General features: G+C 37.6%; 3 protein-coding genes across 12 annotated transcripts in view; 1 reads left to right on the top strand and 2 right to left on the bottom strand.

Moving 5' to 3' along the window:
- Nucleotides 1-15,795, bottom strand: part of LOC106869422 (uncharacterized) — a 49,850-nt gene extending 34,055 nt beyond the window's left edge. Inside the window, exons 1-15 of the mRNA XM_089366402.1 lie at nt 15,501-15,795; nt 13,311-13,386; nt 10,399-10,467; nt 8,669-8,727; nt 7,936-8,048; nt 7,401-7,624; nt 6,428-6,604; nt 5,374-5,491; nt 4,876-4,985; nt 3,592-3,778; nt 2,681-2,813; nt 1,926-2,005; nt 1,413-1,507; nt 776-829; nt 465-572 (exon numbers count right to left, since the gene is read on the bottom strand). Coding sequence (XP_089222528.1) covers nt 465-572; nt 776-829; nt 1,413-1,507; nt 1,926-2,005; nt 2,681-2,813; nt 3,592-3,778; nt 4,876-4,985; nt 5,374-5,491; nt 6,428-6,604; nt 7,401-7,624; nt 7,936-8,048; nt 8,669-8,727; nt 10,399-10,467; nt 13,311-13,386; nt 15,501-15,706 — 1,809 coding nt within the window. The 5' untranslated portion in view covers nt 15,707-15,795. The remainder of the gene's footprint in view (nt 1-464; nt 573-775; nt 830-1,412; nt 1,508-1,925; nt 2,006-2,680; nt 2,814-3,591; nt 3,779-4,875; nt 4,986-5,373; nt 5,492-6,427; nt 6,605-7,400; nt 7,625-7,935; nt 8,049-8,668; nt 8,728-10,398; nt 10,468-13,310; nt 13,387-15,500) is intronic.
- Nucleotides 15,521-22,515, top strand: LOC106869435 (solute carrier family 66 member 3). 2 transcript variants are annotated; one of them, XM_014915180.3, is made up of 7 exons: nt 15,521-15,659; nt 18,028-18,328; nt 18,533-18,615; nt 19,410-19,482; nt 20,317-20,383; nt 21,162-21,282; nt 21,922-22,515. In XM_014915180.3, the coding sequence occupies exons 2-7, from the start codon at nt 18,156-18,158 to the stop codon at nt 22,059-22,061; spliced, it is 657 nt and encodes a 218-aa protein (XP_014770666.1). In that variant the 5' UTR covers nt 15,521-15,659; nt 18,028-18,155; the 3' UTR covers nt 22,062-22,515. The 2 variants fall into 2 exon arrangements, with proteins under 2 accessions (XP_014770666.1, XP_089222525.1); XM_089366399.1 differs by lacking the exon at nt 15,521-15,659 and adding an exon at nt 16,755-16,894.
- Nucleotides 22,516-35,731: 13,216 nt separating this feature from the next.
- Nucleotides 35,732-63,349, bottom strand: LOC106869430 (nardilysin). Of its 9 annotated transcripts, none has more exons than XM_089366390.1 (33): nt 62,670-63,349; nt 58,083-58,276; nt 57,681-57,885; nt 56,910-56,991; nt 56,367-56,467; nt 55,078-55,204; nt 54,470-54,565; nt 53,384-53,506; nt 52,260-52,317; nt 51,639-51,672; nt 51,036-51,075; nt 50,643-50,712; nt 50,194-50,271; nt 49,547-49,667; nt 48,458-48,571; nt 47,973-48,077; nt 47,505-47,628; nt 46,943-46,975; nt 45,802-45,852; nt 45,019-45,065; nt 44,655-44,730; nt 44,102-44,153; nt 43,338-43,421; nt 42,407-42,473; nt 41,955-42,082; nt 41,253-41,412; nt 39,824-39,895; nt 39,141-39,284; nt 38,350-38,486; nt 38,057-38,147; nt 37,315-37,431; nt 36,627-36,716; nt 35,732-36,185 (listed from the first exon to the last, which is right to left on the bottom strand). In XM_089366390.1, exons 2-33 carry the CDS (start codon nt 58,169-58,171, stop codon nt 35,928-35,930), a joined length of 3,174 nt encoding a protein of 1,057 aa, XP_089222516.1. In that variant the 5' UTR covers nt 58,172-58,276; nt 62,670-63,349; the 3' UTR covers nt 35,732-35,927. The 9 variants fall into 9 exon arrangements, with proteins under 9 accessions (XP_089222516.1, XP_089222514.1, XP_052830716.1 ...); XM_089366388.1 differs by lacking the exon at nt 62,670-63,349 and adding an exon at nt 61,739-61,951; XM_052974756.2 differs by lacking the exon at nt 62,670-63,349 and adding an exon at nt 61,739-61,894 and having other exon boundaries at nt 57,582-57,885.
- Between the last annotated feature and the right edge of the window lie 8,740 nt (nt 63,350-72,089).

Raw genomic sequence — 72,089 nt, 5'->3', positions numbered from 1 at the left:
ATGTATATATTTATAAAAAGATAGTAAACTATATGAAACGAAGGTATTTCTCTTCCACTTTTTATATTTTTTTTACACATATTTTCAACTCATAATTTTGCTACGTGGTGTATACTGAATCTTCATTATCTTTACACCTTGTATATTTTTATATATATAATAATAATGCAAATGATATAAGAGCATATGCATGTATACATACATATATGTACATACCTACATCTACATGTATATATAGATGCATATCCGGGTACAGGACGTCAAAAAAGGAACGGGAACATAAAGCACAAAAAACAGACTTTTTTTACAGACATCAGAATGAACACATAGGAAGACAGACGAGCCACTTATGGGACTTTTCCTTCAGCTGCCTCTGTTCTAAATATATATATATTTGGTATATGCATATGTTATGCTTGTGTATGCTGATGGATTAAATAAAATTGGAAGTCGAATGCTCTTACCTCCAACTCCATGTTGTAGTCACCATCAACGATAACATTGGGATCATCTTCGGCCAAAACATCAATGGCAGCTTTGGCGGTGAGGTTCTCATTGATCAGGTTTAAGTCCTTTCCGTAGAGAAAGACACATTGGTTAATATATAAACAAAATACAGAGGATGAAGATGAGAGGAGAAGGAGGTGGTGAAGGAGGGGGAGGAAGAGAAGTATATGTGCCTCTCTATGCAGAAAACACCCAGACACACACAAGCATATGCGCACACACACACACACACACACACTTTTAAAATACAAAAGATGCTTTAGTTTACCTTGAGTATGACTAAACAGTCTCTCATCTTCATGGAAGAATCATGGGGAGGTAACTGTGAAAGACAGAATGAAGGGGAATGGTCAGTACATTCAACTAATTAACACATTTTCACCTGACAATTTGTCGTCGTTGTCATCATCGTCATCGTCATCATTATCATTTTTAAGGTGGTGAGGTGGCAGAACCATCAACACATTGGACAAAATGGTGCTGAGTTCAAATTTCTTCAAGGTTGACTTTGCCTTTCATCCTTTTGGGGTTGATGAAATAAGGACCAAGTCAAATCTTTCCATACCATCAGATATACACTTATAAGAGACAATGTTGGCATTAGGAAGAGCATGCAGCCATAGAAACCATGCCACAACTTACAATTGACCAGTTCTTATCAAACTGTCCAAACCATGCCAACATGGAAAACGGATGTTAAATGATGACGACAACGATGATGATGATGATGATGATGATGACAGTGTGGGCTGCTTTTACTACCATACATGGGGATATAAAAGTTCATTGTGTGGTGTCTCTGTAGCATCAGACACCCCATCGATCCATCATGCAGACAAACAGAGTGACTTTTCCATCCCATCTGTTGGTACTGGAAATTTTTATTAAAAAAAATGTCTGTTCACCTTTCGTGGTTTACAAATGGCAGTGTAGATTTTGTAAACCTCCTGGACGTGTTCCATTATGTTCATGGCTCTGCGGACTTCTGTGAAGATATGGCCTGCAGTGAAAGAAAACGTAATTCAAAGCTCTGTAGCATTTTGAAACAAATGTATGCAACTGCATCCTTAAACACAATGAAAGAGCATGTCATAGATGAGGTTAAAAATGGGGACAAAATAACAATTATGAGACTTTGATAAACCCGAATGATTGATTGATCAAATAAGTAATCCAAAAATCAATTAGTTAATTGGTTAAGTGGTTAGCTAGTTGGCAAATAAAGATGAGAAATAGAACCAGTAGGTGTGTTCATTACTGACATAATGACCCTCCCAAGAAACAACATTAACACATGAATTCACAAGAATCTTGGGGTTAGGTTCTCTTGATGAGTTAAATTCTTTTGAAAGAGAAGAAAAAAAAAACAAATAACATAAAATAAATAACAAGATGGTTTAAATCTGTGGATTGTTTACCTCTAACGGTGAACACATTGGGGTAGATGTTGTTTTTGAGAAGTTGATAGAAGCACCAATCCAGCAGAAGAAAATGGTACCTAGATGAATGGAAAGTGAAACATTTGGACTCAGTTTTTTTCCCCTTTTTTTAACTGACATGTCACATGATCTAAAAATTCGTCAAGAGTTCTGAATAAATATAATTTCAGCCTTCTAGGGATCCATAGTAGGCCTTCAAGTCATCCTTTTTCCTTTAATACATACATACATACATACATACATACATACATACATACATATACATACATATACATACATAATATATATATATATATATATATATATATATATATATATATATTACAGACATACACACATACACATGTATATAAATAAATACATAAATTACTTAATGCAGATACATAGATACATTACGAAAAACAAATTAAGTACAGTATTCATCCAGGGATAATAACTTGTATGGACACACTGTGTTTAAAAACACAAAATTATATCAGTAGCAGGCAAAAATCATCCAGCAGTGGTGGTGAAGTCGCTAGATGTGCATTTCTGACTTGTTGCACTCCATCAGTAGCAAATGCTCACTGCCAGCCACATGCTGAAAACACAACCTTCTGTTACTGATGTAGGTAAAACAGCAATTATAAAATCACTGACGTTTCGGTTAACCACCTGGCTATATGTGAAAGAAGTAAGTGGTAGTGGTGGAAGTGTGTGTAGATATTAATGATGATAAAGATGACATGACCTACTTTAAGTTTGCTTTTGCGTCATCGTATTGTGCACTGTATGCTTTGAAGGCCAAGATCACAAGGTTCGCTATAAATTCCCGTAGCAGCAACTTACCAAAAGGGTCATGGAGACTGGTTACTTTTTTATCTTTCGCTGGGAAAGAAAGAATTACACAATGAATGACAGATGAAATGATGAAAAACCAAAAAGTTATATACAATTTCTTTTTTAAAAAAAATTATAAAATTGTAAACCTATTCAAACAATCATTCAGTTATAACATTGATATAAACAAAATATTCAAAATCATTATTTACAAATATATTAAATTCATGACAAAACTAAATAGAACAAGAGAAAAAAAATTTGCAGATATTTCAAACCTACTCCACATAATTCTAAATCTAATAAATAATATTTTTTAAAAACTATAATAAAAAGGAGAATTTGCATATTCTGAAACTTAATTAAAACTTAAATTTTTAGATCAGCATAATTTGATTAGAAACTCTAAAGGTTGTCGGTTATTGACTCTGATAAAAATTATTGGCTACTGAACCTTAATGCAAGATATCTGTCTGTTGACCCTAGTAAAGATTATACGATTATTGGACCTGGTAAAGATTACAGACTATTGAAGGTTATATGGCTATTGGACCTGCTGAAGGGTATATGGCTACTGAGCCTGGTAAAGGTTATAGGCTATTGAACCTGGTGCCAGCCAGAAGAAATACTGCTAAGCATTTTGTCTGAAATGTTAACAATTCTACCAGCTTGCTGCCTTGTTGTTGTTGTTGTTGTTGTTGTTGATGATGATGATGATAATGATGGTGATGGTGATGATGATGATGATGATGATGATGATGATGATGATGATGATGATGGAGTATCACTTGATTTCGAAATGGTAAAGAACACTAAAAGAACTTACCAAGGAATCTATCCATTTGCATCAGGGTAAAGCCATGATGATGCAAGCGACAGTCTTTGAGAAATCTCCAGAACTGAAGATTGTCCATCAAGTAGACATTATCAATGGCTGGTTCCTGGCCCAAACTTGCATAAAACAAGTAGATCTTCTTCAAAAATGCTATATGCCTCCACACGTTCTTATTCACCTGTAATTAACAATGGCAGGTGTAGTGATGCCAAATGATACCAAATGGAAATTAAAGAAAACAGAATTACCTCCAGATACAACACATTGCAATTACCCGTTGCAACACATTGCAATGGATTTTGGTGGACTTTGATGCAATATATTTTAGAGTGACTTGCACTTCTTCGTCCCCCCACCAATTCTCCCCTGCGATAAATGCCCCTGGGTCTTCTATACAACCCTTGGCCTGAACTCAGGCATCGGCACCCTTTGCACTCGTCATGGTGAAGAGTCTTGATCACTGGCTACAGATCTACTACTCGGATTATGGGTTAATTCCAGCGACGAGGATTTTAGTGGAAGAAAGTATCTCTGGTGCCTGTCATAGAATATTGGTAATACTGGATTAAAGTGAATTAGAAGCTGCACCACTACCACCACCACCACCACCACCACCACCACCGCCACCATCACTGTTACTACAAACACCATCACCCTCACCTCCTTTACTGCAACCACAGTTGTCACCACCAACACCACCACCTATTTATACACACACACACAACTACACACATATATATATAAATGTACACACACATATGTATACACATGCACACACACACACACATATATATATATATATATATATATATATACACAGTGTGTATATATCTCCATCAAATGCACTTACAAGGCTTTCGTCACTCTGGAGTTATAGTAGAAGACATTTGCCCAAGGTGCCATGCAGGGGGGCTGAACCCTGGACCATGTGGTTAGGAAGCAAACGTCTTACCACACAGCCATGTCTGTCCAGTATTAGTGCAACACATTCCAAATAAAGTACAAGCTGCTGTCATGTCACTGCAGTGTCAATGCATTGTAACTGCAACGTACTGTGTCATGCAGTGTTAGTGCAACACAATGCAGTTTCATTGCAGTATCAGTTATTCATATTTCTGCACCAATGCAACATGCTGCAATGGCATAGTGGTGCATCCCATTGCAGTATCGTTACATTTTCTGTGTAAAACTAATTATCATTGTGTTTTTTTTTACTCAAGGGAAACTTTTAGTAGCGGCAGCAATTCTAAGAATACGTTAATTAATGTTAATTACCTGTGTCAGTTCTTGTTTGGGGTCAACACCTTTGTAACCTTTCAGTAAGCTGTTGATGTCCATTATGAAATTACTGTCGACTGATTTCATGTTCACTTCCTTTTCGGGAGCTGCAGAGATATTTGGGGAACCAGAGCAAGTCAAATGCATAATGAAGCTCATTGGGGGGGAGCAAAAACAACATGGTATTACATTATTTACATTATTTACATTTGACGGCTATTTGTCCTCATCTTGTTTGTTGTTAACACAACGTTTCGGCTGATACACCCTCCAATATCCGTCAAATGTAAATAATGATAAATAATATACATAATTCCTCATCTCTTAAATATAGAACATATCATTTTTCTTGTTTTGAGGGAGAGAGAGAGAGAGAGAGAGAGAGAGAGAGAGAGAGAAATAGAAATAGAGGGAGCGAGAGAAATAGAAATAGAAAAAGAAGGAGAAAGGGAGAGAGAGAGAGAGAGAGGTGGGGATTTACAATTAAAGACTCACATTTATTGTCCTGGTCATTAATAAGAGCCGGAAGTCCTTTGACAAAGGTATTATCAGGAAGAGCATTATTCTCAAATCTTCCTTCATAGACACCTCCAGTTCTTTGAGTGAATTTAGCCTGCAATTAAAACAAGACAGGAACACATTTGCAATACATATAAGTCATGGTCTTTGGAATTCTTCAGCTACAGCAAATGCAAATAGAAACTAGCTTTTGAGAGAACTGGCACAGCAATTTTACTGACTATAAAGCAAATAGACAGAATATTGTTATATATATCGATGCCAATGCCACCTGACTGGCCCCTGTGCCAGTGGCATGTAAAAAGCACCCACTACACTCTGGGAGTGGTTGGCGTTAGGAAGGGCATCCAGCTGTAGAAAGCTTGGCAGATCAGATTGGAGCCTGGTGCAGCCTCCTGGCTTGCCAGTCCTCAATCAAACCGTCCAACCCATGCCAGCATGGAAAGTGGACGTTAAACGATGATAATGTATATATATATATATATAGTAAGATTTATCTTAATAATTCCGATGCGCACTCTACAACCTATCTCTATTCTATCTCCCTCTCTTGTTCTTCTTCCTTTCTGATTTTCTCTCCCACCCTTTCTCTAATTCTTCTCATCTCCCCTTCACAATTCCTTCTCTCTCTCTCTCTCTCTCTCTTCCTCCTTGATTCTCTTGTTGCTCACACGTGACCAACGGCCATCCATCTTTTTTTCACTTCCTTCCTAAAGACAAGACATGCTTTTGCTTGTCTCTTCTCAAAGCTTGTTTTTCCAGCATTCACCACTTCACCTCGTTATGGCTTAACAGCCCTCACCGTTTGTTTTTACTGTTTTGTCCTTACTGTCCTGTTTTTGTTACCACTTTAACCCTCTGCAAAAAAAATCCCAAATTTTATTTAATTTACTTTGCGGGAAGGACTGTTTTGATGAAGTTTCACCTTGATCCTTGGATCTTACACACACACACACACACACACACACACACACACACACACACATGCATTCACACATACAAACGTATGCATAAAAGAGACTATACTCACAAGTCCATGTTTCATGTCTTCGAACCATTCACCTTTGTACTTGGAGCCATCAGCATAATAAAATGTCCCCTGTCCATGCCGTTTACCATTGACAAAGTTACCTCTGTATAAATTCTGGCCATTGAATTGAGAGCTCGGGGATCTGTACGTCACCCAGACTTGTTCCCCATATCCTTGCTGTGGGAAAGAGAAAGGAAAGGAAACAAAGAGAAGATAAGAATCCACTTTAGAAAGAGGATAAGTAAAATGTGGAGGCGCAATGGCCCAGTGGTTAGGGCAGCGGACTCGCGGTCATAGGATCGTGGTTTCGATTCCCAGACCGGGCGTTGTGAATGTTTATTGAGCGAAAACACCTAAAGCTCCATGAGGCTCTGGCAGGGGATGGTGGCGAACCCTGCTCTACTCTTTCACCACAACTTTCTCTCACTCTTACTTCCTGTTTCTGTTGTGCCTGTAATTCAAAGGGTCAGCCTTGTTACACTGTATCACGCTGAATATCCCTGAGAACTACGTTAAGGGTACATGTGTCTGTGGAGTGCTCAGCCACTTGCACGTTAATTTCACGAGCAGGCTGTTCCGTTGATCGGATCAACTGGAACCCTCGACGTCGTAAGCGACAGAGTGCTAACAACAATAAGTGAAATGGTTCCAGGAGTTGAAGAGAAGGCAGTAGATGAAGGTGGGGATGCAGAATGACAGTGGGAGGTAGGAGGCATAGGAGATGACTAACAATGCAAAGAAAAGGTCAAGGGCAGAGTGTCGCAGAATAGTAATGATGATAAAGTAGACAGGAGAAAGATGGGGGGAAACAGGACGTGTGTGTGGTAAGTTAGTGTTGAGAAGCATGTGAGAAAGACATATGGTTGTGGAGCTGATTGTCCTGTGATGATTTATAAACAGGTGACATTGTTAGTCAAGTCCAGATAAGAAAGATAATTAGAAAGGGAAAAACAAAATAAAGGATCTAAGTTACCTGTATACCATTGGCCCAGTGGCCCTTGTATATTTCGATATCCTTTGGTCGGCCTTGAACGAACCACTTCATTACACCTTCAACATTTGGCTTATTTTTGAACCAGAACCCTTCATAAATGTTATGGCTGCTGTACCTCTGGAGACCCCATCCATGGGGAAGGTCATATTGCCAATCACCGTGGTAGAAGCATTGACTGTCTTTGTCAAACTGCATACATCCCTGAAAGAATGAACACAAATATATCTTGGTCATCAAACCAAATGAATTTATGAGCCGATGGAGTCTCCACCTGGTAGAAAAAGCAACCAATTTTTACCTCAAAATCAGATGCACACATAAATATATATATACATACACACACATACACATAATTACATACATATTCATACATACATGTTCATTCACGGATTATATATATATATATATATATATATATATATATACATACACATGCACACATGCATGCACACACACACACGCACACACACACACACACACACACAGAGTCCATAAAAATATAAATGACCTCCCTTTCCATGTTTCGTTCCTTTAAACCAGTAACCAGTATAGCATTTTCCTTGTGCCTTCCAGGTGTAAATTCCATAACCGTGACGCTTACCATTCAGAACTTCTCCTTCATAAGTACTGTAACATCAATATTTAAAATACAGTCGTAAGATGTATTAAAACGGAAGCTTTCAACTGCACCGATTGGTAACAGTTACAATTGCAACCCCACAATAATACCAGCTTCTTCAGTTTCTTCAGGGTCTATGTGTATATATACATATATATATATATATATATATATATATATATATATACATACACAGAAAGAGAAAGTGAACAATTGATAATTTTGTCCTAGATACCATAACAGATGGAATGGTCATGTTTGGAATATCTGATCATAAGCCTCTATCCAGTCAGAGCTGACATGGGGTTAAACCACAGCAACCACATGAAAATATGGTTTGTAATAGAAGAGAGTGAAGAAGAGAATAAAGGGTTGAAGTGGCCTGGTTTTTAGGGAGGTTATAGGGACCCACACAACAAGTTTGAGACCTCAAGGCCCACAAATTATACAACTAAAATAGAGTAGTCTCCACCGAGACGACACACATAGAGATGACACGAAGGTCAAAGAATATTCAAGTGTGAAGTAGGTGCTCCGTTATGGTCGTAGTTATTAAGTTAAGTTAAAGGACACAAACATAGAAAAAGCTATCGACCAATCAAGTTCAATAAAGATCAATAATACTCACCTTCCATCTAAGTAGGTGTATGTTCCTTTACCTGTGATGTAGTTAAACATAAAGTCTCCCTGTAAAGTATACATACATACATATATAAACATACACACACATATATATTATACACTAGCAATGCACCCTGACATTGCCCGGGTGTTATGACCTACAGTCACATTGTATTATTTGTTCTTTTCTTATGGGAAGAATTGACACACGAGGAATATGAAGCAAACAGCTCTTCTTTATAAGCATGGTTTTTGATCATTTTCTGGTGAAAAACGCTGCAGTTTCTTTCTACCAAATTCAGTCATAAGTCTGTGGTTGGCCTAGGGCTATAGTAGAAAACACTTGCCCAAGGTACCATGCAGAGGAACTGAACACGAAACCATGTGGTTGGGAAGCAAACTTCTCAACCACACAGTCATTCTTGTACTTAATGTGTGTGTGTGTGTTTACATTTGTCGTGAAATTGAGTATTGTGTCTGGCAGAGTTACCACCTTTAGCTAAAGACTTCAAAACTGTGCAACCTGACCTTGTTTTCGAGGTTATTTTTGTAGTAAAAAAGAGTTGTGCAAAAAACATACTTTATTTGCTGCTGAAAGATTACTGGATTTTTTGATACCTCATATGTCAAAATCAGCAACTCAGTTTTTGAATCCATAAGGAACATACCTACACACACACACACACTCTGTTTTATATATTAAGATATATGCAGGTGTGTGTGTGTTGATTCTCAAAATAAAAATAGATATTCTTGCTACTATGTTAAACTGTCGTATGTCCAAATTTGGCCAAATGCGTTTTTTTGCAATATTTATTTTTGCTTCCAATAACCAGTTCTTTTGGTCAAACTATCGTATCTCCAGCTGCTTCAGATGCCAAGATGTCAACAATTAACAAAAGTGTAGTAGAACGGTTTTGCTATGGAATGGTGAAACTGTTTCTTTGTTTTCTGAAAAAGTAACATTTTGGACTTACGAGACGTTTGCATAATAGCAACAACTTATGATCTGTTAGTTGGTACTTCTCATGGTATTGCTAACAGGGCTGTGGAGTCGGAGTCGTGGAGTCAGAAGTAATTAAGGGGTAGCTGGAGTCAGAGTTGGTAAAACTATACTGACTCTGACTCATAATGTCTTTATTCTTTGATATAAAACAATTATAACCTATAGTCCTAGTCAAAGCACAAGTGTATGCATATGCTTTATGAGATATGTAGACCACAATCACTTTATTACATAAAGAGGAGTCGGAGTCGGAGTTGGAGGTGCCAATAGTAGAGGAGTCAGTTTTTTGTTTTGACTCCACAGCCCTGGTTGCTAGTGATGGTGGTTGTTTTTGCTGTGGTGGCAGAGATGATTGTTTTGCCTATTATTTTTTGTTTTTAGATAAAAATGAACTTACATATAATGTAAATATTAACAACATATCATATATAATCCCTCATAACATTTATTATTTTTTGGAATTTTAAGAAAAATTTTGCGAATTTGTGTTCTACACACAGGAATTCATATGATTATGAACGAAAGAAAATTTTTTTTTGTTTGTAATTTAAAGTTGATTTAGCTGGTACTTTTAGCACATCCCACGACCACCCAACGTCACAATGTGCTTCTCAAACCTTGAATCGCACCAACGACTCTATGATCGAGAGTCCAGTTGTCTAAACATTAGGCTACCAATTTTTCAAAATGAAGTTAAATAATCTTGAAAAATCGTTTTAGGTTTTATATACCTCATAGGTGACACCATCATTCCATTTGTAATATCCGCGACCATGCATCAGACCTTGATGGAAAGAACCCTAGGAGGAAAAAACACAAAAATGTAATTATAATGTTTATCTCATTGGACCAAGTGGTCTCTCACCTCGACCGTGGGCCCGCTCAGTTAGGGCCGACCTGGGTTCAAACAACAATAACAACAGAATCAAGTACTTCTAAAACTAACCACAAAGAGTGGATAGGGTCGTCATTAGCCGGTAATACACTGCTTGAAGTAGAGAAAAATGGTAGAGATAAAAGTTAGGCCAACTACGAGAGTCTGAGATGTTTATTGAGTCTTGTGAAGTAAAGATTAATTGCGTTTTTTCTTTGTTCATGGGGGATGTTGAAGTCTGATGTAGGAGGACTCCGTATACAAAGAAGTGGTTGAAGAAATGAGTAAATGAATCAAAATATCTAACTATGGGTTTGAATATTCCTTGGGTGTTATTCTGAACACCATGAAGGAGTTTGATGTTCAGTTTTGCTCACCAAGAGGCAATTTCAGAATTTACATTTAATGCGACACACAGGATTGGTGGGGATGGACGATGGCATGGAATTGAGCTTTGGGGCCAGTTATGGGCTGGCTGTTAGAAATGAACTTACTGGCACAATGGCCCATGTAGTACAATTGAACCTGAAACCACGTAATTTCGAAGTGAACTTCTTAACCACACAGTCATGCCTGCATATTAAAACCATTCATTGGAGACTCTAATAAAATATAAATCAATCGAAAGTATCCGATTACGTGAATCATTGCAACTATTGGCTGATGTTCTAAGACTAACCAGTTTTATTTCCGTCTTCAGAGGTTGGGTCTCTGCCTTGTTCACGTGCATCTGATCAGTGGCCACTGTAAGCAGTTTATTTACCAGAACCGTTAGAAATAACACAGACAGTGAGTTAAGGGTACTTTTCAAACCGATATTGTATATTTGGGCTACAGATGCAGAAATGATTGACTATGTCTGTATATACAAACGGTCACCACTATAGTATCGGACTCCTGGCAAATCGAGGTAATCACACAAAATTGGAAGAACTTGAGATGACAATAAGAACTCAGATCAAGTAGGAACGGTCGTGCGTCTGGTAATTTGTCGTTTGAGAAGGGAAGTTTTTATTGATCAGTAGTTATCTCTGATTTCATTTGAAGAGCTCAACAACTAGTATGAACAATTACCAGAACTCTGCGTGGACAAGAACTAAACGAGGGTAACCAAAATTGTGGCTATTCTCATTAAGAAATGAGCTGGAATGAAGCTATTGCTGGAAGATTGGGTCGATATAGTGAATGCTTACATCGCCTCAAGTGACGTTAATCAGACATGCTTTTTTGACTGAGATATAAGCCTGAGTCAAGAGTAGACCGAGGAGGAAAATGTGGCTCCATGTATTTTGTAGAGTGTTAGTGAATGAATGAATGATGATGGCATTGCGATGAGTTGTTCAGGACGTCAATGAGGATGTAATATAAATGTAAATATTCTAATAAGTTTTATAATTTCCAAAAAAGCATTTTCAGTCGTTTGTCGACAAAACTTATAGAATTAACCAACAATTAATTGCTATCATTCGTAGCTGAAAGTTGTTCTCCATTTGAACAGTATTTATTCAACTGAAAGATAAATTAAAGGGAGATAAAGAGAAAATATCTATTTATTCTGTTGGGAGTCATCTCCCTTACGTAGGATTTTGTTTCTCTTCAGACCTCCTTTCGGCATGTTCGTACGGTTGTTTCTTAATACTCGTGCTCTAAACAGTGGCTTACATGGCAAAATACCCAGTTTCCTTCGACTGAGTCTGTCGACATTAATGTTATATTTAGTTATCTGATAAAATAAAGTAATAAGCTGTTTTTGTTTGTTTTGGTAGGGGCCTGTTAGGTGTAGACGACGGGGGGGGGGGTCTGTATCTATGGCTTTCGCACCCTCCTGACTCCGATACCTGTGAAGACAATGCTGTCAACATTTGTCTTCAACAATTGCTAGTCGATGCACACAAGGAATAAATTGCTGTAGTGTTGCTCCGATGTGGAGGCGGTACTCCATTTTGGACCAATATTTTCCATGTCTCTGTTTATGGAAACCCATTGAAGAGACCACCGTTTCTGTCTTTTATTGGCAGCAGATTTAACCTGACACCCAGTTTAACACCCCCTACTCCTTGAACATACCTTTGATAGGGCCCCACCCTGTTGCACGCTTTCAATCCAGATTTCCTATCTGAAGTTCAGTTGCTTCCTTTCCTTCCATCAATCTTAGAAGTTCTTTCACTCGTCTCATTAATGCTGTGTGTGTACTTGCGTGCGTGCGTGCGTGCGTGTGTGTGTGAAATCGGCAGAAAGATTTTTAACGTTCTGTTGATTAAGCACACATACACACACACACGGGATCAGGTCTGGATCAAGATATGTTATATGCTAACAGTTGAAAATTCAAATTTTAAAAGAACTCCCAAAATTTGTGAACTTGCAAGTCTTTCATCTAAACTGAATTTAAAGTAATATCATATTGGTAGGGTACCAATAAACGCTTTATTACTATTGCTCTCTTTAGTTTTTGGGCTGCAGGCCTAATTAGCCCTTTGCAGGAGCCAGCTTAAAAGCTAGTACATTATAATAACAACCACTTGCCAACTCTTTGAAACAGCTGTAAAGAACTAACATCACATGTAATTTATATATCACAAGTAACGTCTCATATAAATGAATTCCTGCCATCAATACCTGTTCATCATTCTTCACATACACACACACATACAACCATACATACATAGATACACACACACACATACAACCATACATACATACTTACATACAAACATACATACATATATATTCATTTGCAGTTTTATGTCAAACAATGATTATACTTACTTTATAAATATGCCCATCAATAAATTCCATATAACCTTCACCTTCAAACAAGCCATTTAAAAATTTGCCCTCATATCTGAAGTAAAAGAAAGTAAATACATTTTGCAAATATTTTTTAATAAATTCTTTGTGTCTATTTTCATGTTGTTGTTGTTGCTACTGCCATTGATGTAATTCACAACATCATCACTGTCATTGTTGTTGTCATCATTATTGTTTAATGTGATTGTGTGTTAATATAAGTCTTATTTTTGGCTTTCAAACTTTTTCAAGGTCAAGAAAATACAATAATATTGATTTCAACTTTTGGCATGAGGCCATCAAGTCCAGGGGAGGGGGTAAGTCGATTACATTGACCGCAGTGCATGACTGGTATCTATTTTATCGACTCTGAAAAAATGAAAGGCAAAGTTGACCTCAGCATAGTTTGCACTCAGAATATAAACACAGATGAAATGTCGCTAAGCATTTTGCCTGGCATTCTAACCATTCTGTCAGCTCACAGTTTTATTTAGGGAATACAGTAATATTGAAAAATTGAAGACAGGTATTACGTACAAGTCCTGTTTTCTGATTGGGTAAAAACGATCAAACTAAACTTCTGTAACATATTTCTCTGTTTACCTCTTTAATTTTTCGTTTTACTTATGGTAAACTCCCCCAGGCTTCTTTCAGTTTCCGTCTGTCAAATCCACTCACAAGGATTTAGTCAGCCCAAAGCTACAGTAGATGACACTTGATCCAGGTGCCACCCAGTGGGACTGAACCTGAAACCATGTGGTTGGGAAGCAAGCTTCTTACCACAAAGCCCCCCACCCATGCCTCTCTCACTACACACACACACACACTTCGTTTTTTTATCTGGTTTGCAATATTCTTTATGTGAATCCATGTGTTGAAACAGATTTTGTTGTGTCTGGGGAGAGTTTTGTTTTGATGGAGAGGTTTTTCCCTCTTTCTCAAAGGCTGTCATTACTTTCAAGATAGTACTTCTTGATGCACCAAACATTTTGGCTGTTTTTGTTACGCTAGTGCCTGCCATACGAGCACCAACAATTTGACCTCTTTGAAAGTCCGATAGATCTGTCATTTTAATGAATTTTAATTACCTTTCTCTCATGATATCTGAAAAGAAACAGCAATTTTAGCAAAACATATTAAGCAACACTAATAATAAATAAAAAAACATAAAAATAAACAAGCTTTTGACAGTTTTATAGATATTTCAAAATTATGATGCTATGATGCTAGGTGTTTCCATTATTTTGTGTCCAACCCCTGTGTGTGTGTGTGTGTATATATATATATATATATATATATATATATATATATACACACACACATATAAATATATGTACACAAACACACACACAAATTATATATATATATATATATATATATATATATATATTATATATATATCCCTGTATGGATCTTCCATCTCAAGCACAGATTCTTTAATCATATAGGGATATATATATATGTGTGTGTGTGTGTGTGTGTGTGTGTGTGTATGACATCCAGCTGTAGAAACTCTGCCAAATCAGATTGGAGTCTGGTGTAGCCATCCACTTCGCCAGTCCCCAGTTAAATCGTCCAACCCATGCTAGCATGGAAAGCGGACGTTAAATGATGATGATGATGATGATGATATATATATATATATATATATATATATATATATATATATATATATATATATATATAAATATATATATATATATATAAATATATATATATATATATATATATATATATATATATATATATATATATATATAAAGCACGACTCATTCGCGATCAGAGCTGTCCGAAAACCGAACTACTACCGTATCTATTTATATATGCACCACTAATCCCTCGCCACATCGCGGTTTATTACTTAAGCTTGCGTCCGATTCCTCCGTGATGTTTCTGCATTTGTAATAAAATAAATATATACAAATTATAAAAATAATTTAAAAAATATATATATATATATACACACACAGTACAGTACTGTTTCTACATAGCGGATTTTTCACCTATCGCGGGGGGAGGGTTTTGGAAACGCAACCCCCGCGATAATCGAGGAATCACTGTACACACAAGCGCACACACATACACAGTGTAGTGTTCCTATACACCCTGTAAACGCTGTTGCCTGATGTTTTGACAACAAACGTTTAAATTCCAATGACGATCGCTTACGTTTTTATCACCACATTGGTCAATAAGGGGCCTTCAGTCACACAAGAAGTTGTCACTTCCGTCTCATCTTGCACCGCTTCGGCTGGTGGTTGCTGCTGCTGTTCCGTTTCCTCCACGTCTTCGTTTTCCCAAGAACTCGGCTCCGTCTTTTCTTCCTCGGTAACTAATATCTCGTCCGTTCTTTTCGCCACTTTCTTCCTCGCCATTCTCTGTCTTTCGCTAGAACATGTGTTAGCGTGTATTGGTTGCCAGGCAACAACGTACTCGAAAACAGTTGACCGACACTCAACAACTTCTTACTTTCTTTTTCTTTTTTTTACTTTATCGCTTTGCTTTCGTACATACATACATAATTTCATATTTATTGATATATAATTTTATATTTATATATACCATAATAATTATATATATATATATATATATACACACACACAAATAAGAGGAATGACCAGCAAAACTGGACTCCTATATGCTAGAAATAGATGCCGAATCACCTGGTTAAATGATTCGGCATCTATTTCTAGCATATTTTGCTGGTCATTCCTCTTATTTGTGTATGTAATATAATTTTAATCTTCGGATTTTTTTTAATATGCTGGACCACTGCTTTTAATTGATTAATATCAATTTCTACCCTTATTATTAAATTATATATATATATATATATATATATATATATATATATATATATATATATATATATAGGCGATCTTACGTAGGATTCGTAACGTAAGATCGCTATATATATATATATATATATATATATATATATATATATATATATATATATATATATATATACATATACGTGTGTGTGTGTGTACGTTGTATGTATGTGTGTATATATAAATATAAGGTTGACCCAAAGAAGTCACCTGACACAGTAAATCAAAACGATTTAATTCAAAGATTTATTTATGTTTAACTAAATGAATTTTATAAAAGCATCTAAATATGAAACACCATGAAAATAGTTCAAACTGAAGTCCTTCTTGAGCAACACATTTTGGTTAATATCTAGATCCACGCCTAGATATTAACCCATATTTTTCCATTCGAGTCAATACAGAATTATAAATAGTATTTATGGAACTTTGATTTTTATAATCGGGTTACTTTTGGCCAACCCTGTATATGTATATATATATAAAATTTTAGACTTATATATAATTTTATATACATAACGGTTAGTTCTTCGTTACAGTTGAGGGTCAACAATTGTAACGATCGATTTTAAGGTGTTGGTTGCCAGTGTAACGGTTTGTATTGTGATTTTTGTTGGAGTCAGGTATTGCTGTTGCAGGTGTGCAAGATGAACGAAGAACAGTGATAGAAGTTGTAAAGAAATATTTATTTGCCGTCACTTTGTATATATCCAAAACCACGACGGGTTGGTATGTATAATTATTGGGTTGGTGCATAATTATAGCGGCTTTGTTTTTTAATAAATTTTATATATAAAAAAAAAAAACAATAACAATATTTAACAAAAGCATCTTTAAATGACGGTCTGACCGTCTGCCAAGCAAATGGGAAGCAGTAATTGAAGTAGATGATGACTATGCTCCGGAATAATCATTTAAAGCCATATTATTGAGAACAATAGTTTTCGTTGGTGGTACCTGTTATCTCTATTCTAGCTTTTGGTGGCATAGAAGAGGTTAGAAGGTTCAAGTGGCAAAGCTGTTATTCTGCTTAGCGAAGGCATCTGGCAAATGTAATTGTTTCAGTCACAGTTCAACAGCACTTGGGAAAAGTGCTGTTGAACTGTTAAATTAAATATGGCGATCGAGGATCGAATCCATGCCATGCTTGCATTAAGCCACTACACACCACACACACACACACACATACATATATATGTGTATATATTATATATGTATATGTATGTATACATATATATATATGTTACATATATATATATATATATATATATATATATATATATATTCTGTTTTTTTTGGATGTGTATTGCTAATAATAATGATGGTGATGATAGCAATAATAATGGGACCCTGAGGAGATGGAGTATCCAATATTTTATAATATTTTATGATATGTATTAATCATTCTGGATGTTCTATCGAAATGTACATAGGTCTATTTATTTGTTATTATTATTGTTATTGTTGTTGTAATAAAGTATTTTCAACGGATCAATTTTGAGCTCTGTTATATATATATGTATATATATATATATATATATATATATATATATATACATATATATATATATATATATACATGTATGTATGTATTGTGTATGAATATATATGTGTGTGTGTATGCACAGACGCATATGCAAACTTTCTTTCAGTCATTGCACTGCGGTCATGCTGGGGCATCACCTTACTGGTGGCAGTGGTGTTGATGCTGGTTCTGCTACTTGTAGTTTTGTTTTGCCCAGAGATGGTCAAGAGATTTTTAAGAAGTTTATCAATTTCAGAAGAACAACAGGTAAAGTCTACAAACCATATATATATATATTTACAAAAACATTTTCCTTTTTTTTTTTCTTTTATTTCAGATGATGTCTATTTTCCGCAATACACACACTGCAACTTTGGTTTCCTGACACGAGACACATCATTCCAGATCTTTCTATAACAAAGAAGAACTCTACAACCCAGTGTAAAGCTGATTTACTGCCTAAATATGTTTGGCTACGAGATTAATAACAGTGACTCTAGTACATTCCATTTTTACATAATTAGTTTTTTAATTGCTCTGTGCAGTATGTTCATTAAGATGCCACAGATTAGAAATATTCTTCACGCTAAGAAGGCCAAAAGTGTCAGTTTGCGGGCAATATTGACTGAGACTTGTGGGTAAGTTGGTCACCTTTTGTTTGCTCTTTATTTGTTTGTTTGTTTTTCCAGGAATGGTGGTGGTAATGAGGTAGTGGTGGTGGCGATGGTAGTAGTGGAGGTGATGATAATGGAGGCAACTTATTTGTTTATTTCCATTAATTAATTAATCAATTAATTAATTTTTCTGTTTTACTGTTTGTTTTCGTGATCTTTTCTTGACAGCCATTCCATTGTTCTGGTGTACCATTTTGCCATGAATTACCCATTCACTAGTTATTCCGAATATATCTTCCTGGTGCCACAAGGTAAATGAGAAAAAAGAAACTATTTATCTTTATTTTTTAAAACTTTTATGTCTTTTTTTAAATTCTACCATCAGTCATTTTTGATGATAACCTTAACATTGTCCTACAGTAAACATAAATCTATTTTAAAATATGGAAACATATTTTACAATATTAACCCTTCTGCTACCATATTTCTATTGAAAAACTACATTCGTTTGATTTACAAAAGAGAAGCTGATCTCCATCTATCTGTCCTTAACAACTCTTGTGTACAGAGAGGAAAGAAGGGGAAGAGAAAAAGTTGTTGTCGAGAAGGAAATACAACGAAAGATAGATAAGTAGGTAGTGTTGTCCTCTTAGTAACTAACAAGTTTTGATTAAAACGTGGAAATTTCAATTGCAAGTCTGTCAACACAACGCAACACAGACTTCAAAAAACACTATATGTATGTATATATATATATATATATATATATATATATATATATATATATATATGTATACATGTCTCTTAAAGGATAGAGCTCAAAATCAATGCATTGAAGATACTTTATTGCAGCAACAATTATAATAACAGAAACAACCACAATAAGCCAAACCTATGCACATTTCAATAGGGTATCCCGGCTAAGACTGTTAACAGATACTATATATTTTGTAAAATTTGTTTTATAAAAGTATATATTTAATATATATATATATATATATATATATATATATATATATATATATATATATAGGTTATTTTTGTTTGATTGTACCTTTCAACAGGCTATAATTCAAATACAATTGTATTTTTTGTTTTGTTACAGATTTAATTCTTCTGTGTATTTTGCTCTACTACAATGATAGATTCGACATGAGAGTTGTAACTGGATTCATGGTGTATCCTTTTAAGCTCATACTTTGACCTCCTCATCATCATCACCATCATCATGACCACCACCAACACCAACATCACCACGACCATCATCATCATTGCCATCACCACTTTTCCATGCTTGCATGAATCAGACAGATTTTGTTGAGGAAGATTTTATTTTCTACAGCTAGAGTCCTTTTGCTGACACCAACCCTAAACTGTTTCTCAGCAAGGTAATATTGCCCCATGGTCAGATATGTTTTTCATGGAAAACAGGAAATGAATGACACCATTTATGATGACGGTGTTGTTTGCTTGCAGTTATCATCAAACGTCATGTGATGTCAAGGACGTACACACACACAGTCCAGAGCTACAGTAAAAGATGCTGTATAGTGGGACTGAACCCGTAACCACTAGGTCAGGGACCAAAAGGCGGCGAGCTGGCAGAATCGTTAGCACGCCGGGCGAAATGCTTAGCAGTATTTCGTCTTCCGCCACATTCTGAGTTCAGATTCTGCCATGGCCGACTTTGCCTTTCATCCTTTCGGGGTCGATAAAATAAGTACCAGTTATGCACTGGTGTCGATGTAATCGACTTAATCCCTTTGTCTGTCCTTGTTTGTCCCCTCTGTGTGTAGCTCCTTGTGGGCAATAAAGAAATAAAAAACATCTGTAAAATCTCTAATTTCACAGATGGTTCCTTCTATGTCCCTGTTTTTCTGCAGACGTTCTGGATGGTTGTCCCCTATGCTATCCACTCCATCTGCCTTCTCTACTCCCACTGCATGTAGCATTTATTGATAACATCTTAATTTATTACTGAATAAATTTATGTTCCTTAACCATACTTGTAGCTATTTCTTTAGCTGCATTTTCTTAGCTTCTGGAGTTATATCAAATGCTGTATTAAAAATCGCAATTGTAAGTATTGTATCTTCGTCCTTGATCCCGGTCTGTCTCTCTCTGTCTCACTCATTTTCAATCTCCTTTATTTTTTATTTACACTTTTTGTTACTCTTTTCCTTGTTTCAGTCAACTGACTGCGGCCATGCTGGAGCATCGCCTTTAATCAAAGAAATCGACCCAGGTCCTATTCTTTGTAAGCCTAGTACTTATTTTATCGGTCTCTTTTGCCAAACTGCTAAGTTACAGGGACATAAACACACCAACATCAGTTGTCAAGCAATGGTGGGGGAACAAACACAGACACACAAATACATGCATAATATATATATGATGGGCTTCTTTCAGTTTCCATCTACCAAATCCACTCACAAGGCTTTGGTTGGCCCTAGGCTATAGTAGAAGATACTTGCCCAAGGTGACACGCAGTGGGACTGAACCCAGAACCATGTGGTTGGTAAGTGAGCTTCTTACCACACAGCCACTGCTTTTGTTTCAGATGATTTTGAAAAATAATGAAGAATTTTGTAAAATAACATCATTATTAAGTTGATGTTTTGAACATAAATGACATGGAATTTTGAAGGAAGGCTTTAATCACTCGATTGACCCGCACAGCACTGGCCCTCGGCTGTGTCATGATCCCTCTTTATTGCCATCACTACATCACATCCCCTATATCTACTGCCTGCCTCATGCCCTGCTCCACCATACCATCTTTCCATGACCACCATTGCAACCACCAGTAATACTATCTCAATACAAATGTGTCTACCTACCTGTCTACTTCAAACAGATATTGGCCACACCCATATCTTTCTTCAGTAAATCGCTTCAGATCTATTCCTTGCACCAGTCCAAAGATGTTGGTCAGTTAAGCTTCACCACTTGGCTTGCAACAACGGTTTGTTCAACAGGTAAATTTACTCCATGGCATTTAACATTTTTTTCTAAAAAAAAAAAGTTGTTTTCTTAGATTCTAATCCATCATCATCATCATCATCAAATTCCACCGAGGTCAACTTTGCCTTTCATCCTTTCAGGGGTTGATAAAATAAGTACCAGCTGAATACTAGGGTCGATGTAATTGACTCATCCCCACGAGCTGCCCTTGTGGAAGAAAATTTGAAATAATAATAATAATAATAATAATAATAATTGTTATTATTAATGTGGTGGGTTGGCAGAATTGTTACCATGCTGGACAAACTTAGCTTTTCATCCCTTCAGAGTTGATAAAATAAGTACCAGTTGAGTACTGGGTCAATATAATCGACTTACCCCCACCACTCAAAATTTCTGGCCTTGTGCCTTTAGTAGAAAGAATTATTATTATCATTAAGGTGTTAACACACCAGGCAAAATGCTTAGCGGAATTTTGTCTGTGTTTACTCATCCCCTCCCCCAAAATTGCCACCCTTGTGGCAAAGTTTGTAATCATTATTATTATTGCATATGATTATTATTATTATTATTATTATTGCATATTGTTATTTGAAACCATTGTTATTTTTAATATTATTAACATTTTTTTTTTTCCTTTTTTGTTTTCATAGCTCGTCTTTTAACATCATTGTACGAAACTGGAGACCATGTAGTATCCATGAACTTTCTCTGCAGCATTCTGCTAAATATTGTCATAATGGTACAAATAGTTTACTACAACTGGGTCAACAGGAAGGAGAAACTACCATGAGATACAAAGAAACAACTGCTTAGAAAGAAAGAGAAAGAAAATGAATGGAAGTCTTGCTTCGCTTCCTGTAATCTCTATTCTCACAATATTTATTACTTGAAGAATGGGTGATAAATTCAAGCAACTGCTGAAGTTTTAATCAGATATGGTCCTGCAGACATCTGGAAACTAATGCTCCATGAGAAAAGAAGTTCTTTTAAATGCTTTATATAAAAGAAATATATATTGACATACTTGTATTATATATAATGTTTGTATGTATACATGTATGGACATACGCATGTATGTATGTATCATGTGTATCTATGTTATTTATTTATCAGGACAGTGAATGCTGATTTTTATTCTTTGATCTGGGGTTTTTACCAACCATTTTGGTTTATGGTACCTTGTAAAATATCGCACAATCTGGGTTTTTTTAATGCCTCAAATAAACAAGGTTTTGAAAACAATATATATGTATACACGTTATATATATGTATATAATTATATATGCACTCGTATATTTATACTCTTACTCTTTACTTGTTTCAGTCATTTGACTGTGGCCATGCTGCAGCATCGCCTTTAGTCGAGCAAATCGACCCCGGGACTTATTCTTTGTATCGGTCTCTTTTTGCCGAACCGCTAAGTGACGGGGACATAAACACACCAGCATCGGTTGTCAAGCAATGCTAGGGGGGACAAACACAAACATACACACAGACATACATATATACGACGGGCTTCTTTCAGTTTCCGTCTACCAAATCCACTCACAAGGCTTTGGTCAGCCCGAGGCTATAGTATAGTATTTTTGCCAAATTTGGTGAAAATCTGTTCAATACACCGCCACAAATTTTTCACCAAATTTGGCAAAAATACTCATAACCCTAACTCTAACTCTAAAACCCAAACCCTAACCCTAACCCTAAAACCAGTACAAACGCACAAATGATGTCATAAATAACAGTACCGCCGATAGTTGTTGTTGACAAACAACGGCACTAATTTTATTCAAGGGAAAATATCCCATTACACTGTTAGAACATGTTTACATACCACGGCAGTAATTGTTTTCACCTCAATAGACGTCAGTGATTGGTTGAAATTACCGAAATACGACAATTTTTTATATGAAATAACTTCGGATACAAAATTTTTTATCTGTTCTATAACACAAAATATACAAGTATACGAAGTTTGAAAGTGTTTCGGTGCCAAAAAACACTACATAAAACATTAATGAAAAGTAGTGCCCGTCAATTCAGAAAGATCCGAAAAAATAATTGTTTACAGGGATCTTTTTTAAAACAGCCGATATACATTAAGTGCTGACTACATAAACAAACGATTCTGAAACAATTCTATCGGTGATAGGGTTAGGGTTAGGGTTAGGGTAAAACAGCAAATTTAAAAAGAAAAAAGCAAATAAAACGAAGAAAAAAAAAGAAAATGAAAAAAGCAAATTTAAAATGAAAAAAGCAAATAAAACGAAGCTATGGCTTAATCAGCCAAAGGAGTAAATATAAACAACCGAATACTTGTCAGTGATTGGTTGAAATTATCGAAATAAGACAATTTTTTACATGAAATAAATTCGAATACAAAAATATTTTTCTGTTCTATAACACAAAATAGATAAGTATACGAAGTTTGAAAGTCTTTCGGTACCAAAAACACTACGTAAAACATTAATGAAAAATGTGGCCCCCGTTTTAAAAAAGATCCGTTTACAGACATAGTTTTTAGTATTCAAACCATTAAAGTGTAGTGAGACATGTTAGCACTATTTTGTTGTGGCGGTATAGCACAGTCGTGCTACGCCCCAAACATCCAACTACTGCTGGTCGCGAAGGGATACGTGTGGCAATTTCCACCCATCGTCGAAGCGCGGGGTTTTTTTTAAGAGGCAAAGGTCATTTGCCGGACGGGTCATTGATATGTGACCATCAGTTGTTGGTTTGTTGTTCAGATGACAGGACACTTTGTTGATTAGAAGATATCATATTTACTGCTTCGGGATTACTACCTCGCTTCACAATTAAACGACGCAACTAATTGGATATTTTACACTTTGCAGGTATTAAATACCGAATCTAACTACACTGGATGTTTATGGAGAAATTAATTAACACTAAACCCTGTTTGATTTGAACAGGTGTCGCCTACTTAATTACCTCGTGATGTGCATTCTACTACCACGTTTGAGTTAGCATCAAGGAATACTTAGGTATATTTACTTATGTTCCTTTTTTTACGATCGTAAACAGAACAATTAGCAACATTTTTAAACAGATGTGATTTTGTATGTTAATTAAGAATAATCCAAACGTTTTTGTGAGACATTATTACTGAACAAGAAGTTGTTTTGCTTTTTTTGTAATTTTAACTAATCAGATTTATACTTTCGTGACATTACAGAAATAAAAACACGTTTGAGCACCAGACGTGTGTTATGCGTCTAAGTTGCATAGCAACTAAGCGAAAATATGAGTAGTGTGGAAAATCTAAAAGGTTTGTGGGAGAAATTAAAGACAGTACTGGATGGAGCTAGGTATTTCCAAGAGAAGGGAATAATACCGGCGACTAAAAGATGTAAAAACGGACATCAGATGAAGTTGACTGTTCGTGGAGCCGTCTGTTGGCGTTGTAACAAAAGAAATTGTAGATTAAGTGTGTCTGTGCGGAAAGGAACCTGGCTTGAAGGTACCAGTCTTTCACTAACAACCATAGCTGTTTTCATTTATTCCTGGGCGAAGGAAATGATATGTACTCGTTTTTGTGGGGAGGAGTTGGGAATAAGTTCCGGTTGTATGGTTGATTACAAATACTTCTTGAGGGAAGTGTGTGCAGAGGACCTCCTTCAGAACCCAATGCAGATTGGTGGTCCCGAGATGACGGTGCAACTGGAAGAAATAATGTATAGAAGACGTAAATTCTTTAAACTAGAAGAGCCAATGGAGCGGTGGGTTTTCAGCGGTACGTGCCCAGAATCTCAGCAGGTGTTCCTCTATGCCGTGTCAAATCGAGACAATGGTACGCTGGAGCAATGCATTCGGGAATGTATTGTACCAGGAACCACTGTGTATAGTGACTTATGGCAAACCTATTCGCACATGCCTGAAATGCCAGATTATAACTTTCGACACAAAGCAACGAAGCCTAAATCTGAGTTAATCCTCGCTAAAGATGGGACCCCCATACCAAACTGCCTTAAATCATCCAATAAGCGTCGCCGCGGCACACATCGTACCATGGTAGGGTCGTACGTCTGTGAAGTGATGTGGCGTCTCAGACATCGAAATTGCGATTTATACCAAAAAATGTTGCAATGTATCGCGACATGTAAATGACAATTATGTTGATTTCTTTCATTAAATATTATTGTCCTTAAAAGGTTTGTAATGTGTTTTGTTATGTATTTCTAAGGGGGGGGGGGGAGCGATGGACTCAAACACAAAAATACACAGGCCTATACAATTTTTGGCACTATCATGCTATTAGCTGTCAGAAGTGAAAGTGCTCACTGCTAGTGAAGTATCTGTCTGCCTGCCTGCATGCCTGTTGCTGGCCTGTCGATTCTTTGGCTACTGACAGCTAATACCTTGACTGGCCGGAGCGAGCTATATGTCTGTCTGTCTGTCTGTCTCTCTCTATCTATCTATTACTCGAAAGTTATTGGAACAAATTTGACACCTATATCCATGCGTTTGAAAACACAACACAGAGTATAAGGGTACTACTAAAGCAGAGTGGTCCCGAACGCGCAGTCGCGCGTCCGCGCTAGCTAGTCGCGAGTGGTCGATCCTATTATTTTTAAACTTCAAACTTCATTTGTTTTCTATTTTGATAAATTCTCTCTGTTGAAAATTATATTTTTATATTTTAAATAATTTGCAATTTCAGGAAATATGTTTTTATATTAAATTTGTGTTTTCTACTAACGACTAGCTAGCGCGGACGCGCGAACTTTCGAGTAGTAGATAGATAGATAGAGAGAGAGACAGACAGACAGACATATAGCTCGCTCCGGCCAGTCATGGTATTAGCTGTCAGTGGCCAAAGAATCGACAGGCCAGCAACAGGCAGACAGGCAGACAGACAGATACTTCACTAGCAGTGAGCACTTTCACTTCTGACAGCTAATAGCATGACAGTGCCCAATTTTTTTATTTTTACAAAACTTTTTTCGAGTCTGTCTTCTGCATAATGGAATCAATACGATTATGCAAAAAAAAAAGGCGATCTTACGATACCAGTATCAAAGGTCGGCCTTTTCCGTAAAAAGTGTTGGAGGGAAATGACGTCGGAAAAGCGAAAGAGATAGAGAGAGCGCGATTTCTTTTGGAGTTGGCATGTGTGCGTGTGTAATGTTGCTGGTGTGTGTATGTGTGTGAGAGAGAGAGAGGTAATTGAAATAAACATGCATGCAAACAACAAGCAATAACAAAAAAAAAACATACCTTCTCTCTCTCTCTCTCTCTCCCTCCCTTACACACACATGCACATGTATACGTACAAAAAATGTATGCAATAGGTGTACGTAAAGTATGTGTCATTGAATCCATTCACACATAACAACATGGGTGCGTGTGTGTGTGAATGGATTTAGTGACACACACACACTGAGACAGAGAGAGAGAAGGTATGTTTTTTTTTGTTTTTGCTTGTATGTTTATTTCAGTTATCTCTTTCTCTCTCTCTCACGCACATGCCAACTGTTTATATTTTCAAAGTCGTGTTCAAACGGACTTGATTAGAAAGTCCGGATCTTTTTTAAAACGGGGGCCACATTTTTCATTAATGTTTTACGTAGTGTTTTTGGTACCGAAAGACTTTCAAACTTCGTATACTTATCTATTTTGTGTTATAGAACAGAAAAATATTTTTGTATTCGAATTTATTTCATGTAAAAAATTGTCTTATTTCGATAATTTCAACCAATCACTGACGTCCACTCAGCCGATATACATTAAGTGCCGACTACATAAACAAACGATTCTTCGTTTTATTTGCTTTTTTCATTTTAAATTTGCTTTAACCCTAAGCCTAACCCTAACCCTAACTCTAACCCTAGGGTTAGGGTTAGGGTTAATTGTTTCAGAATCGTTTGTTTATGTAGTCGGCACTTAATGTATATCGGCTGAATGGACGTCAGTGATTGGTTGAAATTACAGAAATACGACAACTTTAACATGGAATAATTTATGGATTTCTTTTTTTTTTAAGAAGACTAAGAGAAAAAGATGTTTTATATGACACATTCTACCAGTGTTCCAAGTTTCAAAGTGTTTCGTTAATGGAAAATGTGGCCCCCGTTTTAAAAAAGATCCGAAAGTCCTTCTAGGCGTGTGCAAGGCATTCTATTTATTTATCTATATATATTCAGATATTCTCTGTTGTGAAAACAGAAGGGTGTTACTTCATAAAGTTTCGGCTGTTAACTGTAGCAGTCGTATAGTGACCAACCACCGACGTTTCCTTCTTCGTTTTGTCTTTTCGTTTTTCTTGTATATCATACTGAATTTATAATGTTGTTGCACCACAGCTGCCACTTCAGGTGTTGACAGTTTATTTAAATCTTTAATCACATACCTAGCTCTATCGGGTATAAGTGCATTATTTGTTCAGAGGTTGCTATTATTTTTGATAAATTTAGGACAAGGCTGCCTCCCATTCATGTATGATTCACTTTCTACTATATTCATAATTTGTGTTTTTATTTTCTGAATTCTGTCTGCCTGCCTGTAGCATCGATTTACATTTGTGTATGGGACTAGATATGTATACGAGGGTGGGATAGAAGTTCATAGATTGACGATGAAGGGAGTGATTCATGAGCTGTGAAATCTGGCAGTGAGCTATCTGCTTCTCGCTGGTATTTGAGATGTTTGGAAGGACTGGGCCACCAACCATGTAGTTCTTGTCATCATTGGCTGTTTGCCTCACCCAAGTGTCAGGTGATGCCCATGAAGGCGCTTGGTTTTCCCAATGCCTTAGCCTCGCCATCGGCGGCTTCCTTCAATAGATTCCATCGGACCTTGTGGTGTGCGACCAATTGAAGCACTTGGTGCTGCATTAATATTTTTTTTTTTTACCTCTTTTGTAAAATCTGTTAGAAAAAAAAATTAATAATCCTTCAGTATGTGGTGATTAAAAGAGAAAATAACAACTAGGAACTATTCGAAGCTTATTGACGGCATGTACACTCTCACGAAGTGATTGTACATCAGGAGAACTTTATAGACCCGACAACTAAGGACGTCCATACATAAAGAAATAAATAGTACAGGGGTTCTTAACCTGAGGGTTGTGACCCGTGGTGGTGGAGCGTTTGGGGTCTCTCGGAGGATTTGGGAGAAAGTAATTTATTTGATGTATTTGAGGTATTGCATTGCAGCATTCAAGTGTAAGATTCAACTCTACCAGAAAATAGTTCAGGACGGTGCCACAACCGTCTTCCTTCAGATGACAACTATCCTGGATTCTATGCCAGAAGCTGAATGCAGTTTCCGTGAAGAGATCTCAACTCATCTTCTGGCAGTGAATGATGCCATTGAAAGTTACTTCTCATGATTGGATGACTGCTGTACTGATGCGTGGACCTGCAGACCCTTCTCAGTGAAAGACAGTGGTACCAATGATACTGATGTTGCTGCGATGGTAGAATTGTTTTTCAAATTCGCGAGGGTACTCAGTTGAAAGTTGATTTTTCTGAACAACAGCACCCAACATTTTGGGCGAAACTGAAGGACACCTATCCTCTTCTTTTGATGCGTGAACTGACCATGCTGATTCAGTCCCCCCTCCCCCTCGAATTATCGCTGCGGGGCTGGATTCTCAGCAATGATGACCCTAGTAGTGAAATGCAGAATTAGGTCGGCTGATTGTGAGCATCGAATATTGATCACTTCGCTAAAATCTGCAGGTGGTATGAGTTATTTCTCTTGGGTTGTTTAAATAAAATAATAATATGCAGTAGATGGATCTATTGGAAGGGCTCTATCGTCGATTTTTTCCAACAATCTAAGTATGTCACGAGGTTTCCAGACTTGGGTGCTACTCACGTGTCAAATAAAGTATAAAAGTGATATTGTCTGCAAAAATTAGAAATAGGACACACGAAAAATCAATATTCAAAGTAATCGAGCATAAACAATGTAATGGGTTATTTCCCTTGAGTGTTTTAGAAAAAAAAACTATACAGGTGCTATGGGTTATTTCCCTTGGGTGTTAAAAAATCAGTTATTTGAGGTAGATATTAAGGTCACTTCCAGAGGCCGTATTGACGATTTTTTTCAACAATCTAAATATGTCACGAGGTTTCCAGACATGAGTTCTACTCACGTGTCAAGTTTCATAAAAATCAATAAAACGATGTAGGAGGAGTTAGCTAACAACGCCACAAACAAACACCGATTTTCCACATGCATACTCTCTAACCAACTTGTTACAAAATGGATATCATTTATAATTGTTTTCAAACAGTTAATTTAATGTTTTTGATATGGAACATGAAGTAGTTGTATTTTAAGAAATGTGTTTCAATTAAATTTTACTGGTATAAAACAACGTTTGTAATATTGAAAAAAAAAAAACCCCCAATTATCTTGTATCAGACAGTCTAGTGTAATCGAGAGTATGGCAAAATGGTGACTGAAGAAGATGGAATTTCGCCTCAGTCGTGTGTAAAAGCTTCTGAAGATCAATTTAGTGGCTTTGAAAGTAAAGTAGTGACCACTGATACTTTAGCAGGTGAAGATTCTGGAGCTAATTCGGTAACCACTTAGCGAAAAAAGAAGAAAAATGGTAAGTAATTTTTATTTCTCCCTCCCCTTTAAATAACCGGAACTTCTTTCAATGCTATTCTTAATGTTTTAATTTGGACGATAGGACAGCTTTAATATTAATCCACCTGAAACGCAAATATTCATTAACGAATTATAATTCTACTACAAACCCGAAAGTCATTCATTTTAACATGAACCTAAATATCAATCTGATTTTACGAATTTATATTCATTTCTAAATTGAGTTTTCCATTTTGCATCGCTTATTGTATTTTATTGCTTGTGTTGTGTGACAGAACACAATGTTATTTGTATTTTAACTTCTTAGTAAATTTAGTATAACATTCTTAATGTATTGTGTATGTTCTTGCTTGCATCTTTTCGTCACTGCTTAATATCAATGGTTACTCTCTTAAATAACAGCTTAACATTTGCTCTTGTAAATTCGCCAATTTGATTATTTGTTTAAGGTAGTTGAGATTACGGTAATTGGTTTTCGTCTTTGCAACATGGTAAATGGTACGAACTAACAATTACGGTGCTTACCTCACTTATTCTAACGATCCATACATCAACATGGGCAAAATGCGAGCATGAAAAGTAATATTCTTAAGATTATAAACCAGGAAAATTACAGGACAAGTTATTACACCTGTAAAAGTATAGGGCAAGCTATTACTTCTAGTAAAGTAAAGAAAAAGAAACTTTTTACTTAAAATATTGTAGCAAAGAATGCCAGTTCTTCTAATTTATCACTTTTTACATTTCTCATCTTAAATTTCTTGTACAAAACTGTTCAGCTAATTTGTAAGTTTGTCTAATTAGTCACTTTTTTCTGTATTTAAGGTAGTCACTTTTAAGGTACTTTCTGTATTTAAAGTGGTCACTAATTAGTCACTTTTTTCTGTATTTAAGGTAGATTAGCCAAATTCTACTTAAATAAGTATAATGTTATTTGTAAACTATTGGGTTGGCAACTAAGTTCCCGCCGTTTTAAAAAAAAAAATTGATATTTGTTGCGTTTTTAAATTTTGGAATCTTTTTTTTTTTTCGAGAATTCTATTTTTGAATCATTTTGGAATCTATTTTGGTTTTTTTTTTTTCTAGTTAATTTCAGTTTATTTTCATATCGTTGAAATGGAATGTCAAGTTAAGAAAAACGAGCATTTTCGACACCTCCTTCTTTTTGCCTTTAATCAAGGTTCTAAGGCCGCAAAAGCTGCTCGCGACATTTGAGCTGTGTATGGAGAGGGTGCCATAGCTGAAAGAATCGCTCGTGATTGGTATGCCAAGTTCAAAAATGGAAATTTTGACCTCGAAGACACACCTCGTTCTGGCCGTCCAGTTGAGCTCGACGAAGAGCAATTAAACCAACTTTTGCACGAAAATTCTCGTCAAATGACAAGGGAACTGGCAGAGAATATGGAATGTTCCCACACTGCTATAAAGAAGCATCTTCACTCGATGGGAAAAGTTCAGAAGTATGGAGCAGGGGTTCCGCATGCTTTCAGTGACAAAAACAAAAATCAATGAACCACAATCTCCGCTGGTTTGTTTGCTAGTCACCGCTCAACTCATGGACACAAGCAACGATTTCTTTACCGAATCGTTACTGGCGACGAGAAATGGTGCCTGTACATCAATATGAAGCAGCGTACGGAATGGCTTAGCCCTGGTAAACAAGCGACACCGCGCGTGAAACGATGTTGTGTGTATGGTGGGACTGAGAAGGGATTATCCATTACGAATTGCTTGAACGGAACCAAACGGTCAACGTGGCTATTCAAGAGAAAAGACCTAATCGGCAGCATGGAGTTCTTTTGCTACACGACAACGCCCGCCCTCATATCGTCAATATGACCAAGGAAGCCATTCAGACGCATGGCTGGGAAGTGCTGCCACACCCGCCGTACTCTCCTGATTTGGCACCAAAGGATTTCCGGCATAACTACAGAGTTCTACCCCCCAGACTTTGGAAGGTCATAACTTTCAGAAAAATGAATATTTTTTAATGAAATTTTCTATGCATACTGTATTTATTATGTAGATTCCGAATATACAAAAATTTCAGGTGAAAGTGTTTTGGAATGGGGGTGGGGGACAATTTTCGGAAATTCCAACAGAGTCCACTTAAATTCTTCTTAACTTTCATGAAAATTAATATTTTTTCGTGAAATTTTCTACAAATATACCTTGATGTATGTACATTTCGAGCATGTAGGAATTTTGAAGGAAACAACTGCAAGTTATTTTTGAGAAGTGTTCCCCACTCGGTGGTGTTTCGGAGCAAGTCGACCATAATTGTTTCATTTTTCTCTATTATGTGCGTATGTGCATCCGTAGATTTGTAATGAAGTAATACGCTGCTTCTGTTCTCTTCTACTTCTCTACTAGAAACTTTTACTTTGGAATTTACTTCTATTGAGAAAAAAAAAAAATCGTGTGCTTGTTATTTTTAACGTAAGTTTTCTTATGACGGCTTCTCTTTTCTGCTTATTACTTCTACGGATGCACATACGCACATAATAGAGAAAAATGAAACAATTATGGACGACTTGCTCCGAAACACCACCGAGTGGGGAACGCTTCTCAAAAATAACCTGCAGTTGTTTCCTTCAAAATTCCTACATGCTCGAAATGTACATACATCAAGGTATATTTGTAGAAAATTTCACGAAAAAATATTAATTTTCATGGAAGCTAAGAAGAATTTAAATGGACTCTGTTGGAATTTCCGAAAATTGTCCCCCACCCCCATTCCAAAACACTTTCACCGGAAATTTTTGTATATTCGGAATCTGCATAATAAATACAGTATGCATAGAAAATTTCATTAAAAAGTATTCATTTTTCTGAAAGTTATGACCTTCCAAAGTCTGGGGGGTAGAACTCTGTAGTCATGCCGGATTTCCACCTCTTTCAAATGCTATGCGCGGAGTTTCTTTCAATACTGATGCAGAATTGAGAGCCTGGTTGGATCATTTTTTCGAGTCGAAATCGGGTGATTTCTACCAACGAGGTATTCAAAATCTTGTTGAACGTTGGGAATAAGTTGTAAACAACAAGGGTGAATTCATTATTGATTAATTAAACCTTTTAAAAAAAATTAAATTAAAAAAAAAACGGCAGAAACTTAGTTGCCAACCCAATATAATAAAATAATTTTTAATATTCAAATTTTAATTTTAGCTGCAATATTTTAAGTAAAAAGTTTCTTATTCGTTACTAGAAGTAATAGCTTGTCCTATACTTTTACCGGTGTAATAACCTGTCCTGTACTTTTCCTGGTTTATAATCTTAAGAATATTACTTTTCATGCTTGCATTTTCCCATGTAATCCATGATTTTTCCAGGTATTGTTGTTATAAGATAATTAATAATGTGTCAATTAACAATTTAAGATTTTATCTTGTAAAATACTGAAAGATAATATTTCAATTTTTCCATGTAAGTGATCATCATCATCATCGTTTAACGTCCGCTTTCCATGCTAGCATGGGTTGGACGATTTGACTGAGGACTGGTGAAACCGGATGGCAACACCAGGCTCCAGTCTGATTTGGCAGAGTTTCTACAGCTGGATGCCCTTCCTAACGCCAACCACTCAGAGAGTGTAGTGGGTGCTTTTACGTGTCACCCGCACGAAAACGGCCACGCTCGAAATGGTGTCTTTTATGTGCCACCCGCACAAGCCAGTCCAGGGGCACTGGCAACGATCTCGCTCGAAAATCCTACAGGAGCCAGTCAGGCGGTACTGGCAACGGCCACGCTCAAAATGGTGCATCTCATGTGCCACCCGCACAAGAACCAGTCCAGGGGCACTGGCAACGATCTTACTTGGCTTGCCGGGTCTTCTCACGCACAGCCCATTTCCAAAGGTCTCGGTCCGTAGTCATCGCCTCGGTGAGGCCCAATGTACGAAGGTCTTGCCTCACCACCTCAGCCCAGGTCTTCCTGGGCCTACCTCTTCCACGGGTTCCCTCAACTGTTAGGGTGTGGCACTTTTTCACGCAGCTATCCTCCTCCATTCTCACCACATGTCCATACCAGCGCAATCGTCTCTCTTGCACGCCACAACTGATGCTTCTAATGTTCAGCTTTTCTCTCAAGATACTTACACTCTGACGGGTATTCACATTGACATTACACATCCAACGGAGCATACTGGCTTCATTCCTTTTGAGCTTACGTATGTCCTCAGCAGTTACAGCCCATGTTTCACTGCCATGTAGCATGGTTGTTCGTACGCATGCGTCATACAGTCTGCCTTTTACTCTGAGTGAGAGTCCCTTTGTCGCCAGCAGGGGTAAGAGCTCTCTAAACTTTGCCCAGGCTATTCTTATTCTAGCAGCTACACTTTCAGCGCACCCACCCCCACTACTAACTTGGTCGCCCAGATAGCGGAAGCTATCGACTACCTCTAGTTTTTCACCCTGGAATGAGATAGAAGTTGTTTCCTGTTTGTTTGCAGTCTTTATTGCACCTGAACATCTGCCACAAACAAAAACTAACTTGCTAGTTAACCTGCCTTTGATGTTGCTGCACCTCTTATGTGTCCATAGCTTGCACCTCTTATGTGTCCATAGCTTGCACCGGGTACATCTTATAGAGTTACTACCTACTCCTTTTCTACATACTGAGCAGGGCCATCTACCTGAAGGGGTTTGTGTTTTATCTACCTTCCTACTTATTAGGATTTTGGTTTTAGCTAGGTTGACTCTAAGGCCCTTCAATTCTAGACCTTGCTTCCACACCTGAAACTTCTCCTCTAGTTCTGATAGTGACTCCGCAATTAGGGCAAGGTCATCAGCATAGAGGAGCTCCCAGGGGCAACCTGTCTTGAACTCCTCTGTGATTGCCTGGAGGACTATGGTAAATAATAGGGGGCTGAGGACGGAACCTTGGTGGACCCCTACCTCTACCCGGAATTCATTGCTGTACTCATTTCCAACCCTCACCTTACTGGCCGCATCTCTGTACATGGCTCGCACAGCTCTCACTAGCCATTCTTCTATCCCAAGTTTCCTCATTGACCACCAGATAAGGGATCGGGGGACCCTGTCAAAGGCTTTCTCCATGTCAACGAAAGCCAGGTACAGAGGTTTATCCTTGGCTAGGTATTTCTCTTGCAACTGTCTCACTAGAAATAAGGCATCAGTAGTGCTTTTACCTGGCACGAACCCAAACTGCATCTCATCTAAATTGATTCGCTCCCTAATTAGTTGGGCTATGACCCTCTCTGTAACTTTCATAACCTGATCTAACAGCTTGATGCCTCTGTAATTATTTGTATCTAAAGCGTCCCCTTTACCTTTGTAGCAGTTGACTATGATGCTGCTACACCAGTCATAGGGTATGACTCCTTCGTGTATCACCTGGTTCGTAATACGGGTGATGATATTTCAATTTTTTTTCATGTTTAATTTAAATAGATGTGATTGATTTATTTCATATTACCCATCCACACCCAATTAATTAAACAAATAAAGGAGATATAAACTATAGACATGCTTCCTCTTGTCTCTTCCATTTATTCTAACCAAAAATATTTCAACATTTTTTATTTTTATGGTTAGTACCTGAGGGTGACACAATCAGTAGAGAACACTTGGGTGGTTGGTACTCGATGGTGACTGAATTGGTTGATGGCATCTGAGTAGCTTGTACTGGAGAATAGACAACTCCTTTTTGTATTCCATCTAGCTGAAACCACTAGCTTAGCTAGTGTGTGTGCCACCCGGGGTAGCCCTTCAGTTTTCCGCTCCCAGACCCCACAAAAAATACATATTGCCTACAGCAGACTCAAATGCTGCTTGTGGCTACCCCTCCCCCCCAGTCACGCCTGTGCCTCTATAACAATGGAATCAATATTTCTTTAAAAATAAGAACAAATTTTAATTCAGATAATTTCCATTTATTTTCTGAAACGTTCCATCATCATCATCATCATCAGGAAATAATGGTGGGGGGGGGGGGCCGGTTTTTCTTTATTATTTTATAAAATTTTATTGGTATGGGTGGATGTTTTTGAATTTAAATAAAAATCTTGGAAATTTAATTCAAAAGTTTGGGGGTGGAAAAAAAAAAAGCAAAGCTAATAATTTAAGGTTTTAATTTTATGGTTTGGTAATTTCGTGAGAGTCTCCTTAAACTCGTCAATATTTGTAATTTTAATACATTTCGCTTCTGTTGGAGACGGTGCACAGTTGCAAGTCAACATGGTGTAGGCAGACCGAATGTCTTGCATTGCTGTTGTGTCACCAGATGCCTCAGGGTTGCTTTCCGAACTTGATGAGGCATCACTCTTTTTGTTCTTTTTCTTCTTCTTCTTAATTGATTTCTTGCCAATAACCTAGAAGAGAGAGAGAGATTGAGTCGTCTTTATAATTGCAGTAACCAGCAGGGAGGTGGTGGTGGTTGTGGGATGGAGTCGAACCTTAGGACTCAGAACTGGTTTCTCAGTTTCCATGCTGTACAAGGGACGGAGATCTTGACTGTCTCTGCTGGACAGAGTGTCATACAGCCGAGTGGACTGGAGTGATGTGAAATGAAGTGTTTTGCTCAAGAAAGCAACGTACTATCCAGTTCAGGAATTGAAACCATGATCTTGCAATCATGAGTGCAACACCTGAACCACTGGGCCGCACACCTTCATAAAGTTAATTAATGGAAACGAGAATTTACAGATCGGGTGAAGAGATGCAACAAGAGGTTTCTTGTTTGGTGAAGGCCTACAGTTACCAATGGCAACGGTTGGGTGTAGTAGAAGAGGGGGAATGAGAGATTAACTTACCTGCAGACTGACCACTCTGCATTCGTTGAGTAAACATTTCTTGACATAATTGATAAAGTCGGTGTAGGTGATTCGATGTAAGGCTTCGACCTGAAGTAAATACAAATATGAGGTGGGGGTTAGAGGTTAATGGTGTATAGGGGGGGGGGCCCATATAAAAACCCACACAGTACACTTGGTAAAGTGGTTGGTGTTAGGAAGAGCATCCAGCTGTGGAAACCATGCCAAAACAGACAATTGGAGCTTGGTGCAGCCCCTGTCAAACCGTCCAACCCATACCAGCGTGGAAAACGGACGTTAAGTGATGATTATTGATAGATTGTAAAATTATTTTGCCAAGTGTCAAGAGAAATTTAACATTTCAGACGAGAGATGGAATATTGAAAGAACTCTGCAAGGGCTACAAACTTTGCCAATGAGAAACAGGCATTATGGGATCTGGCAATATTTTCTCAAGGTTCAAAGTTCACACGCCACCATGTTTTTTGCAGGTGGGTGGGGAGAGCTGATTCATTGTTCAGTTTAATGCCCAACTAAAGGCGGTACTCCAGCATGGCCGCAGTCAAATGACTGAAACAAGTAATAGAGAATTACACTTCACCATTTGGTTGGGTAGCTATAGGGGTGGGGTGGCTACCCTAGAACAGTGACACACACTTGAAATATCAAATCAAAACCAAAGACTCACCTCTTTTTCCAGACGATTAAACACATATATTTGGTAGAAGATTTCATGCCAGTATCTCCTCGCTTCCTCAGCTAGCTTCGTGTCTTCACATTTTTTGGCTGTGATCAAACTTTCTTTCTGGAATGGTAGAATGATTGAATAAGTATTGCATTTCAACACTGAAGAATATTGAAACAATTCTGTAAAATATTGAACAGTGCAGTTTGATCTTGTTCAGCATTGGAAAACACAATATTTAACAATATGGTATGATACTGAAAAGAGAAACTCTCTACAAGATAAGCAGAGAGCAGGAAAAATCTTCAGAGGAAGAACTCTAGGGCCAGTCGATTACATTGACCCCAGTGCGTAACTGGTACTTAATTTATCGACCCCGAAAGGATAAGTCGACCTCGGCAGAATTTGAACTCAGAACATAATGGCAGACGAATTACCGCTAAGCAGAATTAGCCAGGCGTGCTAATGTTTCTGCCAGCTCGCAGCCTTAATATACTAGAGAATGCTGGCACGCCTGGCAAAATGCTTAGCAGTATTTCGTCTGTCTTCATGTTCTGAGTTCAAATTCTGCCGAGGTCAACTTTGCCTTTCATCCTTTCGGAGGTTGATTAATTAAGTACCAGCTGTGTACTGAGGTTGATCTAAAAATTGGGGGTCTTGTGCCTAGAGTAGAAAAGAATATTTTAAAAGAATGGAATGTATGTGTGTATGTATGACTCATGGGCAGCTAGTTGAAAATACTCACCAATGATTGGAACTCTTCTGCTGTCAAATTAACCATCATATCAACAAAATCCTTTATGAAAGCATAGGCTTTGTTATTGACAAGTTCAGGGCTGAAAAATTCCATACAAGAAGGTAAGTGGCCACCACTCTCAAAATATCATTGTGGAATTATAGAATATGAAATGTAAGCAGTTAGTTTATGCTTGCAATGCCATAGAAAGATTATTAAAACTGCAATAAAATAGGACAAAAGATCAGCATATAATCAGTAATTAATGGGTGATACTAGAATTGAGGGCAAGCATGCCTTACCTGTACTTGTGTGCTTGAAATTCAATGACAATAGAGAATCCAAGAATTCCTCTGCGAACTTCTTCAGAAACAGAAACACTGTAACCCAGTTGGTGTTTGGTCCGCAGAATATCAAAGAGAGGCTCATACATTCGAGTCTGCAGAGAGAAACAGGGCAAAACAGATGAGAGGAAGTGGAGGCAATAATCATATATTGATCAATAGATGGGATTGGGATTGGGGTGGAAGATGTGGGGGTGACAGGTGTTTGGGATTTGATTGAGTTCACAAGAGACATATGGAACGATTGGGTTTGTGTGTGACAGTGTATCTCTCAACATCATGGTTTTAAGTTCAGTCCTTCAGCTTGCCACCTCGAGCAAGTATCTTCTACTATAGCCTCAACCAAAGAATTGTGAGTGGATTTCTTAGACAGAAACCGAAAGAAGCCCTTTGAGTATATATGCATGTTTGCGTGTGTGTTGTTTCCTTACCTTGTCATTGTGTGATAATTATTTGCAAGCAAAGGCCTCCCCATTTTCAATCTTCAATGAAAATATGACTGACACCATGGAGAAATGGATGAAGGGAATGGTGGCCATAGAAAATCAGCCTGAATAAATTCCATGTGACCCATGCAAGCATAGAAAAGTGAAGATGAAAATGATCTGGGTTTATGTGCGGCTGTTTAAGAGACAGGTGTATTTATCAACGACATTTGGGCTGTGGGGATTATGGTTAATCTAATATGTGTGACTTCCTGCAACTCGTGAATCGATTGTGTGTTTTATTATAAAAGTGTTGAGACTCACCACCAACATTTCGTTAAGACAACTGGTAAAGATGCTGCCAGGATCAACTTGGTAATACATCAGTATAGTAGAGTGGGGGCTGTCCAGGTTGAAACTCTGGACTTGGCAACAGAACTGACCAACTGGTAATTGCAGCAGACAATTCTGGAAAGGAAGAACACGGAAAAGAGAATTAGAGACAGACAGCGAGAGAAATATCACAGTGTCGATAAAATAAGGAACCAGTAAAATACTGGGCTCAATTAAATTAACAACATCCTCTCCTTTCATAAAACTTGTGTCCTCACAAGCCGTCATGCATTTTTAGGGGAAGTAACTGGAACAAACATTTTCATGAATTACCTCTCCTTATTCACACTTCTGCTGAAACAGTCGTTTTATATACATTTTAGGAAGATTTCGTGTGTTTATACATATATTTCTTTTTCAGGATAGAAATTTCTATGATTCTGTGTTCGTTCCATCTAATTCTTTCTATAATAAAATTGTTCCTAACTTTTGAAAAATGAAAAGAAAATTCCATTCATATCAAGCAACTGTATACCTCCACCATTGTTAATTTGGGCATCTAGGTAACAGATACTATCCACAACCTCAAGAGAGCCTCCTGGGCATTTGAGAGAGTCTAATCCCCGTGTGTGGGTATGATGATGAAGATATATATATTTGTTATTCTTACTTACTTGAAAACAATCTTCAATGTAAGCCTTAGCATTCATCTTATCCACGAGATATTCCATCATGCCTTTAGCAGTCTGAAAAATAAACAACAACAATTAAAAATTTCATGCACACTCACATATATAGAGGCAAATTGGCAGAGTCATTAGAGCATCAAATAAAATGCCTTGTGGTACTCATTCTAACTCTGTATTCAGAGTTCAAATCCCACTGCGGTCACAACTTTGTCCTTTATGCTTTCAGGTGGATTAATGGCATTATTATAGAATTAAATGGGAGAATCTTGTGGTTTCTGTTGTAGCTGTTTACACACTGATGCCAATATCTGGGACCACATTGGTACTAAGCTATATCAGCCTTGCATGTACAGTCAACTGGCAAAAGCCTTTTTCCAGAAACCCTTGACCAGGTTTTGGTCTGGAATTTATCAGATATAAATAGTCAGACAGTCTGTAGCAAAGAGCATTGATACATACGTCTCTCTCTCTCATCACGTACATACTCAAATAAATATTCATATATATGTATACACACACACATATATATACATACATGTCAAACACACATTTGTGCACACACGCCTGTATACATAAAATATTATAACACATATATACACTCTCATATTCTAAGCTTTCTAATCATCTAGAAGATAAAAAGCGGCATACTTAACCGTTTTCCATGTCTCCAAGACAGGTAGAAGGAATGGAGGATCTCAGTAACACAATGGACAACAGACTTAAAATTCTAGAAATAGCTGATTCTGTTAAAAGTAGCCAAAGGCCAGCTTATATTCTTATTTTTGTTTAAATCTTTTGGCCAGAAGGAATGCAATGTCCATAACTTGTAACAAAGCCTCTAAGGTTGATGGTGGGAGGAAAACACCCTTAAACTGGAATATTTGCAACAGAATGGAATCTACTAAACATACCGAAAATGTTGATGGTATTAAAAAAAGACAACAGGTTAAATCTACCATGGAAGGGTTTGAACATATACAACATGGCAACTAGTCTGACATGCTAATAGTTTTGCAAATCCACTGCCTTAGTTTAGTACTTTCATTGACCCCTCAAAATGGATGAATGCAAAGTTGACCTCAATGAGAATTGAACTCAGAGCATAAATCGTCAAAACAAATACTAAGAAGCAGTCTTTCTGATGCTATGATGCTCCTGCCAATAAAATAACAGACTAAGTCTAACCCCATCCCAACCCCTATAATACATGGTGTAATTATAACAGGGGTCACTGAAGCAAGCTGTAGCATTTTAATACAACAAATTCCATGCAATGGTTAAAACTGAGGTTGTCCAGTTTTAGGATTGTTTGTCATCATGGTGAAGACAACAGGGTGCCACCTGTACCTTAAGTCCACCCCAAGACAGATGACCAGGGGATACACAACAATAAGTGAAAAACAATGATACTAACCTCTGTAGTCATATTGCCGATGACAAAACCCTCACAGTATATCTGGCACCGGAACTGTTGGTACCAATTTCTTAACATATCTGGCTTCAATTTAGGCAGTTCACAGTATTTATTTGGGAGAGAATAGAACTTGTCCATGATAACAGCCAACATAAGGCCACTGCAGAAATAATAATAATAATAACAACAACAACAATAACAATAATATGCTATATAGTTAATGTTGCATGCCCTTTGACCCATGAATAGTCAAGAAGGAAGGCAAAAGATAGATAGATAGATACAACTCTCTTAAGTACGAAATAGCCTGGCTATAAAAAAGGTGAAGATAGTTCCAATTATTGTTGGGTCCTTGGGAGCAATATCAGAAAGCATCAAGAGGAGAGAGCATAAGTTGATCACATTGACCCAGTGCTTAACTGGTACTTATCTTATTGACCTCCAAAAGGATGTATGGTAAAGTTGACCTTGATGGAGCACATGATGAATTTATTTGCGGGAGGTGTCAGTTGCTAATTTAGGGTTAGTCACGGACATAATTAACACTGACACTTTCAACAGATAATTAAGACCATGGCAAGTTAATTATTAGTTTTTTGTCTAATTAAGAAAGACTGTGGAAAGCTAATTTGTTAATGAATGAGTGATGGTGTTGACTTACCAAGTACTTAAACGGTTTAATCACAGTGAGTGATGACTTACCAAGCAGCGTTATATGGTCTAATCATAGAATTATAGTAATCCTTCTGCAGCTGTGATTTACAGACTTCAAAAAGTTCATCGCTAAATTCAAAGTTTGCCAATTCATCGACAATGGTTTGGAATAATTCCTGGACAAACACAAAACAATATAATATAAAATATCTAAATATAAAACACAAAAATACATTATATTAACAACAACAATAATGAACAAATGACATTTTATTGAGTGTTGTAGTGGGACTGAACCCGGAACCATGTGGTTGGTAACCAAGCTACTTACCACACAGCCATGAAATTATCTCCCTTCCTTTTAACAGTTGCTAACAATTAGTAAAGCATCCCTCCCCCCACACCAAGTTAGTCTCATCCATCATCTCACCTGTATCAACCAACAAGAATTAATTAAGCATAGCATAAGATATATATTTAATCAGGTGAAAAATACTTACAGGTATTTTGTCATTGAATCCTTTCACTAAGATTACCAATCCAGTTTTCTTGTCTGTGAGGGAGTAGCTGTGTGAGATAGAGAGAGAGATATGCAGATAGAGGGTGGGAGAGAGTAATGGGAGTAAGAGAGACGTGGAGAGAGTGAGAAATAAAAAGAGATTGTAAATGAGAGAAAGTGATGGGGAGAGTGTGAGAGAGGAAAAGTTATGAAAGACTATCAATGAGAGAGGGGGAGTAAGAAGAAAGGAGCAGTGAATGAGACAGAGAGAAAAAGGGGGTTCGATTTGAAGAGGAGTAGAATGAGTGAGGGACTTCGGTAAGAAGGGAGACAATGAGTAAAGGAGGTCCACGTGTACCCAAGCTTTGAACAAAGGTTACATATCCACATATTTACATATAGCCCTGGTTATATTAGATACCCCGTGGTGGGTACATGTACCTAAAGTCAGTGGTGTACCCATAGCAACAGCAGCAGCAGGATAAATGTAGCTTGTATTGTAGGGTGTTATTAGAGTACACTTACTTTAATTCACAGTTGACCCTTTATCATAATAGGGACCTCAGGGCACAGCAGAACAAAATCTGTCCCCAGAAACAGCAGCAAGGTACTTCAGGGTGCACTCAGTACAAACTCAAGGCAGGGTACATTCCGTCCAGTGAAACAACAGAAGACATCCAAGTCTAGTTATGGCAGGGTATATTCTACCCTGGGTATCAGATGAGTAGACACTACCTAATAATACAGCAGGGTACATTCTATCTGAAGCTTCATATCAGGGTAGATAGTAGTAAGGTGGCTTCCGAGACAATGAATGTGAGATGAGAAGGGAGTTGCTTCAAATTACCAAAGGTGAGATGAAGAAAGGAAGGGGGGGGGTATCTTGAAGTCAGGTGAGGTGAGGTGAGAAACGGGTAGACATTTCTATGTACCTGAGATCAGCTTCAATGGCATGGTAGGTTGGTTCTGCCAACTTCTGCAGGAGAACATCAATGAACAGTTCAAAGAGGATGGAACTGAAAGAAGAAAAACAAAGAGATTTCGTATCTTGGTTACCATAGTAATAAAGATGTGGTGGGGTGTACTTAGAAGGGTGCAAAATCCGTGGGGGGGGGGGAGTACTGGCAAGGTAGGAAAGTCTAAGTAAAGTTCTCATAAATATTTATTATATTGACTGGCAGTGGTGAGAAGAAACTGTTTAGCACTCATTCTAAGTACCAGTAATATACTGAGTATGGTAGTTGTTTAATTATCATTTGACTGATGAACCTCCATTTTTAGTGAGCCACAGGAGAGCTTTTTTGTGGTTACTTAAAGCAGCTAGAAACAGCAGTCAAGCATCATTCAAATCACAATCTACACTCTTAAAAAAAAAACGCATATTAGATACTGCACACATAGATATAAATAAACAGGATGGCCATAGATGGAACACTTTTGGTTATAGGTTAGCTTGATCCAAGTTGACCAAGGGTTAAACAGTGACAATAACAACATAACTAGTCAGGGAGAGTTTGCATGGACCTTAAGCAGTGTCCCTTAAGCTCCAACTATCATATAAAAATTACAAGGGTTGCTGGGAAATTATGATGACGTGTGTGTGTTGGTGCAGGGTTCAATTCTCACGTAAGCCTGTAAATGTAAATAACAAAAACGAGAGAGAGAGAGCAGTGGGGTTAAAAAAGGGTTCACAAACCTTTCTAGTGACTCCCCAATCACTGGACTCATCAGTTTAAAGAATGTTTGGACTGAAAAGAAATATAGTAATAATGATAATAATAACAATAATGATTTCACAAGGGCAGCTTGCGGGGAGGGAATTAAGTTGATTACATCGACCCCAGTGCATAACTGGTACTTATTTAATTGTAAGTTCAGGAACTTTTTGATACCAACTTGTAGGTGCCACAGTACACCTAGGAGTACATGAATAGGACGGAGGTTACAGAGCAATACATACAGTCATTTGTGAACTATTGCATATTGTGGATAGACGTGATGGACCTAGTGGACTGTGGCTGTGTGTGTGACAGTGAATAATTGAGGGAGAGAAAGAGAGTTAGAAGAGAATAAATGGGGGGAATTTAGGGAGAGGTAAACAGAGAGAGAGAGAGAGAGTAATGGGGAGTAGGCAGAGATATAGAAAGAAGGAGAGGCAGGAAAGTATAGAAGGAGGGAAGAGAGAGAATGGAATTCAAAGAGTTATGGATGTGAGAATAGGAAGAAGAGAGGGAGAATTTGTTGCTCACCTTTTGGGATATTAAACTTGGTGTCTTTCTTGAACCATAATTTACATTTCTCATTCTCCATGATCAAAAATGGACTCTGGAATAAATAATGAAGGCAACAACAGATTATATATATATGTGGGTGGATGGGGTGAATGGTGTGTTGAGGATAGAGTGGTGGTTAGAGTTGGAATGAGAGGTGTCAGTGTGGAAGAGAGAGACTCACTGCTCAATGGATTCCCTGTTAGACCGTTTAGATCTTTGGGGGAGAGATTATGTACAGAAGACCTATCGAACCCACATCCACATTGACAAAGGGATGGTAGAAGATGATTATGATGATACAACAAAAAAAAAAGATTAATTAAAAGCTGCATCTCCCTACCTTATCTTTCTGTTCTGGTGGGACGTCTTTCAAAGAAAAGTCCTTTGCTGTTGAAGAAAGACAAAGAGAGGGAGAAGGTACAAAACGAAGAACACCAATGCACACACACAAACCATTTATTCTTTGATAAGAACCCTTTCTACTTATAGGCACAAAGCCTGAAATTTGGGGAAGGATGAAGCTGATTGAATTGACCCCAGTGTTCAACTGGGGTCAATTTATTTTATCAACCCTGAAAGGATGAAAGGCAGAGTTGACCTCAATGGAATTTGAACTCAGAGCATAAAGATGGATGGACTGCTGCTAATCATTTTGTCCAGCATCTTAAGGATTCTGCCAGCTGACCTCAAAATAAATATTGCACAGTAATTCTTCAGATGCTCAAAAGATCATGCCAAATCAATACATCATCATTATCATTTTAGCATCTCCTGGCATAGGTCAGATAAAATTTACAGCTAGGTGCTCTTCCAGTCACCAAGCCTCATTTGTTTCCAAGCAAGAAAATATTTCCACCTTATACTTTGAACAACGAACAGCTCAATGGCTGGACATGTTTTCATGAAAGAAATACATTTGTTTGTATGGTGAGTATTTGCAGTTAACAAATGTCAAGATAAGACAAACACACATATACAACAGGCTTCTTACAGTTTCTGTTTCCCAAATTCACAGTATGGCCATATTGCTCCAGTATGGCCGTCACTAGCAGACAAAGTAAAACTGTCACTCTAACAATTGTAAAGAAAGAAGAAACGGATTGCATAAGAGTGATATAGTTACCGAGGTACTTGTTGGGTTCTGGTAGATACAGTTCTGGGTTCAATTGCAAGTCTGGGAATAAAAAATAAAAGGAGACATTAACGACAAAATATACAACTCTTTACTTCATCATCATCATATATATATATATATATATCGGAGACCCCCTTCGATCATGACTGACCATGGGATTGCACTTAGAGGCACAAGTCCAGGCAAGGTTGTTTATGAAAGACCAGTAGTCGCCCATGCATACCAACCTCCCCTCTTCATGCCACTGATGTTATCCAAGGGAAAGGCAGAAGGGGCCAATACAGCTTAGTACCAGTAAAAGGTCTTGCTCAAGAACACAACATGCAGACCGGTCCGGGATTCGAACTCACAACCTCACGGTCGTAAGTTCGACGCTCTAACCACTGAGCCATGCGCCTTCACATATTGGCAACAGGTGGGGTTGGCGGCAGGGAGGGCATCCAGCTGTAGAAAACTTGCCACACGAATAATGTTGCACATTTTCCAGAGCAGCTGCCTGGCTTCCATGCTAGTGACCCGTAAATAGCACCATTTGAGTGTAATCATTTCCAGAGTTGCCTTCTAGCACTTGTGCTGGTGGCACATTAGAAAATCATTCGAGCGACGTCGTTGCCAGTACTGCTGGACTGGCTCCCGTGCCGGTGGCATGTAAAAGCACCCACTACACTCTCGGAGTGGTTGGCGTTAGGAAGGGCATCCAGCTGTAGAAACTCTGCCAGATCAGGTTGGAGCCTGGTGCAGCCTTCTGGCTTGCCAGTCCTTAGTCAAATCGTCCAACCCATGCTAGCATGGAAAACAGACGTTAAACGATGATGATGATGATGATCTGTATATACACAATAAGCTTCTTACAGTTTCCAGCTACCGAATCCACTCACAGGGCTTTGGTTACGCCAAGGCTGTAGTAGAAGACGTGTTACCATGGAATGGGACTGAACCCAGGACCGTGTAGTTGGTAAGCAAAGCTCTTAACATACAAATATTCCGTCATTCTATTCTGATTCTTAAATTCTCTGATTCCTTGGTTCTATCATACCATTCTAGAACCAAAAACACCATGACAAACAACATACAAGAAAGGCAAAATACAATAATAAAAAAAAGATCGTCTGAAAGTAAATTTACTTACTCTGCCATTTTGCTAACCATTCCGGGTCAAAATCTGGAAATACAAGAAATTCTCCAAATTTAGTCGATGTTTGAAACTATAAAACTGTTGTCAAGATATACAGAACAATCAATTGATAAATGTGTCATTTAAATGTATTCAAGACAATTTTTCAGCCTTTATTGTAAACAGACCACCAAATACTGTAGTGACCACCCACCCTACAATCTTTCACTTGGACTACATCAGCAATCATTTAGACTCTACCACCCAACTCTATTTGGTGCCCCTCTCTAACTGACCACCCATCCTACCAAATTTCACTTCCACTCCCTCACTGACCATTTGGTCATTTGGCTTACTCCATCATCAAACTCCACTCAACCACCCACATCAATTTCCACTTGGAAATCCGTCTCCAGCCTTTACTTGGCCACTCACTTCCACTCGATGTACCAACCACTCAACACTATCGGTCTCTTACTGAGATGGACTGGCAACCTCCCTAGGGGTAGAGTTATCTCTGCTATACAAAACGGAACCAAGGTTACACAATGACATCTAGGAATCAACTAATAATTACCTGTATCATAATATTTAGTGCCATACCATTTCTCATCTTTGGTGCAAAGGTTGGAGTCTTTTTTGGTCAATAAGATGACATTGGTTTTGGCAGGACTCAGTTGATCTAAACAGGATTTAATGAGCTGCACACACAAAAAAAAAATTATATATATATATGTGTGAGTGTATGTAAAAAGGTTGAATTAGATTCGTCCTTTATTTGAAGGTTTCCAAAAAAAAAAAAAGATTTCTAATATTGCGAATATGAAAATAATATTTGTATATGGTATGTTGTGAATTTAAGTCAGTTGGATTCTGACTGACTTGGGGTTACATAATGACAACACAAACAAGCAAGGAGACACTGGATAATACAGTCTACCTGAATAACAAAAGAGGAGATAGTCATGGTTGGAAAGTCTTTGATAATAAGCCTTTTGTATCAGGACAGACCTGGGGCTAAACTATATCATCATCATCAACTTACCTCTTCATTATACTGAAAGAGAAGACAGTCTCCGGTCAAATAGTGCTCCTTGTTGTACACCTGCATATTCTCACTCAGTCGCTCCACGTAGTCAACTGAGGAACCCTGAAATACGAGAAACAGTCTCTGGTGAGATTAGAAACCTTAAACATAACAACATTCACTAACTGGGTTGATGCACCTTAATTCAGGGTCCGGAGAAAGAAAAGTCACTCAATACAGTCACACTGTGTCATCACAGCATATTTTTACAGCACCGTCGCAGTGTAACAGCCACTTGACAGTCACACTGTACAATTACCCATGGACACTCTGCAATTATGCATCAGCATTTTGTACCAATACACCCCATTACACACCCACATGTGCACCATCATACACCACTCATTGCTCATTACACTTTCACATACCTTCTCTTTCTCTCACATACCCTTCATCTGTAGATACCCCATCCATCACCAGACAACAACAGTCGTTCAGTTTACCTTTTCCTGCCAGCGAAACTTCATGTCTTGAATAGCTTTTTCTTCATCATAAATATATTTCAGTGGTCCTTTGTTCTTCACCATTTCCAGGTATTGGAACACCACAGTTAGGACCTGTTACACACACAAAGAAATATGTTTATACATTCATACATATATATATATATATATATATATATATTATATAACTGTTATAATGTGAATCCTTGTCCATTTGTAAGTTATCGTCAGCATTGTAATATTCTTATCGCTACTATTATGTTGTGGCAGGATTCTGCACCTTATAGTGGCTGGATCATACCACTTTGTCACATGGGAAAGGGTGCACCATTTTCACTGCAACAATAACCACTTCCATAAAATGGTTAGGTGTAACAGACAATATAAATATTGATTCCAAATTTTGGCACAAGGCCAGCAGTTTTGGGTGATGACATTGGTCAATGACATTGACCCCAGCATTCAACTGGTACTTATTTTATTAACTTCTGAAAGGGATGAAAGACAAAGGTGGCCCCAGTGGAATTTGAACTCAGAATGTAAAGATGGACAAAATGCTGCTAAGCATTTCGCCCACCATGTTAACACTTCTGCCAGCTCACCACCTCAGGCAATATATATCTATATTAGTCATGCTTCAGAACCCATCCGGAAAGTATAATAATGGTGGCTTCAGGTACGACCCTATTATCAGTCTAGCAGACTGAGTCAAGCAAAGATAGAGGCCTTAAACAAAGAGGTGCAATACAATGGCCAGGTGGGCAGGGATGGGGGTCATCACCTGGTCCACAAGAACACAATACAGTCCCTGTAGTAAGGTTTAACTTACAACCTAGTGGACAATAGCCCAGCACATTGACGAAAGGCACATAAAAAAAAAAACTGGACAATGTGGTCCAAGTATGAGATGGTCGTGATTAGAGTGCCCTTGATTATATGTTCACACAAATGAGGGCCGACTTATAGCTAATGAAAGACTAACAACTCTACTACTATAGAACTGGTCATAGTAATAGTGGTAGATATGATAGTAGTAGTAGTAGTAGTAGCAACAGCAGTAATAATTGTGGTTGTAATGGTATCACTCACCTCGTAAATGTGATTGACTCCAGAATCTGTGAGAATAATGTCAATATAGAAACAGGACCAGACAGAATTGAACTCAAACCCACTGGTAGCGTTTCCCCCTTCAATGTGCAGGGCCCACATCCTACAAAGACAAACAATAAACACTGGGTTTACCTTAGTAATTTCAAATATCAAAAACGGAAAACAAATTAACTTACAAACTGCTTAAGGTGGATGTCCAGTCACAAATAGAAAGAGATGTGGTTTTGGTCCTCTTACAGTTGAAGAAACATCCAAGATGAGAGGGATAAAAGGATAAGGGGATGCACTAGTAGTGCTGGTTTGGTCCTCACTATCAGCTGTAGCAATGTGAAGTCATGTGCATTGCCCAAGGACATAATGTGTCAAACCCAGTTCAGAAATTGAAACCATGACCTTGGGGTCATGAACCCAACACCTTAACCACTAGGCCACATGCTTACACACACACACTTATTTTGTCTTCAATTTCAGATTTAATGAAAAGTAACCATAGCAACAAGACTATACAAAACACAAAAGCAGAAAATACTCCATGTAACATTGGACTGTTTTTTCTTTTTTTTTAGATTCTCATGAATCCCAGCCCCAAAGAAAAAAAAAATTAATAATAAGATAACCAGACTTACCGTTTCTTCAAATAAGAAAGAATACTTCCAGCACCTTCGTGTAAGAACAGCGTAGAGAGATAATCTAAAGGCTTGGACCTGTAAATGGAGAGGTTGGAAGTGAGTGGAATAACATGGAGTAAAGGGTGGAGCAGATCAAAGAGACAAATGGGGACAGGTGAAAAATTTGAAGCCAATGGTGATTTTATTGAATAAATTTACTCTTTAGTATTTCAAGATATTTTTATGTAATTTTGGTAAATATATCTGTTAAAATGAGATGTCAGTGTTATTTTTATTTTTGCGTAATTTAGACAACTTTATTCACCACACTCTGCATGTGTGCATACACACACACATTCATACATACACACACTTAAACATGTAGGTAAGTTTATATGTACAACAATAAACCACGACTGATGTTACAGACAGGCAGACAGAGAAGAAGGAATTGTATATATACTCACTCATAATGTTTATTAAGAGGGGTCAGAGCCCAGTTCAACGAGACTTTGTGGGTGTCTTTCACTGACACAACTGAAATGACACACAGACAGACATAAAATATTTTATTGACGACACTGGCACAGAGAGAGAGCGGGGGGAAGTGTTATCTGTATGTGTAAGCTGTCCTGTGTATGTGTATGTATGCATGTGTGTTGTCTGTGTCTGTGTAAATGAATGTGTAAGACTACACGGACATAATGTAAGATCTGATTCAGAGTGCTTAAGAAAACCGTAGATGGAATCGTCATGGCTGGAAATGTTTTGATCATAGGTGTGTTCACAGCCAGGGCGAGATTGGGTCTAAACAGCAAGAGGAAATATAAATAAATAAACATAAAACGTGACAAGTTTACCATGGTAGAACTTGGAGAATTCTGTTGTATCAAAAGGACACTGAAAATAGGAGAAAAGAAATCAGTTTTAGATAAAACTAAATTAGATGAGACAAACGATCTAAACAATTGACAATATATGTCTGTATAAGTCTGTCTGTCTGTCCCCAGTCCTAAAACTAAAAGGGAGATAACTGGGAATAATTCAAGAGGTGCACGTAGGCAGCGAGAATGCAAATAGTGACGTATCCATTTGAAATACATTCTGGCAGATTTAAATGTGAATATCTAAATCAGGCTTAACACACAGACAGCACGGTTAACCCTATGGCATCTTGATTACTCTATCCATTGCAATGCATATTTGGCATATATTATCTCACAGCTTTCAGATTTCAATGATGTGATTATTTTTAGAATGATATTGTAGGGTAGGTGTGAGAGGCAAGATCTGGCCAGTTTGAACATAAAACGGCAAGAATAACTAGGCCAGGCATGGCAGGTTTAAATGCTAAAGGGTTAATATACTGACAGCAGGGTAAACATCGGACAACATAGTTGTATCAGTCAAGAGTTCAGAACAACAAAAATAAACTTTGTAAACTCCTTGAAAAGCAAACTTACTGGTTCATGTGAAAATGTTGGTTTAGCTTCATTGCTGAAAAAAACAAAAGGAAACATTTCCTCAATAGAATATTCACAGAAGTCCTTTATAAAACACATCCACAACTCATTGTCACCATTTCTAGCTGAAACTTATATTATTGTCTTTGTTCCCATCTTTTTTGATGCTGGAATGACTCTTTAGAGTAAAACTTGCACAACTTTTGGCTGTAAGTTTTCCCAAAAATCAAAATCATTTATGTCAATGTGAGGTATTAGTAATATTAATATTAAATATTATGGTTCACAAAATTAGTAGACTTAACACCATGCGGTACATTTAGTTAAGTTGCGATCCATTGTGTTCTGAGTTCAATTCTCCATTGCCATATGTGGAAAATGAAGAAGACCACAAAAAGCAAGACTTGTCCAATCCATGTCGATGGTGATGATGATGATGATGATGATACAATATAATAGACACACAAATCAGTCCAAATTATACACGTCAATCATTAGTCTTAATTAATCAGTGGTGCAGAAGGTCCTTAAAAGGTTATGACACCCACACCTCACTCCAGTCTGCTCAAATCAATAGAATTATTTTGAAAGAAAAAATAACAATAATGGTAAATTCCTTACTTATTTGGAACATTGGAGAATATTTCTCTGACCCATTCATCGAGAACATCGAGGGTTTCTGAAAATCAAAGAATGTACAAGAGAAACTTAATGAAGAACAAGAATTAGAGACACAAAGATGACATCAGTCGACTTAATTCAAAATCAAAAGTTTTGCAATATTTTGGCAACTTATTTGTTTTATTCATCAAGTTACAACAAAAAGCATTCAAAGCAGAGGCCATCGTGTTGCACAGTCTGAAGCCATCTTTCTGCTAGTTCTTTGATCCCATGCTGATACCAGTTCTTGTCCTTCGAGGTGAAGAAGATTCCTTCACAGAGGCTTCCACTGAAGCATCATGAGCACAAGAGGTGAGCCATGGAACCATGGAATGGAACAAGTAACAATCTGAGGGAGCTGTGTATATACTAGCATCAGTTTGGTTTCCTTAAGTTCTTGCAGTTTATTCAGAGCCATTCAAATAATTTACTTATATTCCTGTACATACTGAGTTCAAATCCTGCCAGAATCAGTTTATCCTTTATCTTCCTGGAGTTCTATAATATAAGTGCCAATCAAATACTGGGAAGCAAGTGGGGGTTGATCTGATAATCTAATCCCTTCACCAAAGAACATGTGACATTGTACAGGCATTGAATACATTATTTCTTGTATATTCTTTTCAGCAGCATGGGTTATTGGTTTCCAACAGCTCAATCATTGGTTTAAGGAATTTCCAATAGCATTAGTGATAAAGGGAGTATCTGTGCAACTCGGATGGAACAAACAGCACAGTGTTTCATTCAATGCACCAGTTTATTGGTTTAACAATGTGCATATCTTTCACCAGATCAGCTTGCACACAGTTTTCTTCGAAACTCTATTCAAAAGGTGTTGGTTAACCCAACTCTAGAGTAGAGATACTTGCCCAAGGTATGGCTAGAGAAAAAGTACTTGCTCAAAGTATTGTGCAACACAAAGCAAGAGTAGAGATACTTGGCCAAAGCTTTGTGCAATCTGAGGTTAAATTAAAAGATACTTGCCCCAGGAGAAACGGAGAGGGTTTGAAACCAGAATCATTTGGTTGTAAAAACAATAACAACTGACATAGCCACACACACACGTATAGAAGTGGTTTACTTACCTTTTGATTGGACAGCAAGGGTCATAAAATGGGCCGAATACATCTTCTTGTGAAACTCCTTCAGTCGACTGTATACATTAATGTTACTTTTATTGGGATCAGTGCGAAGAGACGTCAGATTCCCTAAAATCAAACAACTGGGGTTAGTTTCTAATATTCCTGTGAATTATTACGAAACTGGTGAACTGGCAGAACCGTTAGCATGCCAAACAAAATGTTGCTAAGCATTTCTTGTGGCTTTGCATTTCGAGTTCAAATGCTGCTGAGGGTGACTTTGCCCTTCATCTTTTCAGGGTTGATAAAATAGGTAGAAGTCAACAGCTGGGGTCAATGTAATCGACTACCCAACCCACTGAAATCTCAGGCCTTGTGCCCATTACTTACTTACTACTAGTACGACTACTACTACTACTACTACTACTAATAATAATAATATTGACCCCAGTATCCAGCTGGTACTTATTTTAAAAACCCTGAGAGGGTTAAAGGAAAAGGCAATCCCAGCGGAATTTGAACTCAGAACGTAAGGATGGACGAAATGCTGCCAAGCTTTTTTTGCCTGACACGCAAACGATTCTGCCAGCTCAATAATAATAATAATAATAATAATAATAATAATAAAAGCAGCTTTAACAACCCCTTTTCCATGCTTGCATGAGTTACACAGACGTTGCTGAGGCAAATTTTCGATGGCCAGATGCTCTTCCAGTCACCAAACCTTCACTTGCTTCCAAGCAACATTATATTTCCCTGAGACTGGACATTTTTCCATACAAGATTCAGAAAAAAGAACGCCACCTGTGTGACAGTGGCACTCGTTTACAATTGACAAGCAATGTCAAGAAAAAGGTGCACAAACACAAACATACACACATAGAAATACAACAGGCTTCTTTCAGTTTCCTTTGAGCAAATCTATTCACAAAGTTCCGGTCAGCTCAAACACTTGCTCAAGGTATCACACAGTGAGATTGAACTCAAAACCACGTGGCTGGGAATTGAACTTCTTAAACACACAGCCATGCCTGTGTCTAATGATAATAATAATAATAAACTGACCAGAGCCATATTTGAGATTTTACTTACCTTCAATAAAATTCCCAATTGGGTGACCGGTTCTACAGAGATTGGCCAATAAACGAGCAGACCGATTATCATCGTCAGGACGTCCTTCTTCAAATTCTGTAGGAATCAGAGCAAAGAAAATGTTAGAGAACCCAACAGATGGATACGTGATGTAGTGGACAACATTATTGGTCACTTTGGACATATAATAATATCTATTCCATACAAGTCTTGGTTCTATATGCATTACATACACCATATTCTTCAGCAATAGATTGAAATCAAAGATTCTGGCCAAGCTAGAGCATGGTCTTGTCTCTGGGGTTGTATTGTGACCGACTTCCCAGTTATGACAAAAATTCCCACACTGACCACTGTCCTATGGCCATTGTCCCAACTATGCCCAATTCCCTTGCAATGTCACAGCTATGATCAATAATCTAATTATGACCAATGTCTCAACTATAACCAAAGTCCCAACTATCCAATTATGACCAATATCTCAGTTTTAACCCAAGTCCTATCTATGATCAGTTTCCCAGTGACCACACTAGAGCCCAACCCAGACAGCATAAACATCACCAACGACCCTGCAAACCCCGCAAATCCAAAAAGGGGGCAGCACTTACCACTGTCGACAGCTTTAATCTCCCTATTGATGCTATCCTCCCGCATAAGGGGCGAGATGAAGAACTGAGCAAACATATCCAAAGCCTTCTCAAAGAACTTCCGTTGGACGTTGAAGTAAAAAACCGTCTGTGAAATGAAGTTTAATTAAAAAAAAAAAATATTAATTAACAAACTAGAGACAGTGATGAAAAATTGAGTGTAGAGACAGAGTTAAAATATTCCGTTCTACAGCCGAAATTTATCGGGAGGGGGGAAAGTTAGTTATAGTGACCCCACCCAGCTTTCAACTGGTTCTTATTTTATTGACCCCAAAAGGATGAATGACAAAGTTGACCTCAGTGGCATTTGAACTCAGAATGCAAAAACATGAAATGCCACTCAGCATTTTGCCTGGCATGCTAATTAATGATTCTGCCAACTCGTTGTCTAATAAGACAGAGTTGAAATATTAATGACCATGTGTAGCCATTGCTAATTAGCATAAATTAATAGTATGTAGATATTGCCAATGTATAAATTAAGGTGTAGACAGGGTTAATAGTATGTAGGGGTATTGTTACTATAGAAATTAACAGTGTGTAGAATGTCAATATATTAACTGATGGTGTATATGAAGTGTTAATGTATAAAATAAGCATGTGTGTATGACCCCCTTCAATCATGACTGACCATGGGATTGCACCAAGAAAGTTTCCCTCCGAGGCACAAGTCCGGGTAAGGTTGTTTATGGAAGACCAGCAGTTGCCCCTTGCATACTGGCCTCCCTTCTCCATGCCACCAGTGTTATCCAAGGGGAAAGGAAAAGCTTGGCACCAGTGATGTCGCATCTCATTTAATAACGTGCAAGTGGCTGAGCACTCCACAGACACGTGTACCCTTAACGTAGTTCTCAGGGAGATTCAGCGTGACAAGGCTGGTCCTTTGAATTACAGGTACAACAGAAAGAGGAAGAAAGAATGAGAGAAAGTTGTGGTGGAAGAGTACAGCAGGGTTCACCACCACCCCTGCCGGAGCCTCGTGGAACTTAAGGTGTTTTCGCTCAGTAAACACTCACAATGCCCAGTCTGGGAATTGAAACTGTGGTCCTATGACTGCAAGTCTGCTGCCCTCACCACTGGGCCATTGCATGTACAATGTTGATAAATAATTAATAGTTTGTAGGCTGTGTTGATGCATAAAATAGTGTGCTGACAGTGTTTCAAGAAGATCAAAATAGTATGAGGCCCCAAAATAGCCATATTAAAATATATAAAAATATAAAAAACAAAACAATAACAAATCTACATACGGCTTCATAATCTGTCCAAGCATTTGAGTATCCACCATGACGTGCAAGGAAATCATCAAATTCATTTTCTTTTGGATATTTCTTACTTCCCATGAACACCACTAAAAAAAAATATAGAGTAATAAATGCACATTTTAGAGTATGAAATGAGGTAAACGGTGCCATCTGCATAGGTAACCTCACTAGTGTCTGCGGAACAAGAAAAAAAAGAAAAAAGAAAAGCCCCTGGTACACAGAGTAAAGTGGTTGGCATCAGGAAGAGCACCCAGCTGTAGGAACAATGCCAAAGCTGATATTGAAGCAGGACGCAGTTTGCCAATTTTGAGCATAAAATAGGTAGAATATTTGGGGCCAATATGGCTGGATTAAATGCTAAAGGTTTAAAAAGGGCTCGTGAGTGTCACCTATCTTATTTAGTCATTGTGGATCACATATAAAGTTTAGGGGTTAAACAACAAGAACAGACGATGGTAAACAGCCTTGGGTGTTTACCTCAAACATTTGCTAAACATTAGAGAAGGAAATATGGAAAAGAGAACTCACTGTGCTCCAGGAAGTGTGACAATCCTTGAATATCTGGAGGGTCTGACATTCCCCCAACACCCACACACAGAGCAGCAGCAGCCTACAAAAAACAACAACAAAATATGCATGACTGTGTGTGTGTGTGTGTGTGTAGAAAGGGGTAAGAAACAAACTAATGCTTCCACTCTCCCTTTCACACACAGAAGACAAGAGACAGGGCTCCTTACAAAAGTCCCCAAACACAATACCTACACATACACAGAAATGGGAATAGAGTAGAAGGTAAATAGCAAGTCTGGAAATTTCATCAAATGGACAACGATAAAGCATTTTTTTTAGAAATAAAATAATAATATTACGGAGATGTATTTGCATAGCAAGCAACCTGATCTCAGATCGTGTGATGGAATGAAACCAATTGCAGCGTGGATGGTGTTTATAAGCCATTTAAGAAACGCACAAAAACTGTTTGATTCACTTCCACATTTAAATTTTAATTTAATTTAAATGTTGAAGTGAATCTAAACGGTTTTTGTGTGTTTCTTAAATGGCTTATAAAAAGCTTCCACGCTGCAAAATAATAATAATAATAATAATAAAAGGTTTAATAACAGCATTAAACAGACAAATCTTTATTCGACACAAACATTAAAAAAAGGTGATGAGACCATTTAAAATGAAATTTCTTACAGTGAATTTTTCTACAGCAGAAATGTTTACAGCAAAATTTCTTGTAACAGAGTGTAGTTGGGGTGTGTCTGGGGTGACGAGGGAAGGGGCTCGGTTTACCTTCTTCTTGTTGCCGATGTTGCAACGTTTGTTGCGTGGGGTGCCATCACTTTCACATTCGTCGGGGTCCGATTGTACGTCATCGGGCAGAGAATCACCATCTGATTCCTCAGTGTCGCTGGTAAAGGAGATCTCCGTGTATTCATCGGTGTCTCGAAGATCGGAGATCAGCAAAGCTCTCAGGCCATTGTTTAAGGTGATTATTCTAGAGGAGAGAGAGAGAGAGAGAGAGAGAAAGGGAATGAGTGAGGGAGAGAGAGAAAGAGCGTGAGAATGTGTTAGGGAGAGGTCATGGTTGCAATGCCTTTGATCACAGCTACCAACTGGATCAGGAGTGACCTGGGGCTAAATAACAACAACTAAAGTAATGACACAAATTAATCAGAAAGAGGAAGGATTTACCGATAATCCCTCAAATCATTGAGGGATTTAATCACTGGGCATGGAGGAACATCGACCGAAGATTCCAGATATTTTTCATTGGCTGGCATTGTTCTGTTGTCTTGGAAGTAACGATGGCAGCTGTGGTGTAGAGATTGTGTCACAGACTTTTGGTAATTAGCTTTCCCAACACGGATATCAAATCCTTCAGTTAGCTGTCAACAGAGCAACAAAATATAAGGGAGAAGGTAACAACAACAACAACATGTTCTACTGTAGGTACAAAGGTTTGAAAGAATGGGCAGTCAACGAAACTGACCCTGGTATTTAACTGGTACTTTGTTTTACCAATCTTGACAGGATAAGGGCAAAGTTAACCCCGGTGGCATTTGAACACAGAACTTAAAGCTGGAAGAAATGCTGCATAGGAATTTGTCCAGCACAGTAATGATTCAGCCAGCTCACTGCTTTACATAATGATAATGATAATGATAATGATAATAAATTAATAAACACTTGTGCATAATACGTGTTAGAAAATTTAAGATATATTGTATTGAAGTTAACCCTTTTGTTACGATATTGCTTCCAAAATATACTGCTTGTATATGAATTTTGTATTGTAGAACAAAGAAGTGCTTTGGGCAGTTTAGTATCAAAAGGATTAATCAATATTTTTAAATCCCTTTTTTGGGAAACTTTAAACAGATGTTAATACGTCTTACTACTTTCTTTGTTCACATAAAAACAAAGGAGATCGCCCAGACACGTTACACAGTTCACTGACCTCTCGTAAGATACGTGATGTCCACTTCTCATTCCACGGCTTATGAAATGAGTTTATGACGAAGCAGCATTTAAATTAACGACAAACTACAACATAGCTGCAACGGGTAGGTTAATTAGCATAATGTTGGCCACTACTACTGCAAACCCTACCACACGAGAACACATTACACAATGCAACATCACTACTAAACACCAACCCATACCATAACGCTGCCACACAACAGCACCTTTCACCATACTACAACTTTTCTACAGAACAGCACATCACCACACCATGTACACTATAATATCACGACCATACTACAGCAACTACCACGCCATTCCACCAACACCTCTGCCAGAATATCGCCAAACCAGACTACAACACCAACAAAAGAACTTGTCAATTGTTGAGTCACGTTAGTCATTTAAAAGACAAACACACAGAGACACATACTATTACATTCACTGTTGTTTTAACAAGTAATGTATTGTCTGCTATGGAAAGTTTAAAAGCTCTCGTTGTAATTAAGTCCGGGATGGTTACTGGCAATTCAGTAGCGTCTTGTGTGTGTTTAATTAGTCTTCGGACGAAACAAAATGCATTTTGTTGGACTCGTTGTTTTTAATAAAACAAATTCATACTTTGAACTTTGTGTGCTTTCTTCTAACCATGCTGTAATGAACGACTATTCCGGGTTCATATATATATATATATATATATATATATATATATATATATATATATATATATATACATACATACATACACAATGCAAATAAAGAAAATGAGATGGTTAAGTATATTTACATGAAAAATCGGTAATTTAGTGAAAGCCTGCCAGAAAGTACGCTGGGCAACACGTGTAAGCATTGACCCCGTGACACGGACATTTAAACTGTCTACTTACATAATGGAACCGTATAAACCGACTACAAATATATATATGTATGCATGTTTGTGTGTATCGTTTTACAAAATAAATAGACAAGAGATGTATTCGCTCCACAAAGTAGTTCTGTCTGAAGAGCAGAACTTACAGAAATGATAAAATATAGAGGTGTGCGTGTGTGTGAATGTACATGAGAGTTTGGTGGGACCTGGCATATGGAAATAAAAGTAATAAATAAAATATAATAACTAAAGTGGTTAATTACCAGTTAGAACAAAGCATATTTCTGTAGATCGAATGCTCCAAAATAGTCACTTCTTTCACAAGCTTTGACACAATACCCATTAACCAACAGGAGACAGCTGGCTGGAATGATTATAAACAAGGTAATATTTCGTGCAACACCGGTAATATGGAGACGGACAATAGGAAAAAGAATTATTTTGGCTTCTTATTTGGTTTCCGTTTTTTTCCGACAAAATCTCGAGAAAATACTTTTTAATTTGTTTTCTGTCTTTTAGTGTAAAAAGAATTATAGATATAATTACCTAACTCCGATTCTTCCAAGACCCCCTAATTGTAGATAAGTGCCCATTGTCTACAACATTGGTTCGCAACCTTTTCACTACCAAGGACCCCCTTTCATTTAAATGAATTTTCTCACGGACTCCTTTTAATATACTTACCCTTATATATATATATATATATATATATATATATATATATATATATATATATATATATATATATATATATATGTGTGTGTGTGTGTGTGTGTGACATTTTGAATTTAGTCCACGGACCCCTTTGCGAGCCACAGGTCTATAATAATGGTTTTTGGTTTGAACACAAGGCCAACAATTTAGAACGGAGTGGGAGAAATTGACAGCATTGACTCCCGGAGGAATGAAAGGCAAGGGTGACCTCGGTTGAATTTGAAATCAGAACATAAAGGATTGGAATAAATGTTGCACAACGTGTCCTCGGACGCTTTATAGATTTCACCAACTTACTCTTCAGTATGTCATAAGGAACCACTCCAACTTGAGCTAATACTTCTCTGGGTCACTGCCTACCCAAGCGTGCCCTCGACAGATTTTGTTTATTCGTATCTTCCTGAAAAATGGGTATTTTTAAATGATATTTTCTACAAACACCTTTCAGAGTGTGTAGATTACGATTGTATTGGAATGTAAAGTGTGACAAAAAGAAGGAAAAAAAAAAAAAAACCCAGCCAACACGCACACATTCCTACTGACACACATCACAATTCAATCAAATTTCCGAATTTTATTCTGTTGATATGTACGAAGAGTGTTTGTATGCGTGCAAGTCGATCAATTTTTGTCTTCGTTTTCATATTTGCTGGGCTTGCAAGCGCCAGTTATCTACAAAATGAAACTTGAAATTTTAATCTAATTGTAATGTGTGTCTGCATGCTGTTTTTTTTTTTCTTTCTTTTCCACATTAAATTCCAACAGAGTTGTAATCTACATACTCTGAAAGGCGTTTGTAGAAGATTTCATTAAAAAGCACCCATTTTTCTGGAAGTTAAAAGGAAACGAAAACAAACGGTGGCGGGGCACATTTGTACAGGTATGCCCTTCTCAAATCCAAGTAAAAAAACGTCACAGGAGTTTTGTTCGGAGGGAGGGGTGTCCTAGGGGGTTTTGTCTGGATACCAAAAATTAATTGTGACTTTTTTTCCTAGCCAAAATTGTGACTTTATTACCGGTCACAGCCCTTCTCCGCAACGAGAGGTCGCAGCCCCAGTACTACGAACATGCGGATAGAATGGTACAGGAAATCCTCACTCAGAAGACCTAGCAGTCGACCAATATCCAGATGGTTCCATTACTTCAGTTGGTCACGCTTGGAAATCCAGCAGGAAAGTATTATGACGGTTGCTTCTGATAGGACCCTATGAATGAGGCGTCTGAAGACTACCTCTACAACCCACCCAGAAATAATGGGCGGATAAAATGGATATATATTTATATATAAATATAAATTTACCTTGCTTCTAGGTATTAAGTTCTTTGTGACGATAGCACAACTGTTTTACTACAAGGGCTGCTTGCTGTTTTGTTCGGTTTTCTTTAAATGAATAAACTTCTCTCCTGGTCAACTGGTCACACGAAGATGTTTCATTACTACCAATTAAAATGGTTTGATTACTTTCTGTCGGCTATCGTGTTATTTTTACTTTCCAAAATACCACATCATATTAATTTTTAGATTCACTGATAAAGGAGGGCGTCACATTGTTATGACTAGGTTAGATAAGATGTGATAAAAGAAATATTCTATTTTTGAAATAATGTAATTATGAAACTATTCGATTGATAGAGAAGTTTTTGCGTATTTATTTATATTATATCTAAAATGTGGGGACTACACGAGAAATTAATGTGTATAGAATGGATTTATAGTTAAGGTTATTATTAATTTCTCAACACCATCGTTAAAAACAGTTAACTTATTAAAGCTAGCATTGTTGAAAATGAAATATTCTTTGGGAAAAAAATTCACTCGAAACAAGTATTTATTGAAAATTTTCAGAAACTAAATAAAATGAAATAAAGGTAACTATGGTGAATGGTTTGTTTTGAAACGTTAACTTCTTCGTTTCGGTAATTTAGGAAAGCCATACTATATTTTTTACATTTCCCATTATCAATTTCATTTCTTTATTCACGCCGCTTCAGTCAAAGATAGCTAAAATAGTTTTTGCCTTTTTATTTTGTCGCATTAACATACATACCTCCCTCCTTGCCCCTCTCATCATTAAAAATACTTAATCAGAAATTGTTGCGCTAGAAAGGTATCACGACGCTATTGTTCACAATACGCTCTACATACTCTAACAAAGGACATGCAAGTAGCAGGACTCTCCACCGCATCACACGCCACGTCTGGTTTTTGGTGATGGAATTAGTTTACTTACGGATACACTCTCCAAGACTTCAGTGTCGATGTCCTCTGGAACAATGTGTTCCAATGACGTCAGAGTAGCAGACGTGACGTCATAGTGTCTGTTGTCTTTGACGTTTTTGTTTTTGTTTTTAATATTCCTGACAATGAAGCATCTTAAGACAGTCGTGAAGAAAGAAGGAAGAAAATGGAATTATGTAATGTCTACGCTTTCTTTGAAGGCAGTAATAAGAAAACTTTGCACTCAAGAAGACTTTGCACCTGACTCTGCAGCAACACTTCTCATTGAAAAACAACTTTGTCACGTCACTGTTTCCATGGAAGGACTAAGTGCTTGCACACCAGCTAAAATTCTCTTACTTCCATGTGGTACCAGATGCAAGGACTAACCTCGTACGACCAGCTGTAGCTGCATGGTACAGCCCTGTCTTCCAGACTGAACCGATAAAGAAAAATTTACCTCTGTGGTGCCAGATGGGGGGGACTCACTTCCCCTAAGCAGTATAGGTATTAGTAGTAGTGGTAGTACCTATGGCAACAGCAGAGGTACCAGTAGTGGTTGTTGGTAGCGTAAGACTATAGGTGTCAATAGTAGTAGTGGTGGTGGTGGTGGTGGTGTAAGTAGTTGAGAGCAAAGATGGATATTGTCCTGACTCTCACACTTTGACCCAGCAGCACATCCAAGAAAGACATGGCAACAAGAGGACAGAGAGAGAGCATAATAATAATAATAATAATAATAAATTGCTCATCAAGGGATTTACAACATCAGCAACGACAACGTCAACAATGGACCTAATTTTGCCCCAACAAAATGAAATAAAGACAACTTAAGAGATAAACATTTATTTTTTAGTTTATTTTATTTTAATTCATGGATTTACATACATCATTCTAGTCTTGCTTATGTTGGATGGTTATACAAATTTACATATTTGCAATGGTATCTTTGAAGCAAGTTCGGTTTTGTATATTTTTTATTTTTATTTAATTTTATAGACTTTTCGTGCCACTAAACACTTGAAACATGTTGCATGTGTGTGTGTGTGTGTGTTTCACTTGGCCTCTATTCAGCTAGAGACAAGCCGAACTGAAGAAGAGTTGTGAATCTTGCCTATAGAGACGGGCAATTGAGACAGCACAGTGGCTGTGACTAGGGTCTGAACTTTTGACCAACAGTTTCAAGTGCTGAGTGGAGGTCTCCGGGCCTGTTCAGTTAGAACTGCATTGAGACAAGCAATATCGAAGAGGCGTGAAGAATAAGGCACAATAAACCTGACACAGTTGATGAAGAGCAGCGATAAATTAAATATATAACGAGGAGTTAACGAGATATGGGAAGACATGAAAGCTTTGGCATTAAGGTTTTTTTTTACCTCTAGAAAATATAAAAATAATAACAATGGTAGTATGATGCTTTCTTACATTGTCACAAGGTGGTAATTATAAAGGAATGGCAGGGTTGATTGAACTAAAGCCAGTTTGTTACTTTGGTGCTTAGTTTCTTAAAACCAAAAGATAAACGGTAAATTTGATTTCGGTGGCAATTGAACTCCAGTAGATTTGCCATTTATTGTTGCATTCTACCAATTCTATCACTCATCTGTAATAACAATAATAATAATAATAATAATCTTTTCTCTTCTAGGCACAAAGCCTGAAATTTTGGGGGAGCAGAGCCAGTCGATTAGATCAACCTCAGTACGCAACTGGTACTTATCGACCCCCCTGAAAGGATGAAAGGCAAAGTCGACGTCAGTGGAATTTGAACTCAGAACATAGACATGAAATACTGCTAAGCATTTCGCTCGGCATGCAAACGTTTCTGCCAAGTCACCGCTTTAATAATAATAGATATAGAGAGAAGAGTTCTTTACTTGTATACGATTGACACAATCCATCACCAAGGTAAACATAGCTGACGTAATCCATCACTAAGGCCAACTTAATGACGAAAAGTGTGACTCGAAAGCAACAGTTACTTATTTGAGGCTGAACGATATTTTGGCATCTCGTGTACCTTCCACAGGTTCAAAATAAACATGTCAGTCTAATTCATTTTTCTAGTTGATGTAGGACTGAAGTAACTCAACAGAAGTTTTTATAGATGTAGAGAGAAGAGGTCTTTACTTGTATACGATTGACACAATCCACCACTAAGAATAATAATCCCTGTGTGAGTTATTTACTGGAATGTGCTAACAACAGCCACAAAGCGTTTATTGGAGAACCTTAACAATTCCACTGTCTGGTTTCAAAGACAGGAACTCACTAGAAATGGTCCTCTTCTAACATTATATTCACAGCAACACTTTGTCATCAGTGTCCCTGTTTTCATGGCATTTACGTTTGTCATGGTTGAGTAACCAGCAGTATAACCTGGTGGACAGGCTGGGCTTGTCAGCTTTAGTTGGTAACCAAAGAGAAGGACAACTTTCTCTGGTAAATGGGGGTTCACAGGTCATGTCAGGTTATCCATTCATGAGAGAAAATACTGTAGCAACAACATGAGGACCTTACTGTCTCTAATGCAGTTGGTTGGGTTACGGTAGACGAAGCCTGAGTACAAAGAGTACCACACACTGCACTCCATCAGAACATCCAGTCCACAGGCTGAAGGACGTGCCCATGCTACGACCATCCTCCCAATTCTATCATTCTACCAGAAGAATCTTAATGATTTCTTGACTGTTCCATCACCTGGGTTTGTGTCATATGTTTACAGGAGTTGATAGGAGAGTCAACTAAATCAAGCCCAAGATAATCGCTGGTATTTAATTTAAAGATCTTCCAGACAAATACAAGGAAAAAGGTCTCCAACAGAAAAGAACGTGACAGAAATACAAACAACAAAGAATTTAGAATGTCACATTTGACGATATACAAAACAAGACTTTTTTCCTCAAAAAAATGCCTCAAAAGATCGTTCTGGGTCCTGTATGTGAAAGTGGACATCCCATTGGCTAATTTTGTCCCTGACACTCATTCTTCCTGAATAAGTGCTGCTGAAATTGAGGCACATCGAATACAACAGTGCCATTGAATATGACGATTCTTTTACCGTTTCTGTCATTCCTGGAACAAGGACAGGGCTTCACTCAGAATGCTGCTGGATCACCATAATAAAAACTTGCCTTAATTATTGAGATCATCAAGTGAGTATTTAACGAGTTATGATATGCAAACATTAGTTGACGAAACAGATGAAAGAAACAATGGATGAAGAGAGAGGTCCAGCTTTTGTAAAGTATAGGGATATCCAGCCGCATGGTGACACCAGCAGGGTGATTTGAACTTGCAGCATAAAGGGACACAGCTAAATGCTGTACCATTTCTGTCACATCATATTTGTTAATAAAGTGAAGGCATGTGGCTTCATGGTAACAGCACTCAGCTCAAAATTTTAAGGTCGTGAGTTCAATTCCTTGTGGTTTGTTGTGTCCTTGAGCAAGACACTTTATTTCACATTGAGTGGTACTTGTATTTCAAAGGGGCCAGCCTTGTCACACTGAATCTCCCTGTGAGCAACAGTAAGGGTACACATACCTGTGGAGCACTCAGCCACTTGTACATTAATTTCACGAGCAGGCTGTTCCATTGATGGGAGTGCCAGGTTTACATTTGTTAAATATCAACAAAGCAACAGGTATGAATGGCATGGTTGGAAGAGCAGAGGATATACTGATTTGAAACTGGTGATGTTTAGCCCTAGGTTAATCTTAATTAAGCTGGTGTCTATGACCTATGTCACTCCAAGCATGACTATCCTGTCTGTTTTTCCAGATACAGTTTAATTAAAGAACCAGTTGAAGATAGTGAAATGTCAGAGGAGATGCCTAGCAATATTTGTTCTGGGTTTTTGCATTCTGAGTTCAAATCCTGCTATAGCCTACATGGGTGGGGGACATGATCCACTGCTTGGTTTAACACCACCATCTTAGCACCCTGGGTGTCTTTGGTGGAAGCCTGTTTGTTGCAAGCATTCGGATCAGGTCCCTGATTTCGGGATCTTTTACTCCCTCCCCCTCCCCCCCCAGTCTCAGAGACCCTGTAAAACGGTCATGGGCACTGTGCCTTCCTTCCACACTAAATGATAACTGCCCCCACTCCCCAGGATTACATTATCTATAAGGTGTGGTTTGAGGGAGATTTTGCAACTAGAAAAGCAATGGTGAAGCCCCATACCATTCCAGAGGTGTTGCCAGCAGTGGTAGAACTTCTGGGAGAAGTGTGTGAACTCATTAAGGGGTTTATTCTGAAGGTGATTAAAAAAAATTTGGGAAATGTACAAAACTGTCTTTTTTTATGCCGAAGGTCGGATCCTTTTTGAACGCACCTCATATACTGGGCACCAATCGACTAATTTCTACCTGTCTCCTTTATTAATTTGTACCTTGTCTGACAATGTAAGAAATCAAATATTAATTAATTAAACAGTATTGTTAATTAAAATTAGTTTAAAAGTATTATAATACAAAATGAGACATCAAAATATTCCTACACAGAAAAATATGGAATGGTAAAAAAAAAAAAAATTTAAAATTAAAATAAAATAAAATGAAATAAAAAAACAATGAAAGACAAAAATAAAAAATGGAGTGGTGGGAGGCTTTTGCCTTTTCAATGGTTTTTACTATTTTTTTTTTACTGTTTTATATCAATTTTTTTTACATTGTTGCATACAAAGAATCCCCACCCCCCATCTTATGTTGCCAAGGGATTCAGCTGTTTTTTTTTTGTTGTTTTTTGCTATTTTGTTTCTTAATAGCTCGATATCGTTTCTACTTGTTAAATAGGGAAATGTGAAGTAAGGGGTGGGGGTAGCCAAACGTATGTTTTTTTTTGTCAGTGAAGTAAACTACAGTGAGTTATCTACCTCAGGGGAGGTGGAGAAGGGAGGGGTGTGTGTGTGTGTGTGGGGGGGGAGGTTGGAACAGAGACAATGGTTAAAAAGGAACATTTATTGTTAAGAACCAGCAGCAGAATTGGCTACTAAGTCCAGCACCTTAACATGAAATCCATTGTGATAATATTTTCTGGTATTTTCAAGGTTGTTGTTTGCTTGTTTTTTTTTGTAATTTTTTTGTTTTTGTTTTGCCCACAATTGACAGAAGAATGGAAGAATAAAAAAAAAAGACAATTAGAAAAAAGAAACTCAAGAAAGTTGAAGTTCGTTTACAGAAAACAAAATCTGAAAGAATTTCATCGATGTTGTAGAATTAAGGTAACATAAAATATAATTTCTAATAGAGGCACATGCTCACAGGTCTCATGTTTTTCTTACTTTTAATCTTAGAGTGGGGGTTAGCCATTTAAGTCAGTCCCTGTACTTTTACCAAACCCAGGAGGATTAAAAGGGAAGCTGTTTTTGGCAGAATTTGAACTCAGAACATAGTGGCAGACAAAATACCGCTAAGCATTTTGCCTGGCGTGCTAATGATTCTGCCAGCTTGCCATCCTAATAATCCTAATAATAATAATAATAATAATAATAATAATAATAATAATAATAATAATAATAATACTAATAATAAAAATAATAATGATTTCAAATTTTGGCAGAAGGTCAACAATTTTAAGGGAGGAGGTAAGTTAGTTATTTCAACCCCTAGTACTTAAATGGTACTTTATTGATTCCGAAAGGGTGACAAAGCTGACCCCAGTAGAATTTCAACTGAGAGCATAAAGAGTTGGAAGAAATGCTGTTAGGCATTTTGTCAACCACTTTAATGGTTCGGCCAATGGTTTCTCTAATATAGGCACAAGGCTACAGTTTCATAGTCTATTACATGAAACCCGGTTTATGACTGGTATCCTTACATTTATCAACTAAGGGAAAGTGGGGAAGGTTGAGTCAACCCTGTGATTTGAAATCAGAATACAGAGATCAAAATACTGCAAGACTTATTTTAAGGGCCCCTTTTAGTCTATTAAACCATTCTACTACTCTACACATACACAGGGTACATATATATATATATATATATATACCACCCTGCATATATACAGGGTGCCTGTAGTGAAGAAAAAAAAAGAAAAACAAGAATATTATCGGTATTTCCATGTGTCCAGACTTTATGGACACATATTTGTCACAAAGGCCCTAGATAAGGGATCACTTTGTTTTGTAAAAGACTAAAAAGGGGTTGGCATCAGGGTGAGTATTCAGCTGTGAAACACTGCTTCAAAAAGTCTCACCCAACACATGCCAGCATGGAAATCCTCCTCTGCATCATCATCATCATCAAGCCCTGGATGTTACTGTCTCAGGTCCTTGGGCTTGCGGGGCTGGTTACCCGGTTACCATTGTATAACAAGCGACTGAGATCACAACATGGCCACCCTGGATGGGACGCCAGTCCATTTCAGGGTTGCTAATTTATAGATGAGTTGACAGGAAAAACATGAAATGAAATGTTTTGCTCAAAGACACACCACACCACCTGGTCGGCCTACGAATCGAACCCATGACCTGACAATCAGGAGTGCAACACACTAACCACCAGGCCAGCATGAAAAAACATAGATTAAAATGATGATGATGATGATGATGCAAAACATATACCAATAAATTAATTATTATCAATTATAATAAATATTTTTATTGTAGTTATCATTATCTTCATTATTATTATCTTATTATTTTAATTATTATTATTATTATTATTATTATTATTCAAGAGACCTCATGTTAGAAATTATATATATATATATATTTTCTTTTTTTTTTCTTTTGGAGAAAACAAAAAAATGAAATAAAGATAAATTAGTAAAGTGTGAAAAGTACAAAAAAAAAATTACAATTAAAAATGTTTAATGATATCGTTATCACAATACTTTTAGGTTTGTTTTTCTTGTTTTTTTTTTCCGTTTATTTTTTTTTGGTAAAATATAAAAAAAAATATTTTATTTTATCACAATAGTGCATATGTGTGAGGATGTGTATGTACGTGTGTGTGCATGTGTGCGTGTGCATGCATTATATGTGTGTGAGAGAGATAAGTTGTGTGACTATATATATGACAATGTATATGTTTGTGAAACAGTGAGAGCTTGTGTGTGTGTGTGCATGCATGTATGTCTTAATATGATAGTTTAAGTGTGAGAATGTGTATGTGTAAACAAGAGATAGTGTATATGTGTGTGTTGATAAATATGTGTATGGATGTGTGAAGGTGTATATAATATATATGTACATGTGTTTTGACGAAAAATCTAATGTCCCTGGAAATACATCGCTTCAACCACCACCACCTCCTCCTCCTCCTCAGTATATTACTGGTATTTATCTGATTAACTGTTCCCCCATCCATTAGAAGGAAGAAAAGCAAAAACTGATCTGGCAGTGTTTTAAGTGTGTGTGAGAGAGAGAGAAAGAGAGAGAGAGAGATGGGGGGAGGGAGAGAGAGAGAGAGAGATGGGGGAGGGAGAGAGAGAGAGATGGGGGGAGGGAGAGAGAGAGAGAGAGATGGGGGAGGGAGAGAGAGAGAGATGGGGGGAGGGAGAGAGAGAGAGAGAGAGATGGGGGAGGGAGAGAGAGAGAGATGGGGGGAGGGAGAGAGAGAGAGAGAGATGGGGGGAGGGAGAGAGAGAGAGAGATGGGGGGAGGGAGAGAGAGAGAGAGAGAAAAGACAATATATCATAAGTATTCTAGTCTGCTGCTTTAATATTTCTTCTGACTCTAGCGACATCTATGTTAATACAATATCGACAATTTATAAGTATTTTTTAAAAAATTTCTTGCTTTTCAAAATGTAATGGGTGAAGTTATTACATAATCACACACAGATATATTGAATGTATGCATGTGTGTGTACGTGTGTATAGAGTACCAGTTATATGCTGTGGAGAAGTCACTCCCGCAACTTCTCAACTAATACATAAAAAAAAAACAATATATAAATATTCTGGGTTTAGATTGGATCCCACTTCTGTTTGTAAAACCAAACCAATGTGATGTAGTGTCATTCATCAGTCTCCAACACTGCAAGGTCCTGCCACCACCCTTTCAAATCGTTTCCATACATTGGTATGCAATATTTTTTTCTACTTTTAGCAGAAAGCCAGCGATTTTGAGGAAAGTGGGGTTAGTTGGTACATCTGTGCCTAGTATTTCACTGGTCCTTTATTTTATGGACCCTGAATGAACAATAGAAAGCTAAGTTGACCTTGACAAAAACCTGAACTTAAAATGTGAAGAGCTGGAAAAATACCTCATAAAAAATACATAAAAAGATACTGCAGAATAATACATAAAAATACCTCAGAATTGCTTTTCTTTGTTTTGTTATGCAATCTCCCCATCCCCACCAGAGCTCCTAAAGTAACCATGGTAACCATATAGTGGGATATTGGTCATAGGCTGAAGAGAAACAAGTTGGCTAAAATTTCTAGAAACCAGATTTTGCATTCATTCATCTATTTTCTCTGCCCACTCTCCCTGGAAGGGTTGTGGGGTAAAAGTCCTCAGGCACTTCATGCTCCTATCAGAAGCAACCCTCATTGGACTCTTCCCAGCTGGATTCCCTAACATGACCAACTGAGACAATGGATGTCATCCAACCATCCCATCCTTAGTCTACACCCCTACGTCCCCTGCCAGTTGGCTCAGCTTGAAGAATCTGTCTTGTGATTGTCTTCTGTGACATTCTAATCACCTGTCTGTGGTGTCAGAACAGTGACCTGTCATTACAGAGAAGTAGTGGCTTGATCTGGCGACCCCGTTTCGGCCACTTGTATTTGCAATCATGCTCTATTCAACATTCATGACCATAGGTGAGGATAGAAATGAAAACCAAATCGAAGACAGTGAGTTTAGATTTTTAACCAAACCACTTCCATTCTGAGGACGGAACGCAGCAGCTGGTACGTTACCTTGACAGAACCTGAAATTCCAGCATCCAATTCGGCCGCCTACTTCCAATCCCTCTTGAATACGACCTTGAAATACTTTAAACTTGTCCCACTTGTCTCAAGGAAGACCTTCTTAAAGGGACCGTTGTCTTGATCTTTGTAATATTGATTCTTATCCCAACCCTGCAACACTCGGCCATGAACCCACTTTAGTGCATGCTGCAGATCACCTTCTGATGAGCAAAATCGCACCATGCCATTTGTGTATACATCAGTTGTCTGATCCTAAACCAACCAACCGTGATACTAATTTCGCAACAGCTACACATGTCAATCCAGTTCATAAAAATTATGAAAAGATTTTATCTTTTATTATGTTATTTATATTTTATTCTATTCACTTGCCAGGCAAGTTATTTGATCTGAGACTGCAGGTTGAAACTAAAACATTTACAGCATGGAAGACACATATTCGCCACACATGCAAATTGCTAACTTTACTTAAAACATTTATTATTTGGTGTCAAAATTTTTCTGGCACCAACTGTGACCTGGTCATTAAGAATCTTTGTGTATTTTT

Source organism: Octopus bimaculoides, chromosome 19 (assembly GCF_046866305.1).
Source record: "Octopus bimaculoides isolate indiv1 chromosome 19, ASM4686630v1, whole genome shotgun sequence".
Classification (NCBI taxonomy): Eukaryota; Metazoa; Mollusca; class Cephalopoda; order Octopoda; family Octopodidae; genus Octopus; species Octopus bimaculoides.
This window is presented reverse-complemented; position numbering and strand designations above follow the sequence as displayed.

Excerpts from the sequence above, each read along its gene's own strand:
- LOC106869435 (XM_014915180.3), top strand. The coding sequence starts at position 18,156 with ATGTTTGGCTACGAGATTAATAACAGTGACTCTAGTACATTCCATTTT. Across the intron at positions 18,616-19,409 it reads TATCTTCCTGGTGCCACAAG|ATTTAATTCTTCTGTGTATT; the intron begins GTAAATGAGAAA and ends GTTTTGTTACAG. Across the intron at positions 21,283-21,921 it reads AACAACGGTTTGTTCAACAG|CTCGTCTTTTAACATCATTG; the intron begins GTAAATTTACTC and ends TTGTTTTCATAG.
- LOC106869430 (XM_052974753.2), bottom strand. The coding sequence starts at position 59,703 with ATGCTTACACGTGTTGCCCAGCGTACTTTCTGGCAGGCTTTCACTAAA. Across the intron at positions 48,078-48,457 it reads AGTTTCGCTGGCAGGAAAAG|GGTTCCTCAGTTGACTACGT; the intron begins GTAAACTGAACG and ends CTCGTATTTCAG. Across the intron at positions 36,186-36,626 it reads GCAGAGTGGTCAGTCTGCAG|GTTATTGGCAAGAAATCAAT; the intron begins GTAAGTTAATCT and ends TCTCTCTTCTAG.